At 61.2% G+C, this 67,811-nt stretch overlaps 2 protein-coding genes across 5 annotated transcripts; one reads left to right on the top strand and one right to left on the bottom strand.

The window, feature by feature from the left end:
• Window positions 1-16,871: 16,871 nt before the first annotated feature.
• On the top strand, window positions 16,872-25,827 carry CCNQ (cyclin Q). Of its 2 annotated transcripts, none has more exons than XM_047764100.1 (5): window positions 16,872-17,028; window positions 19,254-19,437; window positions 21,034-21,166; window positions 22,441-22,668; window positions 25,383-25,827. In XM_047764100.1, the coding sequence occupies exons 1-5, from the start codon at window positions 16,911-16,913 to the stop codon at window positions 25,410-25,412; spliced, it is 693 nt and encodes a 230-aa protein (XP_047620056.1). In that variant the 5' UTR covers window positions 16,872-16,910; the 3' UTR covers window positions 25,413-25,827. The 2 variants fall into 2 exon arrangements, with proteins under 2 accessions (XP_047620056.1, XP_047620055.1); XM_047764099.1 differs by having other exon boundaries at window positions 25,323-25,827.
• Window positions 25,828-29,113: 3,286 nt separating this feature from the next.
• Window positions 29,114-66,781, bottom strand: ATP2B3 (ATPase plasma membrane Ca2+ transporting 3). 3 transcript variants are annotated; one of them, XM_047764109.1, is made up of 21 exons: window positions 66,453-66,781; window positions 62,967-63,164; window positions 62,577-62,834; window positions 62,116-62,241; window positions 61,866-61,991; window positions 59,279-59,320; window positions 57,933-58,097; window positions 57,611-57,825; window positions 57,021-57,263; window positions 56,416-56,657; window positions 53,757-53,991; window positions 50,965-51,144; window positions 50,734-50,821; window positions 50,289-50,395; window positions 49,421-49,612; window positions 47,793-48,006; window positions 47,137-47,348; window positions 45,852-45,959; window positions 44,268-44,450; window positions 40,185-40,298; window positions 29,114-31,778 (listed from the first exon to the last, which is right to left on the bottom strand). In XM_047764109.1, exons 1-21 carry the CDS (start codon window positions 66,658-66,660, stop codon window positions 31,458-31,460), a joined length of 3,777 nt encoding a protein of 1,258 aa, XP_047620065.1. In that variant the 5' UTR covers window positions 66,661-66,781; the 3' UTR covers window positions 29,114-31,457. The 3 variants fall into 3 exon arrangements, with proteins under 3 accessions (XP_047620065.1, XP_047620064.1, XP_047620066.1); XM_047764110.1 differs by having other exon boundaries at window positions 31,695-31,778; window positions 40,145-40,298; XM_047764108.1 differs by lacking the exon at window positions 40,185-40,298 and having other exon boundaries at window positions 59,279-59,352; window positions 61,802-61,991.
• Between the last annotated feature and the right edge of the window lie 1,030 nt (window positions 66,782-67,811).

Below are 67,811 nucleotides of genomic sequence, written 5' to 3'. Positions count from 1 at the left end.
AATATAAACTTCAAAATATCTAATAACACTGTTCTAAGTGACTATCTAAGTGACAATATTGATAATTACGGCAGAGAACTGGGTCTATGAAAAAGAGCTACTTAAAAATTCTGGAACTAGGAGTTCTCATGGTGGCTCAGCGGTAACGAACCTGACTAGGAACCATGAGGACGCAGGTTCGATCCCTGGCCTCGCTCAGTGGGTTCAGGATCCGGCGTTGCCGTGAGCTGTGGTGTAGGTCACAGACTCGGCTCGGATCCCGTGTTGCTGTGGCTCTGGCGGAGGCCGGTGGCTACAGCTCCGATTGGACCCCTCGCCTGGGAACCTCCAGATGCCGCAGGTGTGGCCCTAAAAAACAAAAATAAATAAACAAACAAATAAAATAAAAATTCTGGAACTAAAAGTGACAGTAACCAAAAATAAGAAACAAATGGATGAGTATAACAGCAGAATGTGTGCAGCTGAAAAAAGGGACAAAGTGACAGAGAGGATACAGTGAGATCTAAACATACGTGAAACGAGAAGAGGAGAGAACGAAGGGGTATAAGAAGTGTTAAAAGACATCACGGCTAAGAGGAGCTCCCCTTGTGGTGCAGCGGAAACAAAGCTGACTAGCATCCATGAGGACGCAGGTTCGATCCCTGGCCTCAGTCAGTGGCTTAAGGATCTGGCATTGTCACGAGCTGTGGTGTAGGTCGCAGGCGTGGGTCAGATCCTGTGGTACTGTGGCTGTGGCGTAGGTTGGCAGCTGTAGCTCCGATTCGACCCCTAGCCTGGGAACCTCCATATGCTGCAGGTGCGGCCCTAAAAAAAAAAAAAAGAAAAAAAAAAGAAAAAGGACATAATGGCTAAGAACTTTCCAAAAATTGGGCGGTGGGGGAGCGGGCCATAAAGCGCATAGACTGAGTACTTAGAAACTACCTGCAGGATAAATGAGGAGACATGGGTAAAACATCTACAAACCTAATTACTTCATCGGGAAATGGCTAGTTCTATTCAGCATTGTATTTCAGTTCCCGGCCAGACCATTATGCATAATTATTTGAAAAACACTGAAGGAAAGAGAAAAAGGAACGGAAAGATATGCTATGTTCATGGATTAGAACACGTGTTTTTTTTTTTCTTTTAACTTTTTTTTTGCCTTTTTGTCTTTTTTGTTGTTGTTGTTGTTGCTATTTCTTGGGCCGCTCCCGCGGCATATGGAGGTTCCCAGGTTAGGGGTTGAATCGGAGCTGTAGCCACCGGCCTACGCCAGAGCCACAGCCACGCGGGATCCGAGCCGCGTCTGCAACCTACACCCCAGCTCACGGCAACGCCAGATCGTTAACCCACTGAGCAAGGGCAGGGACCGAACCTGCAACCTCATGGTTCCTAGTCGGATTCGTTAACCACTGCGCCACGATGGGAACTCCTCCTTTTAACTTTTTTTAAAGCATAATTTCAAATTTGTACGAAGGTTACAAGAATAAGAGAAATAAGTAGAAGGGGAAACATCTCCAACCTGATAAAGGACGAGCAGGAAAACCCACAGCCGACATTATACTGTACGGCGAAAGGCTGGAAACTTTGCCCCAAAGATCAGCAACAACACACACTAACTGCTGGAGGTTCTCGCCGGGGAAATTATGCAGGAAAAAAAGACATACAAGGCATTCAGATTGGAAAGGAAGAAGTTTAAAATACCTCTATTCACAGCTGACATGATCTCGTATCCTAAAGAGTCCACTTGCATTTTTCCATACGAATTTTAGGATCAGCTTGTCAATTTCTGCAAAACTGCCAGCTGGAGTTTTGATAAGCGCTGTATTGAATCTGTGGATCCACTTAGAGAGTGTGGCCTCTTTTGTTAAATTTATTCCTAAGTGTTTTCTTCTTCTTCTTCTTTTTTTGTCTTTTGTCTTTTTAGGGCCGCTCCCGCGGCATAGGGAGGTTCCCAGGCTATGGGTCGAATTGGAGCTACAGCTGCCAGCCTACACCCCAAGCACAGCCACGCCAGATCCGAGCCGCATCTGTGACCTACACCACAGCTCACAGCGGCGCTGGATCCTGAACCCACTGAGTGAGGCCAGGGATCGAACCGGCAACCTCCCGTCTCCTAGTCGGATTGTTGCTGCTGCACCACGATGGGAACTCCGAGTGTTTTATTCTTTTTTGGTGCATTGCTATTATTTCCCACATGCGGGGGGACATTTTGAGGCTATTTAAACATCTTGCTCCTTGTCAAGCTTTCACCCACTAGTTTTATTCATTTTTGCTTGAATCAATCATTACTACGATGGCTGCCAAATGGGGTTTTGCAGTTCCGTCATTCCTTGCACATTTATTCTTTGGCTTTTAATGCGAGGAGAGCTTCCCTTCTCCCATTTGCTTATCTACGTCAGCATGGCCTCGTGGATTCCTGTCTTCTGGAGGAACAAGATGCTCTAAGCTCCTCGAGACCTTCCCTGCCCCCCAGTCCTAGAATCAGCCATTTACCCTTGGATCCCTAGTTCTTTTTTTTTTTTTGTCTTTTTAGGGCCACACTCATGGCATATGGAGTTTCCCAGGCTGGGATCAAATGGGAGCCACAGCCGCTGGCCTACACCACAGCCACAGCAACGCTGGATCCTAAACCCACTGAGCAAGGGCAGGGATCAAACCTGCGTCCTCATGGATGCTAGTCAGGTTCGTTAACCACTGCGCCACGATGGGAACTCCCATCCCTCGTGCATTTTGAGGGAATGATTAGTGCACTGAAAAACCTGCTTGACAATTACTTCCGCTCACACGCGCACACACGCACACACACACTACATGCATTCATGGAGATGTACATATATGGATGTGAATGTACACTTGCACGCATTTGCATTTATTATCTATCATCTGTCATCATTTAATGTCTCTCTGTCTCTCTATCAATTCTCTCTTTGTCCATCTCCAGCTCCAGGTTCATTCTGCCTTCTTGTCACTTGCTTACTTGTGACTTCTTTGTATCCATTATCCACCGTACAGTTATATCTTTGCTCAACCCGAGAATACTCAGGAAGTAGTTTCAGAATTGTCCACTCCTGTCTCTGGAAGCAAGAAGACTACTCTTTAGAATTCAATATTTGTTTCCAGTTCTTTGTCTTTAGCTTGAGGGCAGAGAGTTCAAGGACCGCATTCAAAGGTTAGTTGGCTTTAGGTTTTTTCTTTCCCTTCCGGTGGCAGGGGCCGGGGAGCGGGGGTTAAGGCTTTGTTTGATGTATGGTATGGTCCGTTTGTTTTATCATTTTAGGAGATTTCCCCCCATCCGTGTGATTTTATGTATTTTCGGTAATTTGAAGTTTGGATGCTCTCTGTCTTCTAGTTATGCTGAGGGCATGGGTTTTGTGTAGTTTTACTTGTTCTTGCTTTTTTTTTTTCAATTGATTTTTGTTTGGAAGCTATGTGGAGAGTTCCAGATTTACAGAGCTGCCATTATCTTGGCTACCCAGAGTTCGCCAAAAAAAAAAAAAAATCAATGTTTTGAAAGTGCCAATTCTTTCTCATTTGATTTATAGATTGAAAACAGTTATAATCTAAAGGCCCTTTCAAAACTGGAGCTTGACAACGTCATTCTTAAATGCATGCGGATGAGCCAGGGGCCAGGAGGTGGAGGGAGCAGATTCTGAGACTTATTCTCAACGTGCTGCATTTAAGACAGCACGGTACTAGCCAAAGGAGGGGGCACACAGACCAGTGGGGCAGAAGAGGGAATATATGGAAACAGACGAGCCATGTGGAGAAATTCAATGCATGGCAAAGCTGACAATGGAGAGAGGAGGTTGTTTGCAGTGTGTCATCCTGGGATGACTGGTTATCCATCCGAGTGGGAAGTGAAGCCTGAGGACACCAGGCGCTGGCAAGAACATCCAGAAACCGCAGCTTGGCCCGGGAATCAGTGCCAGCCTCGGGAAAGCGATTTGTCCCCCTGCATGTGATCACCCTGTTTGTAACAGCACGAAAAGTGGAAGCCACCCAACGGTCCACCGAGCCGCCAGTGGGGCTAAGGGATGGAGGTTAGTCCCGTGAGAGAACGGAACTCTCGGAGGATGGATCTCGAGATTCCCACGGTCGATGAGAAAGCAGGTTGCAGAATACAAGCCGCACGATTCCATTTATATGCAGTTTGAATCAGGCGAAAGGGAACAATATGTTGTTTGGGAATGCATACAAAGATGGGGAAAGTATAAAGAAAAGCCTGGGAGTGATAAATGAAAAATTCAAGGAAGAGGTCACCTCTGAAGCGGAGGGGGCAGCGGGGGCGGGCTGGCCGAGAAGGGACACCCGAGGTCCTTATGGGCAATGTCACTTTTCTTTCGCCTCAGCTGAGCGGTGGTGCGCAGGGGCTGGTGGTACTGGCCTTCCTGCTCCCATCTGTTTTGTCAATATTCTCTTGTGTCTTCTCATTATCTAATAGAGACACTTGTCGCGGCTGGAAACCTGGAAGTCACCCTCGGGCCCTGGCGCCTCCCCAGGGAGCAGGGCCTGGTGCTCTGACCCTGTGGTCCTGCTCACAGCTGCTGGAACCCGGGGTAGGGTGGTGAATTGCAGCTCAAGTGCTTCCTGCCTGCCTCTCCCCTGCCCCCATCGTGATCCTGTACCTCGTGCTTGGTGGCCTGCGGCGCAGCAGGGGCCCCCTGAGACCCTGCTCTAGCCCCTGAGTGGCCTCCACGCCTGGGCTCCCAGGGTCACCGGAGCCGCCTCCTGGGCCCCCCACCCGCCACTGCTCCAGGTTAACTCCACCCACCGGATCTGATCGCTACCCCGTCCACAGCCAGTTTGCCTAACGACCAGTTCACCACTTCGCCTAATTACCAGGTCACCTCCAAGCCTGGATTTGGAATTCAAATGAGGGAGTTTATTTTCACCTTTTATTCCAACAGCGGCTCCAGCTTAATCAGTTCTCTAATGATCAATTTGCCTAATTAAAAAAATTAAGTATTTTGAAACCAATTCACTGACGGCCCTTCTGTCTCTGTGGTGTGTTTCCAGCGATCGCTTTGCACCGGGTTAGGGGTTACTGGCTCTCTTGGGGGCTCTTTTTCTTCTTCGTTCAAAAGTAGACGTGTCTAGCTATAAAAGCTGCCACATCAGAGTGTTTTCTAGAGCTGCACATTTGCCTTTGGACTTGGCGTTGCAGCCTTCTGGCTGGGCTCTGGAGCGGCCAGGCACGTGCCCAAGGTGGCACTCACGGTGGCCCATTCTGCCCAGTGACGGGGCAAATGGGGCAGTGAGGTACCGCCCTCGGCTGCATGTCACCTTTCACTCTACCCAATCCACGAAGGAAAACAGGATCCAGAGACACGAAGTGATGTACAAAATACCTTCATAAAATACACCTAGTAGTTCGCGTTGTGGCTCAGCAGAGAACGAATCTGACGAGCATCTGTGAGGATGCAGGTTCGATCCCTGGCCTCGCTCCGTGGGTGAAGGATCCGGCGTCGCCGTGAGCTGTGGTGTAGGTGGCAGACATGGCTCGGATCCTGGGTTGCTGTGGCTGTGCTGTAGGCTGGCAGCTGTAGGTCTGATTCGACCCCTAGCCTGGGAACCTCCATGTGCCGAGGGTGCGGCCCCAAAAGGACCAAAATAAATAAATAAAACAAAGTCCACTTATTCTCAGAACAAAACAACTTTATGAAAAGACCTTTATGTCAGGACGCCAAAAAGTCCTTAAAGAAAAAAGAGAAAAGCAGCATTCTGGGCTCACCGGCTCCGCTGTCACTGCCCCTTGACCCCGGGCGGGTCACCCCAGCCCCCTCCCCCCGCCCCCAGTACAAAGGGGCAAGAATGGTGTGTCCTTCACATGTTAGTAAGCGGGTTAATCCAGTCACTGTTTCCCGTGGACCTGACCTGGAGACCCACTTTAAATGCTATAGAAACACAGACGAAAGCAACCCGCCCTTAGTGGAATGCCTGCTTTTCTTTCTTTTTTAAAATGCTTAAAGTGCTGAAATGTTGGGAGAAAAATCGGGCCCGATAGACAGAGACTCAGCCTCTCCGTGACCAGTTCCTGCCCTTCTCTCAGCCTAGGCCTCTAGATCCTTCTCTTCGTCAGCACCCACCCCACCACATCTTTTGGAGGGCAGGGCCTGTGCCCCTCTTTCTGCCTCCCCGCCTCACAAAGAAGCTGTTAGTGGTGCAATGGGGAGAGGGGTCCCCCTTAGCCCAATGAAGGGAGGCTCAAAGAATGCCACTTTGTGGGGAGCGAGCTCTGGGGAGAGCTGGGATTGGGGACACACACTGGACTCACGGGGGACACCTGCGATGGCCCGCCAGGGTTTCTGGAGGCAGGCGCTTGCTGGGCCAGGCAGGACCCAGGCCGTGTGCTGAGAAGGAAAGCCGGCACGCCTACACCCCAGCTCTCCTCTGCCTCGGGAGCAGGAAGCTGGGGGGCCCGAGGGCCCAGGTCAGGAGGGGGCGCCCACCTGGAGAGGAGGCTGAGAGCGAGGCGGGGCTGAGCCCACCCTGGGAAAGGGCTGACCCCTCAGAAGGAGCCACAGGCAGGGAGGGAGCACCCTTCCCCCTCGACCTTGGGCCAGAGGCACAAGACAAGGCTGGCTGGCCCCGGCCCCAGGAGGGGGACTGGCGGGGGAGTCAGAGCACCCTGTCTCCGTTCCGGTCCATTCCAGTCCCGGGGATGGGGATGGGGAGCTTCAAACGGGATGTGAGTCTGGGCTGAATTTTAATTGCCCCGAAGGACCAGCAAAGTTAATGGTTGGGGGTGAGGGGGGTGGGGTGGGGGAAGGGGCCCGAACACACCGTGACTGGCATAAACAAACCCTATTGAGACTTACACCAACCCGGAAAGTTCTGGAATGGCCAGTGGAGCCCCAGGAAGCTACGGAGGGCCTACAGGCCCCCGTGCGATTCCTGTTCCAGGCTCTGGGGGCCCAGTCCCCGGCCTGGCCTTGGGGTGGCCTCCTGACCGCCCCCCTCCCCCAGATGGAGCCAGCACGTGAGCCTCGGCTGGGGCTGGCAGAGGGCAGAGCAGAGAGCAGCAGGTGGCACAGGGGTGAGGGGGCTCCCCAGACGGCAGCCAGGACAGGGGACCCAGAGGCAGGAGGGCAGTGCCTCGGCAGGCCCTCTAATTTCGGAGACCTTTCCCAGACCTGAGGCTATTGGGGCAGGTGGGCCCTGCGTAGCCTCAGAGACCTGAGTACACAGAACGTCCCTGAGCCGCCACAGCGGCTGCCTACAGATCTGGGGACTAGAGTGGCTCAGATTCTTACTCTCCCGGGGCGGGGGGGGGGGGGGGCAGGTGGCAGCTGCCAGGGGCAGGTAGGCGTACAGGGCATCCTTAGGCCCACGGAGAACAGACCGGGGTCCCCAGCTCGGAGCCATGAACAATTTCCTTGGTTCCAAAGAGCAGGGCGAGGAAGAGCGGGACCCCAGAGCCTGCCGTGCTGTGTACAACGCCCGTCCGTCCGCGGAGGGCATGGCCGAGGGCCTCTCCTGGGTTCTTCTGGCCAAAAGAGAAATGCGCCCAGATGCCAGGGCGCCAACCAGCGGCACCTTCTGCCCAAGCATGTGTTGGCTTTAGCATTTTGCTTTTTTTCTGCGCAGTCTTTTTTCAAGCCCTCTTGACCGGGCTGTCAAGGAGCATAGGACGCCCTGACGGTTACTCTCCGGGCTGGGGGCGTGGGGTGTGGCGGGGCGGGACCCCCGGGGAGAGGGCTTTTTCCAGCGTCCCGCTCTTTTGGCGGCCACAGCAGCACGCCCAGGCAGCACCAGCATCCCGTTGCGGGAAATGGCTTCCACCGAGCCGGCTGCCTAGTAGCGGAGTGGAAACCATGGCAACAGGAAGCAGGGAAGATCTTCCCGTCACCCCGTAGAAAGGGCAGCCTATTTCTGGGACCTGAGCCCAGTTATTCACTAGTTCTGCATTTTGATGTGAATTTCAATTCTGGAGAGCTGGCTTTGAGGGTGCTGGGCCCGGGGAGGGGGGGGGACTGGGTAAGCGATCTGCTCCCCCTTCTTTCTCCAACGGAGACTCAACTCTTGGCCTCAAACAGGGCCATTTGTGCTGTCACAAGACTCAGTCTGTGGCGCCCGATTGAATCCCTTCCTCTGCATGAACAGAGGGAGATGGGTGCTTTGGGCGTGACTGGGGTGTAACTGGGACCACTGAGTCCCCTCACTGCATGACCTCTTCCTGTTCTGAGCACCTGCTTCCCTGTTTCCAGCAGAAAGGGACTTTTGAGGCCCGTCCCCCCCCCCCCCCGCCGCTCCCCAGAGGGGGCGGGGGGGGGGGGTCTGTGACATGGTTGGGGAAGAGAGTTGAATTTCTTCAGCCCAGGGATGAGCATGCCCCCCAACACGCCTGCACACACACGCGTGCACACGCACACACCCGCGAGCGCGAGCACACACACTCGCGCACACACACACACACACACACACACACCCCCTTCAGCTGTGTGGCCTTTGGTATAGACAACTCTGCCCCCTAGTGGCAGGATGTCACCAGCACACTGGGCTCAGGAGGACAGACCGCCACCAGGCAACTCACTGGGATTCCTTCCAGTCTTGACTTAGAAGAGGGGTCTTTGGAGATGAAGGAGACAGACAGGGACAGGTCCTCTGATGCTGGGTCCAAGGAGAAAACCACAGGCTAAGGCTGGGGCGAGAGGACGTTTGGAGAGCAGCCCGGGAGGGGATGGCACCTGGCCCCAGGCCAGGCCAGTCTTTCCACCGGCCACCTGCCACCTGCCACCCTCTCCTTGGGTGACCACAGCCCCTCTCTCAGCTGCCTAGGCCAGGGATGGAACCTGAGTCCTCATGGATACTAGTTGGGTTTGTTAGTGCTGAGCCACACCAGGAAGTCCCCAAAATAAATTTTAAATAATACAATTGTGGGGTTCCCATCGTGGCCTGCGGAAATGCTTCTGACTAGTATCCATGAGGACGTGGGTTCGATTCTTGGCCTCGTTCAGGGGGTTCAGGATCCAGCATTGCTGTGAGCTGTGGTGTAGGTTGCAGATGTGGCTTGGATCCCTAGTTGCTGTGGCTGTGGTGTAGGCCGGTGGCTACAGCTCTGATTCAACCCTTAGCCTGGGAACCTCCCTATGCCGCAGGTGTGGCCCTAAGAAGCCAAAAAAAAAAAAATCCACTTGTGATAGGAAGAAGTTTCACTCCCATGGCCTTTGCCCTTTGATGTCGTGCCCATGAATATATCACACTGCATGGCTGAGGGGACTTTGCAGTTGTAATTAATGCTACCAGCTAATGGACTTGAACCTAGGGAGATTAGCCTGAATTGTTGGCTGGGTCCAGTGTCTTCACAGGAGCCCTTAACAAGCAGAGCTTCACCAGCTGAGGCCAGAGGGTGTCAGAAAGATTCAAGGATAAGGAGAAGCTTGAAGATGAAGGGGCCACTCGTCAAAGAAACAGTGAACTCAGCCCTTCAGCCTCAAGGGAATGAACTTGGAAATAGAAGGTTCCAGAGCCTCTGGATAAGAGCCCAGGAATTTTGATAGGGATGCATCGAATTCGTAGATCAATTCAGGGAATATTGTCATTTTAACGCCATGAAATCTTTTGCTATATGAACACAAGTTGTCTTTTTTTTTTTTTGGCTTTGGATTTGTGGTTTTTTTTTTTTTTTTTTTGTCTTTTTAGGGCTGCACCTGCAGCATATGGAGGTTCCCAGACTAGGGGTGGAATCAGAGCTACAGCTGCTGGCCTACCCCACAGCCACAGCCACAGCCACAGCCACGCCAGATCTGAGCCGCATCTGCGACCTACACCACAGCTCACGGCAACGCCGGATCCTTAATCCATTGAGTGAGGCCAGGGATGGAACATGCGTCCTCATGGACACCAGTCGGGTTCTTAACCAGATGAGCCACAGTGAATGTCTTGCCCTTCTTTTCTTCAATTTATTCCTAGGTATTTTAGTCATTTGTTTCTGTTATAAATAGAACTGTTTTCTTAGTTTCTTTTTGGCTTGTTCACAGGTAGTGTAAATTGAGCTTGTGTTCTACAAGTTTGCTGGACCTGTTTGTAAGTTCTAATAGTTGTGTGTGTGTGTGTGTGTGTCTTCTTTAGGATTTTCTCTTTATAAGATTGTGTCATCATGGAGTTCCCGTCGTGGCGCAGTGTTTAACAAATCCGACTAGGAACCATGAGGTTGCGGGTTCGGTCCCTGCCCTCGCTCAGTGGGTTAACGATCCGGTGTGGCCGTGAGCTGTGGTGTAGGTTGCAGACGCGGCTCGGATCCCGCGTGGCTGTGGCTCTGGCGTAGGCCGGTGGCTACAGCTCCGATTCGACCCCTAGCCTGGGAACCTCCATGTGCCGCGGGAGCGGCCCATGAAATAGCAACAACAACAAGAACAAGATTTAAAAAAAAAAAAAAAGATTGTGTCGTCTGTGCATAGAGTAGTGTTATTTCTCCCTTTCCAGCCTGCATGCGCTTCGTCATTATTTCATTTGCTTGCCTTCAGTCTCGTACTGTAACGCTTCGGAGAGTTGCTCCCGCGTCACCAAACAACTGGTTTTCCCAGCTCCTCTGGCATCTAGCAGTTTAGACCATCTCAGGTCTGCCTGCCAAAGAGTCGAGGGCTTGATTTCCTTGCCTAGTGAACAGATACCATCTCTGGCTGGCCTCGCCCATCCTTCTCCCGGAGTCCCGTTCTGGTGTATGGGGGTGGTGCCCAAAGTGGGACACCTGAGGCCACGGGCTCAGGTGCTCTTAGAGTGACTCTGCCGAACGGGTGTCCCTGGGTTCTTGGACCGGTGTGGCCAGGCCCTGCCTCCCCCGCACACTCCTTCCATTGGAACCGCTACCTACATTGAACCACCCCCACCCACCCGAAGGTGGCTTCCTGTTTCAGAGGGGCGTGTTCATAGTGGAGCCTCATCCAATCAGATTCTCCCTCTGGACTTAGCCCCTTAGAGACAGAGTTGGTCGAATGACGGTGGGCACGTGAGTAAAATCTGGGCTGTGCTGTCGCCAGGCCGAGGGCAGGGCCGGCAGTGGCTCTGGCCCAGACCTTGACAATCCCAAGCACAGGAAGGGCTCTGCCGGCCGTCATCCCGAGAGGCTCTGATGGCAACACTGAGAGAGCTGGAGCTAGAAGGGTCCAATCCCACTGTGGACAGGAGACCTGGGCGAGGATGACAAAACTGGCGAGGACTTGACTTGTTAACTTCAATGGGGGTCGCTGGGGGTGATGGGAACAGCATCCACGTGCTGGGCGGCCTGGAGAAGCCACCTGACCTTCTGGGATCTGACTTCTTCATCTGCCTTCTTTTCCTCAGTTTTATTCCCCAGCGCCCCAGGGCGAGGATCAGTCCTCCTATGCCTCGTCGGGCCTTCTTCCTTCGGGCAGCGGAGCTTGTGGGGGGCCCAGGCAACTGCTGGAAGCCGCAATCGTGTCCTCTGTCTCCCTCAGCAGACGGCAAGCAAGGCTGAACCGCCCCCACACACCCCTTGTGTGAGCTTCCTGGGGCCCCCAAAGGACGGCCCAGTGGGTGCTCACACAGCAGCAATGCCTTCCCTCCCAGCTCTGGAGGCTCCAGGCGTCTTTGCTCAGGGTCTATGGGTTAAGGAGGCCACCCAGGAGTTGAACTTGAATCAAGATGTCCCCGCCAGCCCCCTGCTCTGGCTGGTGGACCCCAGAGCTCTAGAGCAGAGCTCTGCGCCTGCACCCCCAGGCCTGGGTGTTCCCCACGGCCAACCATCCACTCAGGCTCCGCGCCCCAAGGGCCTGGCACAGCGCAGTGCCCTGTTTCAGAACTGACGTCATTGGCCCCATTGGGGGACTTTGAGGGCACATCCTAGGCCCATGGGTCCCTCTGCACTGCCTAGCTTCTTGCCATCCAAGGTCCCTGGGCGTTTCTGGCTCTTCTTTGAAACCACTGCTCCCGCCGGAGGGTTTTGTCCCTGATAGCACAATGTCCATGGTAATTTGTATTTATTCATGTATTTCCTTTTCTTTTTCCACCACGCCTGCAGCATATGGAAGTTCCCAGGCCAGGGATCGAATCCGGCCACTGCTGCAGCAACGCTGGATCCTTAACCCACTGGGCCACAGCAGGAACTCTGGTAATCTTGAACATAACTCTTTTCTTGAGATATAATTCACATGCCATAGCATTCACTTATTTAAGCTGTGCGGTTTAATGGTTTTTAATATATTCACCACCATCAGCCTCCAAAGAAACCCCAGACCCCGCAGCCGTCGCCCGCACTGCTCCCCAGTCCTGGCCCCCAGCGGGCCACTCTCTGTCTCTGTTCGTGAACATCCCTCGCTGGGCTGGGTTTGCCAACCCTCACGCCAGCTCTCAGCCCTTCTAAGGTCCAACTTGGCACGTGAGATGGGTGCTGAGAGCTCAGTCCATTTTTCTCTCTGTGGAGTCCGTCTCTCCTCGAAACTCTTGAGTCAGAAGGAAAGAGTCCCGGGCTCTAGATTAACCGAGAACCGTCATCCCACCGGTGTCCACGCTTGTGAGCAAACTCCCACCTTCTTCAGGAAAGCCAAGCCCTGACTTGCCAGGTCGATAGCGCTGCGTTCTGCCAGCGGGTATGGCTCCTGCAGGCTGGAGAGGGAGGGGCACTGACCAGAGCTTGGTTTTACAAAGGTGGCTCTGTCTGGGGCTCCAGGGGCGGGGGAGGGGGGCGAGGCTCCTGAAGGAAGACCCTGTCAGCTTCATCCCAGCACCAGTCCAGGCAGCAGGGAGGAGGAGAGCCAGGCGAGTGGGGGTCCGGAACCCAGAAATCCACATGGGAGGGTGTTGTGGTCACTGCGGAAACAGGGTGGACCCCCACCCAAAATTTGGTTTGGACGTGGAGGCTGATGGCTCCTTACTCCTAGACTGAGGCTTTCTGCAGAGAGGGCAGGCTCCCAAGACGGTCGGAAAATGGCTTAAGAGTGTGGAAAGGAGGCTGATGGGGATTTTGTTGTCGTTCCCCCCCCCCCGCCTTTTTTTTGGGGGGGGGGGTCTTTTTAAGGCTGCGTCTGCATCATATGGAAGTTCCCAGTCTAGGGGTCAAATCAGAGCTGCAGCCACAGCAACACGGCTTGGTCCCCTGCTGCAAGAGGCTGTCCCCACCCCGTCCCCCTCGTAGTCCATCTGCGCCGCTATAACTAAATGCCCATCGAGGGAGGCCAGGTATTGAACCTGCGTCCTCATGGATACTAGTCGGGTTCGCTACCCCTGAGCCACAACAGGAACTCCACTGGTGGGGTCTTTGTCACGGTTGGGGCTGGGATAAGGGCTCCTGTTCGGGGTGTGAGCTCCCCTCTGGTGCCAAAGGATGGACAACCCAGGTTTTCTGATCAGCTTGCCCCGAGCCAGAGACCCTTTCTTGCCAAGCGGTCAGCTGCAACAAGCGCCGCGGGTGGGAGGCTGCTCAGAGGTGGCATAGGACCTTGGCGTGTGCTATGGTCTGAATGCCGCGCCGCCACAAACTCATATGGTAAAGTCCTGATGCCCAAGGAGGTGCTATCGAGACGTGGGGTCTTTGGCCAGTGACCAGGCAGAGCCCTCATGGGACGAGCGCCCCGACAGAAGAGGCTCCAGCGAGATCCCCTCCCCGCCCACCGCAAGAGGAGCCGGCCGGCCGGCAGCTGGCTGTCTGCGGCCCGGAGGGCGGCCGTGCGGGCACTCTGATCTTGGGCCGCCAGCCTGCAGAAGCCCGAGAAAGCAATGTCCCTGGTGTTCAGTCACAGCGGCCCAGGGGACCAAGGGCAGAGCGCGGAATCCAGGGACACAAGCGGCGTTGTGGATGAGGACTTGAGAGGGGTGGGTGGGCAGAAGGCAGTGGGGGCAGGGAGGGGGCCCAGAGGCAGGCCTGAGCAGCTGCCCTCACTGCCCAGAAGGTGCCATGGAGAGGGGCGAGGGGGAAGAAGGGGTGGCAGTGGAGCGGGAAGTTTCCAAGGACAAGCAGCCGGGCCGGACGACGCTGGGCTTCATTTGGGGAGGAGGCGGCCGGGCGAACACTCTGGAAGGCACCTCTGCCTTTGAAGAGCACCCAGGCTTTCCCGCGCTCCTGCCTCATCCTCTCCTCTGCCTCATCCGCTGGGCTTCCTCCGGACGCACTCGCTCACTCCTGAGTGGACTCCACTGTGAGGAGGCGGCCGCGCTTTGCTCAGTGTGGAGGTGCACAGTGAGGGTTGGACGAGGAGGCAGCGCTCTGGCAGACGATCCTCGAATCCTCTTCTGAGAGGACACCCCGCCTTTATGGATCATCGTTGCTGTACCGGCCTGGAGAGGAGTCCCAGGTGAGGTTGGGAGGGAGATGGGAGGGGGGATGGCACATTTGGGAGTGGTGTAAGGTGGCAGGGAAGGGAGGGCCCCCTCAGGGGAGAGAGAGGCCTTGCCTAGAGGTTTGCTGGCTCCGATTGGTGGTGGCTCGTGAATTATTCATTTATCCACCACTGCGCCCAGGCTGTGTGCCAGGAGGGTGCCGGTGCCCTGGCGCTTTCAAAATGAATGTGTTCATTGACTCGTTCCCTCGAGTCGCAGCCACAGGCACCTATTACTTGCCTAGCCCAGACTCCTTACACCACAAAAGGCCCAGGGGAGGAGGAGTCCAGCAGCGCTGTTTAACCAGCAAACACAGCGGGTGAGGAGGGGACAGGCAGGCCGCTGGGCCAGGGGGCCAGGGGAAGGGTGATACCGGATGCGTGTGTGCATGTGTGCACAGGTGTGCACCCCAGGGTACCTGAGGGGAGTGTCTGACGTGCGTGTGCATCTGTTTGCCTGTGTGTACATGGGGGCGGGGTGCATTATGCACGGATGTTGGCAGCTGGATGCAGTGGCCCCATCTCCCAAGACCCAGAGTCCATTTAGGCGGGGAGAGGGTGGCACTGCCAGTGCAGCAACAGCGTGGAAGGAATAACAGGCGTCAGCAGCACAGGAGGTTGGGGGCCCTGAGCCCCTTCACACACGAGCACATGCAAGACCCTCGGAGGGAGCTGGGGAGGAGGGTGTGGGGCAGGAATTCCTTCATGGGTCGAGCATGTGCAAAGGCCCCCCGCTGGGAGACCATAACCTTTGGGGAGCTATCCAAGGCCTTGGCCCTGAGGGGCCAGTCACGAGGGTGATTCCGCAAGGAGGGTGTTAGGCAGGGCAGGGGCTCCCCCGCCTTGAGTTTTAGGAAGCTCACTCTGGTGGCTGGTGTCACGGGCTATGGTAGTCCCCCCAAACAGGGGTCCCCACTCTAACTCCTGGATCCTTGTGAATGTGCTATTATTTGCCAGCCTCCTGGATTACTTCGGTGGGCCCTAAAAGCAATGACAAGTGAGACAGAAAACGAGAGCCGCAGACACGGAGGAGACGGCATGTGAGGATGGGCGCAGCAGAGACGGGAGGGGTGCAGCCACAAGCCAAGGGACAGATGTCTGGGGCCACCAGAAGCTGGAAGAGGCAGGACGTATCCTCCTGCAGAGACTTGGTGACACCTTGATTTCAGAGGTCTGGCCTCTAGAATTGCGGCCAGTTCTACAGTTGTAAGCCACCCAGTTTGCCTGCCATTTGCTACGGACGCACCAGGAAAGTGACCCAGCTGGTGTGGAGAGAGGACCACGGGGGGAGCTAAGTAAGGCGGGGGCTGGAGAAGGACCTCAAGGTTGGCAGGGTAGGTGGGTGGGGGGGGGGAGGCTTTTTCCTCTTAATGTTCCCAGCTCTTTCAAGTCACAGCAACCGTCTGAATGTATCAGAATGACCAGAGTGACTGTCTGTCACTAGCTTGGGAGGTCCTTTGGGTGCTGCACCCCTAATGCCTGGAAGCCACCAACGAAATGCAGGATGGCACTGGGAGTTGGATATTCAACACCATTCATTCGGCAAACGTTACTGAGCTCCCACAGTGCCAGGCTGGAAAAGTGAGTGGCAACCAGATCCCCAAGGGATGCGGGGCCCTCACGCAAACAGCCCTAACGGCCTCATTCTGGGCACAGCATTCCCTTCCGGGCTAATCTGTGGGTCTGGGGAACTGGCAAACCTGGATTCGGGTTTTGATACTGACATTGAACCTCAGGCTTTCTTTTTTTTTCTTTTCTTCCTTCCTTTTTTTTTTTTTTTTGGTCTTTTTAGGGCCGCACCTGCGGCATATGGAAATTCCCAGGCTAGGGGTCTAATCGGAGCTGTAGCTGCCGGCCTACGCCAGAGCCACAGCCACCCCAGATCTGAGATGTGCCTGTGACAACACTGACAGCTCACAGCAACGCCAGATCCTTAACCCACTGAGCGAGGCCAGGGATCCAACTCGCATCCTCAAGGATACTAGTCGGGTTCCTTACCGCTGAGCCACAACGGGAACTCCCCCACGCCCTCCGTTAGGAGCCCCTGACACCTTCGGTAAGCGCCCCCCCTCCGCGGCTTGGCAGACACAGCCAGCTGCTCCCGTCCCAAACCACGCTGGGCCACCAGCCCGGGAGCGACACCTTAGTTGGACCATAGGGACTTCTAGCTCACGCGCCTGTGGGGGTGTGTGTGTGTGTGTGTGGGGGGGGGGTGCTTCCGTACCTCCTAGGCCCTAGGAGCACGCCCTCGCTCCGCCCCTGAGGCGCACTTGCGCCGCTCCGGCAATCACTCAGCCAGGAGACAGACTTACGGCTACTGGGGGCGGAGCGTGCGCTTCCCGGAGGCGGGGCATGAGCTTCCCAGGGGCGGGGCGTCGGCTCCTGGGGCGCGGTGTACGGCTTCCGGGGGCGGGGCAGGCGCTCGCCAGCCTCCAGGCAGCCGCGGTCTCTACGCCTGCGCCTGCGCTTAAGTTTGCGCCTGCGCACTCGGAAGGCCCCGCCTCCGGCGCGCAACTGCGCGCGCTCAGCCGGGGGCGGGGCGGGGCAGCTGCTCCCTCCCGAGGACCCCCGGGAACCGGCCGCCGCCCGTCGGGAACGCTTCTCCTTCCGGTGCGGGGAGGGGGGGGGGGGTCTCGGCCCGTGGGGCGGGGCCTCATGGAGGCCGTCGGCCTGGGGACCTGCGGAGGAGGGGACGCGGCGCGAGGCGCAGAGGGGCGGCCGGCACCGGAGGCGAGGGTGCACTTCCGAGTGACGCGGTTCATCATGGAGGCAGGTAACCGCGCCTGGGAAGAGGGCGGGCCCCATGCGGACCAGACGTAGAGGCCGGGCCGCAGTGCTGCGCTCTCACCTGGCGGGCCCCAGCCCGCCTTGGGAGCGCCGAGCGGGCGGGGAGGGGCTGGCGTCGCGAGGACTCGCTTCCCGGAAGAGGGGTCCCTCCAGACGCGGAGCTGGCGCGGCTGTGCAGAGGGAAGAACGCGGGCCTGCCCTGCCCTAGCGGACACTGGGAGGCCGGCTTAGGGGTATCGGCCTCTGCCTTTCCGTGTGTTAGGCTTCGAGCTACGAGGCCAAGAGGGTCATTGTCATTTCCCGGACGGGCGCGTAGTCCCAAAGAGGATGTGGAAAGGGACTGGCTCCAGCTAAAAGGTGGCAGAGTCGGGGCGCCCGCATCTCGGTTGAGTGTACGGTGCCTTCTGCCACACCTGTCTCCCAGCCTCGGGGGCACTGGCACTTGGTCAAATGGAGTCTTTTGGATCATGCCGCTGGCGAGGCTCGTGACAAGCTTTGTTGAGGAGGTCCCATCACACTGAGAACCTAGGGCGAGGGTTTGCCAAGTAAAAAAAAAAAAAAAAAAAAGACTTGTAGGGGCACGTGCAGCCATACTGCCTAATCTGACGTTGAGATTGAGGGGGTCCCATGTAGGAACTAACTGTGAAACTGAAGTTTAAACCTTGAAATGCTCAAAGTTCTTGAGGTGTCCCTTTCCAAGGATTTCTTTCATTTCTTTCTTTCTATTTTTTTTTGTCTTTTTGCCTTTTCTAGGGCCGCTCCTGCGGCATATGGAGGTTCCCAGGCTAGGGGTCCAATCGGAGCTGTAGCCGCCGCCTACACCAGAGCCACACAGCAACGCAGGATCTGAGCCACGCCTGCGACCTACACCACAGCTCCGAATCCTTAACCCACTGAGCAAGGCCAGGGATGGAACCCACAACCTCATGGTTCCTAGTCGGATTCGTTAACCACTGCGCCACGACGGGAACTCCTCCAAGGATTTCTTGATAAAATGCATTGCTTGTGCCCTTGTCCTCTGTGTGAGGCCAAATATGGGTCCTCCAAAGATTCCCCCATGCTCGTCCCCAGAACCCATGACTGTTACCTCATGCGGCAAAAGATTTTGCAGATGGGATTAAGCCATCCTTAAAGAGAGGCAGCAGGAGTAGACAGGCAGAGGAGAAGGCCATGTGAGGAGGGAAGCGTGGTTAGAAGCTGCTGGCTTTGAAGCTGGAGGAGGGGGCCGCCAGCCAAGAAATGCAGGCACCTCTGGAAGCTGGAAAGGGCAGGGAGATGGATTCTCACGTGGAACCTCCAGAAGGAACCAGCCCTGCTGACACCTTGAGCTTAGCCCCCTAAGACTCATTTCAGACTTCTGACAGCCAGGATTGTGAGAGGAGAAAAATATGTGTTGTTTCAAGCCACTTAGTTTGGGGTAATTTGTTACAGCAGCTCTGGGGGAGCTAGTACGCCTTTGAAGGTAGAGGGTGCGGGACATAATTTTACCGACTGTTGGCTGTCCACCTTCCTTCAGTCCGTCGCGTGCCCTTTACTCTTCTCTTAACCCTGGTCGTTGTGAATTCGTTTTGGTTCTGTTACCCGGTGCGGTGATTTCCTTAGGAGCTGCCTGGGGGATGGGCCTTGACCCCTAAATCAAGCCACTACGCTCTGGTTTTGGAGTTCGGTCCCCTTTTCAGTATGTTGCTCTTCTTCCTGCACTGCCTGCAGGTGCCTTCGGCAGTTACCCTGCTTGCTTTTCTTGCCTTTTCTAGCCTGTGCAAACCAGTGCCGCGTATAATCTTTAGCTATAACTTTGGGACTTGTGTCGTCTGTTTGGTGCTCAGAGGCCTTTTTTCCTCCTGTCACCTCGGCAGGGTTTGGGGTAGGTGAGCCGCAGAGGTTGATGCCCGCTGAATGGAAACAGGTGCACGCCGTCGTCCTGTTCAGGATGGGCAGAAACGGATGTGCCAGGCGCTGTAGTTTGAAGCCTGGCTTCTCCTGGGGTGGTCTGCTGACCTGTAGCTTGGGTGTGGCCTGGGGTCTTAGCCGTGAGAGTCGGAGAAGCTCGGCTCTGAGTCCCTGGGTGGAGGACCCGGTGGAAGACCGCAGCCGCCGCCAGCTGGGTGCTGAGCTCGGTCGCCTGCCCCCCCGCCGCCCCGCGGCGCCCCTCACTCTTCCGCAGGGCGAGCGACGGATGGCAGCGCTCCCCTGCCGGCTTTCTCTCGGTAGGTGTCAAGCTAGGGATGCAGTCCATTCCTGTCGCCACGGCCTGCGCCATTTACCACAAGTTCTTCTGCGAGATCGCCCTGGACGCCTATGACCCCTACTTGGTTGCCATGTCCTCCCTGTACTTGGCCGGCAAAGTGGAGGAGCAGCACCTGCGCACTCGTGACATCATCAACGTTTCCAACAGGTAACGGCTTCCGGGCCGGGCGTGGGGACTGCCCAGCGGCCACCCCGACGGGAGGCCACAGAAAGGTCCCTCTAGGCCTTGCCCTGCAGGTGCCAGGAGTCAAGCTCAGAAGGAGGCACCTGGGTGGCCTGCAGCGAGCCGAGAGCACTTGCCCCGAAAGCCTTGGGTGGGCGGGGCACAGCAGGAGCGGAGGGCCTTCCCAGGGGCGTGTCAGAGAAGATTCTCCGGGATCGGGATCGTGGGCAGGATGCATGGAACCAGTTGGGTTCTGTGGGCCTCAGAGGTGGGCCTGCCGTGGACGGGAGGGTGTGGGCGGGAGAAGCAGGGTCAGAGTTTTAAGGAGCCCCTCTCGCGGCCCAGGGCGCGAGCAGCCACGTTCCTGTCAGGGAGGCCTGCGGGGGTCCAGCCGGCTGGGCAGGCTGCGCGCAGGCCAGGGGGCCAGGAGAAGGCAGCTGATGGAAAGGTACCGACTGGCGGTGCCTCACAGCCTTTCCAGGTTCTCCAGTCCTTAGGAAAGACACCGATTTTGTGCTCCTTGTCTTTTAATGAACAGCTAACAGAAAAGCACCCCCCCCCGCCCCCCGCCGCCATCCATATGACAGGTTCACGGTGTCCCGCAAAAAATTAAGAGAAAAACAGGAGAGGGAACCGAAGGAGGGCAGCAGGAGTCCACCTGTAATTGCCAGGGCCCGGCGGGGAGGGCCGGCAGCGGGGAAATTGGGTGGCTCGCTAATGAGACCTGGGCGGCGGGCGGCTTCTGTGGGGAGCTGGGCAAACGAGCGAGGAGCTGGGAGGGTGAGTCATGCAGAGAGTTGTGGTCACTGGAGTGTAAATCCTGCTCCCGTACATCGCAGGGACCCTGCGTAGGTGGACGGAGAAGGTGTAAATAGGAATAGAAAGATCTGGAGCGAAGCAAAGACAGGCCAGAGCTGGAAGGCCACACTTACATACGTCAGGCTGTCTTGAAATACCTGCCGTGGGCCCCAGGTGCGGAGACCGGGCCTCCTGCCGAGTGCTGCCGGGGGACAGCCCGGGGGCCTCCTTTCCCTTTCCTCCCTTGTTACTGTTTTTGTTTTCTTTGTCTTTTGTTTTTTTTTGTTTGTTTCTTTTTTGTTGTTTTTGTTTTTTTTTGTCCTTTTGCCTTTTCTAGGGCTGCACTGGCGGCATATGGCGGTTCCCAGGCTAGGGGTCCAACCAGAGCTGGAGCCGCCAGCCTGTGACACAGCCACGTGGCATCTGAGCCGCGTCTGTGACGTACACCACGACTCCTGGCGACGCCAGATCCTTCACCCACTGAGCGAGGCCACGGATCGAACCCGCAACCTCATGGTTTCTAGTTGGATTCGTTAACCACTGTGCCATGACGGGAACTCCCTGTTTTTGTTGTCTTTTTTGGCTGTACCTGTGGCATATGGAAGTTCCCAGGCCAGGGATTGAATGCAAGCCGCAGCTGCCACTTGCACTATAGCTGTCCAAGGATCTGGACCCACTGTGCACAGCTGGGGATCGAACCTGAGCCTCTGGACATCCTGTGACTTAGGGGCTCCTGGAAGGGCCTTCCCTGGCTGCTGTCAGCCCCGCCGTATCTCTGCACAGGTACTTTCACCCGGGCAGCGAGCCTCTGGAGCTGGATTCCCGCTTCTGGGAGCTGCGGGATAGCATCGTGCAGTGCGAGCTGCTGGTGCTCCGAGTTCTGCGTTTCCAGGTCTCCTTCCAGCACCCACACAAGGTACGCGCTGGGCAAAGGCGGCACCTCTTCGCTCCCTGTCCCTCAGTGCAGGTGACCTCGGGCAGCGCTGGTTCCAGCTTCTGCCCTCTGCCCGCTCGGCTGTGGCCACAAGCCGGGACTTGGACTGCCCTCTGCCGCCCGTGCCCATGTCCCGACCCCCGGGAGTCGTGTGTTCAGCGAGGGGGAAGCAGGGCTGACATCCGGCTCCGCTGTGCTTGAGGGGCCCGCGGGCAGAGCCCCCCCATGCCTTTTCGCTGCTGGGAATGCAAATGACCTCCAGCAACACTGCTTCAAAAGCAGAGGGGAGCCGAGAAGCCCAGCCCCGCCTGGGCTCCCGGGCTCGTTGCTTGTGCTCGTAGCGCTGTAGTTTAATGCTGCACCATTTCACGGGGTGTAGCCTTCGCCCAGCCACCAGCACAGTTAAGATACAAAACAGCTCTGTCCTGTTGCCTGCCTGCCTGCCTGCCTTCATTTTTTTTTTTTTTTGTTTTTTGCTTTTTAGGGCCGCATCCTCGGCATATGGAGGTTCCCAGGGTAGGGGTCGAGTCGGAGCTGCAGCTGCCAGCCTACACCACAGCCACGCGTCTTCAAGGCTTCAAGTCGGGTTCGTTTCTGCTGCACCATGACGGGAACTCCCCCATTGCCCCTCTTACCGTCTCACCCCGACCCTTCCCAGCCGCCTCCCGTCCCGGAGAGCCCCGGTGCAGCCAGCCATGCCCTCCCGTTTCTGTCACGCACAGGCCGGTGTAGCAGGGCGCCCCGCCACGGGGCTGGGGCAGGTGTGCAGGGCTGGGGGCCCGGGAGGGCCTGGTGCTCAGGCAGGGGACCTGTCACTTGCTGGCCCCTAGCCTTGGGCTGGGCGCAGGGGTGCTGTGCTCAGCTCTGCAGATAAGGCCGCTGTTTCAGGCACTTCGCTTTGAGCTGGGCCACGGGGCTGAGCCAAGGGTTTCTGACGTGGCTGGAACAGGGCTACGTCGAAGGAGAGGACTGTGCTGGGGGTGGCCGTCGGGAGTGGCCCAGGCGGTTTCTAGGAGCCGGGCCTTGAGGATGAGAGTGGGTGGGCCCGTGGGTGGTGGGGTGCAGGTGGAGGTAGTTTCTGAGCCGGCAGGAGGGTAGGTGAGGGCTGGGAGGCCCGGTGGCAGGCTGAGTGGCACGGGGGCTCTGCATCCCCTCTGTGGTCTGTCCACGTCGTGGCGGCTTAGGGGAGAGGGGCCGGCTGGCTCAGGGCCCACCGAGTCTCACGGGTGGGGTGGCTCACAGGCGTGTCTTTGCAGTACCTGCTCCACTACCTGCTGTCGCTCAAGAACTGGCTGAACCGTCACAGCTGGCAGCGGACCCCCGTCTCCGTCACTGCCTGGGCTCTGCTGCGGGACAGCTACCACGGCGGCCTGTGCCTGCGCTTCCGGGCTCAGCACATCGCCGCGGCAGTGCTGTACCTGGCCCTGCAGGCCTACGGGGTCGAGGTGCCCGCCGAGGCCGAGGCTGAGAAGCCGTGGTGGCAGGTGAGGTGACTGCGTTGGCACCGTCCCCCTTGTCTTTGCCTGAGGACTTTGAGAAGTCCCCGTTCTGGGCGTGCCCGTTTTTTTGGGAGTAATTAGCCCCGGAGAAAGATCTGGGCCAGTCGGCCGTCCCAAAGCTTGCAAGTGCCCTGTTGGAGAGGCGTGAGGCAGGCCCCCGCCTCAGACGCCAGGGCTGCCGGTGGCCGCCCCGGGCCCTGCAGGGTGGGCGGTGAGCAGCATCGCCGGCCTGGGCCTGACTGCTGGCTGCCCGCGGCGGCCTCCCCGCAGCCAGGACAAGCGCGCGTCCGGACGTGGCCGAGGGTTCGGGCTGGGGTCCCTCGGTGCCGAGAACTGCTGCGAGCAACCGAGCACTTGCATTGAACTGCTCGGGGGCTTGTCGCGGCGCGGAGGCTGGGTGGGTACACGGATGGAGGGGCCGCCGCGTCCGGGGAGCAGGCACACGTCCGGCCAAAGGCTGCGGCCCTGGCCGGCTTTCCCTGGGCGGCCCCAGGCCTCTCAGAACGGGACGTGGAGCTCATTCCGGTTTTCCAGTCCCGTCCTGGGACCTGCTGTTCTTCTTTTCCTGACGCCTCATTGTCTGCCCTTGTCGGAGAATGAATGAGCTGCTCGAGGGATGGGAGGCTCCCTCTTGTGGTCCCCCACCCCTAGCCCACAGGGGCCAGAAATCTGTCCCGATTCCTGAACAGAGGGCGCCCCCAGGTGCCTAGCTGGGCCCCGCTCCTGGCGCCCACCCCCCGCCCCCAGTCTGCACTTCCTGGTCCTTCCTGGCCCGTCTGACACCGCCTCCAACCCCCGGCAGCTGGCAGCCCTTGCCCGGTGCCTGGGCCTGGCGGCTAGTAGGAGTACAGGTGCATCCGTACTCCAGATGCAGTCGTAGCCCCGGCCTCGGGCTGGACGCATCTTTTTGGCAGCGTGGGGGTCAGAGGGCGACCGGACGGAAAGCATCGCTCCGTGCTGGGCTTCTCGGGACTTGCAGATCAGGTGGCCCGCTCTGTTGAATCAGGTGGTGGCAGAGGGGCTCTCTGAGGGCGTCCTGGGCTGCCTGTGTCCTCTGCGTCCTCCTTTCTGGGGCCACCGTAGCACCTCGGCTTCCCGCTGTCGCCCTTAGGCCCTGAACACTGGGCAGCAGCTCCGCCGCGGGCGTCTCTTCTGGCCAGTGATTGTTGAGCCGGGGCGGGTGGCCCCTTGCTCTTCAGTCTTTCTGGAGAGCTGTGCCCCGTGCACAGGAGCCGTCCAGGCATCCTTTGGGTGCACAACAGCCCCTTGCTCGGTGTTGAGCAGCAGCCGTGGGCGGCTGCCTGCCCGGCCCCAGGGCGCTTCCGTCTGAATCGCGAGTTGCTTCTCTTCCTCGCGTGCTCCCAGCCCCTACTTTGCTGTTGCCACTCATCTGCCATGCGCAGGTGCCGGCATTTTCAAGGCCGAGACTCCTCCCTGGTACAGCTGGCCCACGTGGTGCTTGTCCGTGGCTCCGTGGGTGGACGCCAGGGTTGCTGCCGGCCTTTGGCCCTGGGCTGCTTTGTAACAGTCATTTCTCAGCTCGAGTCTCCAGGAGCACGCAGGTAGTGCCCCGGACTCGTGGGTCCACGGGGCGATGGCTGAGCTCCCAGAGCCAGCGGTCGGGTGGCAGGGGCGGGCTGCCCCCTGAGGGAGCCTGTGGAGGGTTTGAGCTCTCTTGGGGCGCCTTGTTTTACCTTTAACTTCCCGTGTCCTCAGAGGTCCCCGAGGGCACCCTCAGGCTGGGCATGCGGAGTTGGGAGAAGCCGGGGTCCTCGGGGTAGTGAGTGTTAGGGTGGGCCCTGGGGACGGAGGGCAGGTCGAGGGCGGGGCCGGGAAAGATGGGGTCCCTGGTGGGGGACCGTCACTCACGCACGGAAACCGCCACCAGGGAAGCGCCCCTGAGCCGTCTGTCCCGGGACCTTCGTGGGGGTCGGTCCCGGAGGCCTGGGGCGCTCGCGTGGCTGACCTGAGTGACTGGGTCCCCGCGCCCCAGAGGTGAAGCTGACCCCTGCGGCCCAAGGCCGCGCCACAAATCCCACCGTCAGCATAGACCGCCCGGCGGGCCCTGGGCCCTGGGGCAAACCGAGACCCTCTCATGAGGCAGGACGTGCCAAGGGCCCAGAGGTCCCCTCCCAGGACCTGGGCCAGGGCCAGACCTTCCTTGCAAACGTTCAGGATCAGCCCATCTTCATTTGGGCCCCTGGGGACTCACTTTACAGTTGTCTAAGCTCCCTGACACACTCCCAAGGATGTCTGCTCTGGGCTGGGGAGCAGTCCCTTGTCCCCCAGGGCTGGCCTAGGGTGGGGTCCAGGAGAACTAGCCTGCCCTTTCCGTTTCTGGAAATGGACTCGCGCCCCTCCTCGCCCACCCCCAGGGACCGTGGGTTCTGAGGGCCCAGGGTGGCGGGGGGGGGGGGCCAGGAGCCTGTGCTCTGGGCCCAGCTGTCCCCAACTTCCTATGTAACCTAGGACGAGTCCCCTGTCCGGGAGGAGTTGGATGGTCCCCAAGGCCCCTTCCATCTGGAAGGTTCTCTACTTTGTGACCCGCCTTGGCAGGCTGGAAGTGAGCGGGCTTGGTGGTGGTGCCGTGTTGATGCAGAGGGAGTCTAATCGGAATCTCTTTTCCTTCTCCTTTCTAGGTGTTTAGTGAAGACCTTACCAAGCCAGTCATTGATAATATTGTGTCTGATCTCATTCAGATTTATACCATGGACACAGAGATCCCCTAAGGCCTGGCCCAGGCCTGCCCAAAGAAGCCCGGGACGCTCGGCTGCCTGGGGACGGCACCGCCACGGGGCCGCGAAGGCCGGCCCCAGAGGACCCGCGGGGAGGGCTGGTTTGGTGCTGCTGGAGACGGGCTGGTGAAGGCGATGACGCGCGCGCTCTGACTGTCCCCGGCCGGACGGTGACGGGAGCCGCGCCTGCAGCGGGCAGGCTGACACCACAGCCTGTGGGGCGGGGCATCGTGTCCGCTTTTGTCCTTCGAGAGGACGCCGAGTGCCGGCAAGGCGGGATGTCGTTGCAGGGAGATCAGAGGATGGGACTGCGCCCCTGGGCAGCTTTTAAAAGCCACATTTCTAGAAAGTACGAATGTGCCACATAGATGGAATTTTATTTTGTGTAATAAAAGATGATTCAAATCAACCAAGGCGACCTGTGTTGGCTCTGCTGCCCCGGGGGGCTCGGGGTGCCGCCCAGGCTTGGTTTCCCCTAAACTGCTCTCTGCCATTTCTGGGGCAGACCCTCTATCCCTTCCAGAAGGCAGGAGGGCACAGCGTGTCACGGTGACATGGCCTCCCTCCTGCTCCATGGGACACTTGCAGGGCTTGGTGTCTTTTTTTTTTTTGGTCTTTTTTGCCTTTTCTAGGGCTGCTCCTGCGGCATATGGAGGTTCCCAGGCTAGGGGTCTAATCAGAGTTGCAGCTGCTGGCCTACACCACAGCCACGCCAGATCCCAGCCGCGTCTGTGACCTACATACACCACAGCTCACGGCAACGCCGGATCCTTAACCCACAGCAAGACCAGGGGTCCAACCCGCAACCTCATGGTTCCTAGTTGGATTCATTAACCCCTGAGCCACGGCGGAACTCCTTGGTGTCATTTTTTTAAAATGCCAAGACGGTCTAGATGGGGAGCCTAGGGACTCAGAGCCACGCCCCCCGACTCCCACTCAGGAGGCAGGCACATCTTAAGCACATGATGGTGGGGGCTGGGGGACTGTCCCAGGCACTTCACGCTTGGGCGGTTGTCACCAGGGCAGCACAGGCTCTGGACACTGGCCACCGTGCTTTCCCGCGCCCATAGGAGCGGGGGCTGGTTGGAGCGCCTGGGGTCCACTGGGTGAGGGGCACAGGGAGGGGTCACACATGGGCAACTGTGTTATTTGTCTTCAGGGTGAAGGGTACAAGTAAATGCAGTTCCCAGGCCAGGGATCAGATCCGAGCCTCAGTTGTGACTTTTGCCGCAGTTGCAGCCTTTAACCCACTGTGCTGGGCTGGGGATCGAACCTGCGTCCCAGCGCTGCAGAGACGCCGCTGATCCTGTTGCAGCACAAGTGGGAACTCCACCTGATTGCTACTTTAAATCCCATGTGTGTGCCTGTCGCACTGCCCTGGGGACTTGCTGCCTCTGCGTGCTGGCCTCTGGGCCTGTCACCTCTGTGCTTGTCACTCAGGGGGCATCGTCTGCATGTTGTCACAGGACTGTGAACGTCACCATCGGTATGTGTGGTCATTGGAACACAGATGAAGGGAAGGTATGGGGACACAGGCGCTGCTTTGGGGAGCATGCGATACGCCCAGCCCTGCTTGGTAAGGCTCGTTCGGCCATAGAATATGAACGAAGATCTGCTACAGGGGGGTTTTCTTTTGTCTGCTTTGGCTTCTTGGTACCGAGGCTTCCAGCTTTACTTTAGGTTCAGCAAGGTCATGGGAGCTCCTTGGTGTCTCAGGGCTTTAAGGATCCAGTGTTGTCATTTCATTGCTGTGGTGCAGGTTTGATCCCTGGCTCGGGAACTTCCCCATGCCTTTGGCTCGAACCAAAAAAAAAAAAAAAAAAAAAGGAAAAGTCAATAATGAGAGATTGAGACAGGATTTTCTAGAACTTGAATCTTTCCAGGAGCTTTTTAGTTCTGAGCTGGAAGGAACAAGAATCCTTCCCCAGAGGCTGCAGAGGGCATGCGGCCCTGCCCCCACCTTGAATTTGGACAGACCGGGGAGCGAGGAAGCGTCTGTGGCTTTACGTTCCCCCACCCCGTTTGTGGTGGGAGCCCAGGAAACTCACACAGGCCTTAGGCCGGCCGGCTGTGTGGACAGAAGGGTGTTGTACCACTTTCCTTGCCCCAAGCCATGTGGCTAAGTGCTCATTTGTTCCCATGGGAACCTGGATCCTATCTGATGGTGGAAGGCAGCGGGAAAGAGAGCCAGGCAGAAGGGAACAGTTTTTGAGGGGCGAGCCCAGGCTCTCTCCAGAAGGTGCGGCTGTTGGGCTCAGCCTGGACTTGGCACGGTGCTTCCCGATGGACTCACGTGTCCGTGAAGCAAGAGCTCCTTGCCGCTGGTCTGCTGTTTTCTGCTTTTTGGCTGTTGCCTTTTTTAGAAGTGTGGACGCTGGTGGCTGGGAGGGAACTTAGAAGCCATGGTTCTTGTTTTTTGGCAGCTTCCCTGGAAAGTGCTTCCTCTGGCACGGCCGAGGTACAGGGTGACGGGCGGAGTGGAGGAATAGAAACAGGAGGAGACAAGACACATGGACTCTTGGCACCGTTGCCACGGTCGTCCTTTGCAAACCTTGGGCCGGAGCTGCCTTTGGCTCTGCTGGCGGAGCAGAGGGTCTGGGCCATGGAGCACGGCTGTCCCCACGCACAGGTGTTCAAAGGTGCCTAGTGAGCCAAGCAACGGAGGTGGGTATGGCCCACGGAGCGAGGGAGTGAGCCACGGCGTCTTTCCATGGCTTGGTTTCAAGAGGAAATCTGTGACGGGAGGCCTCGGCTGCTGCCAGGGGGCGGTGGACATGGTGCCGGTGCTGTGCCACAGTCCCACTTCCCGGGTCCACCCCAAAGCACTGAACACAGAGGTGCAAACAGGCGTTTGTACCCCGTGTGGGCAGCCACGCAACTCCCAACAGCTGAAAGGCGGAAGCCACCCTAGCGCTCGCCGGTGGGTGAATGGAGCACCGTGTGGTCCGTCCATACAGCGTGGTGTCATTTAGCCAGGACAGCCAGTTCCCTGCTGGCCTAGTGGTTAGGATCCAGCGGTGCTCTTACTGCTGCAGCCTGGGTTCAGTTCTCACACCAAGCCATCATCAAGCCGTCGCATGCCATGGCCAAGGCAAGGACTACATCAAAGAAAAGGAATCAAATTTAAAAAGGAAGGACATTCTGACACCTGCTACAACACGGACGGAGCTCGAGGACGGCGTGCTGGGGGACATCAGCCTGTCCCAGACAGATCCTGTGTGATTCCGCTGGGACGAGTCCCTAGAGGAGCCGGATTGCCAGGGGCAGAAAGTAGGATGGGGGGCTGGGGGCGGGGGCCGGGGCTGGTGTCGAATGGGGACGGTTTCCACTGGGGTGGAGGAGCAGGTCTGAGGTTGGGTGCTGGGGGCCGCACGGCGGCGTCGATGTGCTCCACGCCCCCAACTGCGCACCGAGCAGCGGTTGAGATGGTCCGTTTGACTCTATGTGTCCTTTACCGCAATGACAAAAGAGGGAGTCTGCCCGTGTGGCAGGGTTCTGGCCTTTGGGTGGTGTCGTACCCCCTCCCCCGACCGCCGCCCCACCCGCTTCCTCCGAGGCGTCCTGGCCATTCGGGCCAGGCCCTCCCAGGTTGGCCCACGGAACCAACGTGACCCCACCGGACAGGCCAGCCCTCCCGATAGGATGGGCACGGGCGCCGCATCCCAAGGGGACGCGACGAGAAATCACCAGACGAGACATGACACACCTCACCACCCAGACGCCGGGGTGCAGGAGCCTTTCGTTTTTTTTTTTTTTTAATACACAGAAATTTTGGTCTATTCTTTAAATTAGGAAATTCAACTACAGACTTTAAATTAGTATATGCATCTGTGGTCTTCCTCATTAAGATACTCTTGTTCATCTTTATAACAGGCAGATAAAAATGTAAAACAGATTTAATAACTGAACACAGTTGACCAAGCCATTCCGTAGAAGAGAGTGCTTTAGAGAGAGGGGGGCTTCCTGAGGAGCCAGGACCCCCCCGCCCCCCGCCCGGCCTGAAGACTGCACACAAACGACCACAGCCCGTGGAAAGGCAACCTAGGGACTAGACAGCCGCCGTGTACAGGAGCGACTTGGTACAGCAGCAGTGAGGCTTTGTAATATATGTCGACCCCTTGTTCTACCAATGTGTCTACAACAGAAGATGGAAAGAAGCCCGTGAGCGCAGCGTTACGCGGCTTATCTTCTTCGATTCCAACATCTCCAATCTGAGGTCTTGCTTAAGACCTCACAGACCCTCGACGAATTGAGTTGCCCTGTTTGTTGTTGTTTAAACAAGGACATTAGGGAACAATTTACAAATGGGTAACATTCTCGACGTGCCCTTTGGATAAAAGGGATGGCTTTAAGTTATCTGTAGCTGGCATTTGAAGTGGGATTTGCTATTCTAACCGAAAGGCCTTTGCCCGAGGTTGGACGACTCCTGCTCAGGGGCGACACATGGCGTGAATGCTAACAGTGGGGATGCCGCCTGGCCTGGACTCGTGGAGGCTCCGGTGGAGGGGAGGCAAGCCCGCCACCCGTGGCTGCAGGACGGGGACGGGAGGGGCGAACCAGCCTGGCCACCAGTGCAGCTGCTGCGCAGCTGCTGAGCATGCGCCTCAGCACCTGTGCTTTCCCTCGGCTCCCAGCTGTCCCCCAGCAGCTCAGCCCTGGACCCCAGCACCCCAGCGACAGGCGACAGGCATGGTGGACCCCAACCTCCTCCTTGCAAAACGTGGGACAGGAGTATTCAGAAGGCAAAAGGACTTCTGCTTTTTCTGCATTTCCCTCCCTGGCTACCATGCATTCGAGGACGGCTGAGGCTTGGCACGCTGGATGCCCACTCTGTAAGGAGAGGCTCCCGAAGGAGGCATCTGGGGAGCCCAGGCCCAGCTCTCCCCACTTGCAGACCAGGTGCTCAGCTCACGTGGCAGAGCTGACCTCCTCAGCCTTCCGCCCCTGCCGCTAGAGCAACGGAGACGAGGTACCGTCGCTCCCAGGGGCTTTGCTTTCTGCATCTGCTTCCCCGAGGTCTCTGTCGGTGGCGGCAGACACAAATCCATGGCCACCGAGGAAGCCTACTGGCCAGAACATAAGACTTGGAATTAGAGCCGGAACCAAAGGAAACTGAAAGCAAAACTCCGCCTTCCACCTGCTGGAGGGGATCATTCTCATCAAGACTTTGGTATTTTCCTTTTAAATAAAAATTCCATCAAGGGTTGTTTTTTTTTTCCTCTATAGGCAGAGGTCTCAACGTGCAAATGTTCCAATGTTCCGACTGTAACTGCTCCAGCCTCGCGCGTCCCTCCCCCACGTTCCCCTCCATCAGAAACTCTGCTGGGAGGATGGAGGGGAGTGGGGGAGAGGGAGCAGCGGCGGGGGGCGGGGGGTCCCGAGCAACCAGAAGGATATTCTCTCAGTCTAGTTCCGTGAAAAAATCAACAAAACACCCTGCCACAATAAATAATGAAATTTCAAATGAAAACACCCGATAGGAGGAATGGAAATATCATGCCGATAAGTAGTTCCTTATTCTTGAGATATGCATCTGGTCCTATACGCACAGCCACGTCTCTGGGCGCACACATGTAGCTGCGCACGCGCGCACACAGACCGACTGCAGGTGTGTCCTGCGGGGGTGGGGGGGGTGCGGGCGGTGCAGTCCCGCTCGCCGACGGGCTCTTGGGTGCTGCTGAGCGGTGCTGGCCTTTTCTCTCTTCGTGTGAATCCCTTGATCCTGCTGCTCTGCAGCAGGTGCCACGAAGCCCCCACTAAACTGAAAGCAGCCCCCAGCCCCACTGCGCAGCCCCCACAGTGAACATCTGGCGGGATTACAGTGTCCATTAGAAAAGGCTTCGATAGAAAAAGGGGGGAACACAACTCTGGTCTCTCCCTCCTCCTCCTCCTCCTGCTGCTGGCTAAGAAGCCTCCAATGCAGTGGCTTCCTGCAAGTGCCCACGAGCCTCTCCAGCCGCCTGGCGGCCCTCCTCGCGGGCCGGCGCGTCCGCCCGGGTGCGCGTGTGTGCGGGGTGCGCGTGCCGAGAGCAGTTCTGCTTAGAGGGACGTCTCCACGCTGTGGAGCGGGCTCCCGGGTCTGGAAGAGAACACCGACGAGGTAGCTGACTTGGTGCCGTGCATGGTCAGGTAGATGCCGCTGTCGATGGCGTTGTTGTTCTGGTTGGGGGAGGGGGGCGGGGGGGCCCGCAGGCGCTCCTCGTTCTCGTCCACGTCCGTGTCGTCGATGAGCGGGATGTTGTGGGTATAGTCGTTGATCAGAAACTCGGGCGTTGCCATGAAGTTATGGATGGAGGTCTTGGATTCTGGTTTCTCCAGGCCTTCGTAGAGGGAGCTACGGAAGGCTTTCACCACCCGGATCTGGAGGGGGAGGGGGGCGCAGGGGGAGGGAGGAAGAAGGAAGGAGACCATCAGCGGCTGGCTGGTGCCCGCGAGTTCCACCCACATCCACGGCAGGGGTCACTGGCATGACAAAATGTTCGTCCCTTGGCACCCAGCGGTTAGGGCCCTCTGCCTGGCGACGGTCAGGGTTTTCAGGCTTGGGTCTCACTCTCGTCCCCTGATGCACATGCAGGACAGACGGGTGACCTGAGCCACGGACACCCTGGGCCCCCAGCCGCTCCCCCTGCCCCCCTCCCGGCACTGGCCCGGGGGGCTCCCGGGCTGTCTGCCGCGCACAGGAAGGTGGACTAGAAAGGGTGGCTCTCTGCTCCCGGCTTCCCAGGGTCCCCTCCTCTGTCCCCCAGCTTCCGTGGCTGTAGCCAGCGCCCAGACCCATTTGCCCATCAGGGTTCCTGCTGGGAAGACCAGCAGCCCTTCTGCGTCTCCGTCTCGTTTGACCCCTCAGGGGCCGACTGCCCCTCTTTCTGGAAACTTCTCCTGGCTTCCCTGACATTGCCTCTGTCTGGCCCTCCTGCTACTCCACCGGTTTCTCCGTCTCCTCCGCTGCTCCTTCCTCTGGCCCAAGGTGCCCAGAGCCCTGGCCTGGCCCTGGCCCTCCCCCTCCCCGCAGGCCACCTCCTGGCTACAGCCAGGGACTGGCTCCTCAGAGCTCCAGGCACCCAGGACAGAAAACGGCGTTTCTCTTGATTCGCCCCCACCAAGCCTGCCCCGCGGGGGTGCGCCGATCGGTGCCTCTGTACAGCCGTGCCCACGGCTGGGTGCATCTGCTGGGGGGGTGGTCATTCCCCTGCGTGGAGCTGCCCGCCAGCCCTTCTCACGCCAGCCTCCTCCTCGTCACTCTCCAAGCCAGACAACCTCTTTTGGTCCCTGGACTCTGCCGTATCCCCCCCCTCCACTCAGGCTTTCTGCCCCTTGTTCTTGGCCGCCCTGCCGGCGTCTGCAAACCTCACATGGGCACAACGCCTTGCTCGCTGGCCCTGGCCGCCTCGGCACCCCTGAGCCCAGTGCTGCACCCCGCACGACCCTACTCGCAGAACAGGGCCCTGAGGTTTACAAGCCGCAGAGCTGCTGCCTCGCTCTGCTCCTTCCCTGCCTCCCAGCCCGGGCTCCCTTTTGCTCCCAGAAGGCAGAGTTGATGGGAAGCCCTCTCCCGGGCCCCGGACTAGCCCGCTGGCCTTGTGCTGAGGTGGCGGGGCGGGGGGGGGGGGGTAGGGGGAGCAGAGCCTCCCTCAGTGAGTGAGGGAGTGGACACAGCACGAGTTTTGAAGTCATTTCCAGGTCCAAGGCTCTAGGATTTGGTTTTCTTGGTTCAGGCCCAGGATCCAGCTCTGGCCCTCAACCTGCTTTTGTCAGTCAGTCTCGTGGGGCCCACAGCCACGCCCACGGCTTTGCGCATTGTGCCCGGCTGGCTCGGAGGGCCAGGGGCAGACTCGGGTAGATCCAACAGAGTCTTGGCCCACAAAGCTAAACAGAGTTACTCTGGCCCTTCAAAGAAGTTCGCTGCCCCCTGCTCGAGACCACAAATCGCATCGTTGACAATGAGTCCCTTTCAACCCTGCACTGTCTGGACCCCAGGATCAGCATTTGCTCAGCCAAGCGCAGGGCTCCTCGGTCAGTTGAAACCAGGGGACCCTCACAGTCAAGTGCAGAAAAGTGAGCCCAAGAGCTCCACACGACTGGAAATTTCGAATGACACATAGCAAATCCAGTTTGGATTTTCTCTGGATCTGGCGAAGCCGCATCTTCCAGATGGCAGGCTAGCTTCTCAGATACAGGGGGAACACAAAATGAAAATCATCGGACGTTTTTAATGAAAAGAAACAATTCACTTTTTGTAGCCATGGCAGATGTGGCCTCATTATCTGGGCCTTTTCTGGTGCCAGCATTGGGTGTGGGGAGGGTGGCCGCTGGGACACCGGCTGTGGGGCGCAGTGGTGGTTGAGTATTTACTCCGGCTGCCAGGACCCCTCAAGTCCCAGCAATGCCAGCAAGCTGCACGCTGCTGCCCTTGACCCCGGCGGCCTCTGCGCTAAGTCTGCCGGCCAGGATCCTGTGCCCCGGCTACATCCGCTCCTCCAATGTGGGCCTGGGTCACGTGATCGGCCAGGCCCCTGTGCAGAGTCACCCTCAGCTCTCCCTGCGGGCACCTGGCTGACCGCCAGTCTTCGCTCCCCAAAGGTGGCTGGCTCTCCCCTCCCCAGCTTCTGCTGCTCTGGCCTGGAAGTGAGTCCGACTACACCAGGGAGGAGGGCCCTTGGCAACGGCTTGACACCCGGCCAAAGTTTCTAAGACAGGGCTGCCCTGGGGGCCTGGGCTCACACACAGGGGGACCCGACGATGTCCCCATGGCGGAGTTTAGTGTGTCCCGGCCAAAGCCTGGTCACAGCCGCATGGATCCAGCGCCCGGCCCTTACTGCCTCGCCTGGCCTGAGACGGTCCCAGGGGCCAGGGCACGGTGCTCAGGCCACCTCTCCATCGCCAGCACCCCCAAAGGGGTCCCACTGCCCTCCCGCTGTCCGTGCCCACAGCCCACGGCACCCCTTGACACCATAAACGTCCCCTGCGCCACCTCCACCTGTGTCTGCAGCCAGGGCCCACGGCTCAGCACCTGCTGCTCCTTCACCCTCCCCCTCCTCGATGGCTAAGGGGCCTCTCAAGTTGAAGGAGATCGAGGAGGTACCCAGACCCCTGACCCCAGGGCCACACCTCAGTGTGGCTTTGTGGTCCCTAGGTCCCAAACCTCCCTGTCCCTGCTGCTGCTGTGACTGCCAGGGACCCACAGATCCCTGGCCCCTCAGTCCTTCCCCGGCTCCTGCCTGCCTACCTGCAGCCCTTGGGTCTCTGCCCCATCCCTGCTCTCCGGCCACTGCCAGGCCCCGCCCTCCGCCTTCTGCAAAGGCCGAGCAGGAGCAGATCTGGCTCGGGCCAGGCCCCCTCAGCTTCTCGTCACTTCCCCCGGCATCTGAGATGCGACCCTGCTCCCTTGTCTGGGTTACTCTGTCCCTCCAGCTGCTGGTGACAGCGGGACAGAGCTGCTGGTCCTCCGGGGCCCGCCGTCCCGGGACCCCTTTCCGCTGCCCACCCTCTCATGGCCTCATCTCCCGCTTGCCAGCCTTGATGGCTACAGTCTGTTCTCAGGATGGCAGCCTGAGCCGTCTTTTGAAACAAAAGCCAGAATGCGTCGCGCCCTCCACTGGTCCAAACCCCGCAGTAGCTGTGTCTCCATCAAAGGGAAACCCTAAGTCCTGCCAGGGCTGCCTCGGCCCACTCCCTTCCTCTTTCTCCTTTGCTGTCTGCACTCTCAGCTCTGCCTCAGGGCCTTTGCACATGCCGTTCCCTCTGTCAGGAAGCTTCTTCCCCAGTGAGCCTCACGCTGCCCCCTTCTTCCGTTTACAGCCGCAAGCCACCCAGCTCCCCCAGCTCCCTGCGCCTCTTCTGCCTCCCTCTCTCCCTAGCATCACTCACCTTCAGCCCCCCCCCACCCCCCACATTTCACTGTCCTCTCCTGTCGCCTTTCACTGGAACATAAGGACCCTGAGGGCAGGGCACTGTCCGTCTGGCTCACTGATGCCCCCAGCACCCAGCGTGGCATCTCTCGGCCAGCGGTCCGCCCACTCCGCTCTGAACAGCTAGCTCGAGTCTCCCCCAGGGCCGTTACACCGGAGCGCAGCTCACACAGCCGGCCCGGGTCTGCTTCCTTCTCCTCTGAGTCTTGGGACCGGCCCGGCCCCCACCGTGAGCCGTGGCCTGCCTTCCCCTCGACCGGGAGCTCCACCAGTGGGGGCGGGGCAGGTGGCGCTCCAGACCCTAGGGACCACCCCTGGCCCACGGAAAAGGGGCTGGTGCCAGACTCTGCCACAGGGCGAAGAGGTGGGGCGCGAGCGGAGCGGGCACAGGTCGCGGCTGAAAGTGAAGGTGCCTCGCTTTCGTCTTGAACTTGAATGGCTTGAGCTGGCAATGGAGGTGGAGGCGGGGAGGAAGAGACGAGAAAAACAAAAGCGAAGGCTCCCGAACAACAGCGACAAGGGCCACGACAGAAACCAGGCTCACAGAACTCAGAACTCCTCTGTCGGCTCCCGCCCCGTCCCTGCGCTGCTCCCCAAAGCCCCCGCGCGCTTGATGGCCACCTGACCCCGTATGAACCGCCACCTCCATCCTGCAGGAGGAAGGAACCTGGCAGCTGCCCTGGCGTCTGGGCTTTGGGCTTCGAGCAAATGCTGAACACAGGCATGAGGGTGACTCGTGACCTGAAAGCCACATGAAGAGGCGTGGGGCGATGTGCCCGCACCTGAAGGGGTGGCAAGGAACGGCTCCCTTTCCCCTCCACGCAAACTCCCGAGCTGGGCCCTTCCCTGAGGGATCGAACCCCAAACCAAACTGAAGACACAGCTCCGCGTGTGGGGGCACAGCCGAGAGCGCTAGTGGCTGGTGAGTTTTGTGAAGAGTCCCTCCCACGCCGTGGGCGTGCACGCGTGCCCAGGACCGGACAGACCAGACTTGGTGGCCGGCGTCCAGCGGACGTCACGCTGAGGCAACCCAGGCCCGGAGGCTCCTGGGCTTTTCTGGGGCTCAGCCTTGCCTCTCGTTCTGGCCGCATCCAGTGGCAGGGCCTCGAATAAGTCTCCTGAGCGGCCTGGGCCCTGGCTCCCAGCCCCAGGAGTTGGCCTGGAAGTACCTACTGGGGAGGCCACCAGAGGGGGTCTTCCGGGGTCTGCCTGGGGCTGCAAGCTGCTGTGTGCCTTAGCAATTGCCTGGAAGGTCCACAAATGCCAACACACTATCCCCAGAAACCCACGTGGGCAGACTTGGCTCCAAAGCAATGAATTTCCCGAGAAGCAAACTCCAGCCAACAGGGCTCCTTCCTCAGTTACAGGGGTGTGAGGGGCGTGCCTCCCCAGGCGGCGGAAGGGCGTGTCCAAGGAATCCTGGGGCCTCCCCTGGCCGGGCTTTGCCAAGTTGGACAGAAGGCTTCCGTGTTGCAAAAGTCAATGAAAGAATATGCAACTGCTGGGATCTGCTGCCGGCTCGGTTAATCAGAGCCTAACGGCCCCGAGGGGGCCCTTCTGGCCACATCTGACCACACTCGCCACCTGCCCCTGCGACAGTCAACGTCTGAACAGAGTCGCAGCGTTGGTGCAGGAGCGGGGGGCTGGGGTGTGTCTGCGTGTCCCCGCTGGCACCTGGGAGCAGACGCCTGGTGTCCTGGGCTTGCTGCTCGTTGGTAAACCTGAGTGAGCAGACCCCCCCACCCCACCCCCCACCCCCGTCCGGCTAGCCCTTGGGGATGCTGACAGCCAGCAGGGGACTGGTGCTGAGCTTCTTGCAGCGTTAGGGTGTGAGAGTGAGCCTGGGGCAGGCATGGCGGTGGCTGCCACACCAAAAGGGGACAGGACTTCACCTTCATTTCCAAAAGACTGAAGGTGCTTAGCAAAGAATGCTCTTTCCAAAGTCACTTGGGCGGGTGGCCTCAAGGCCATGCACCGCTGAGGTCCCAGGAAGCGGGCCAGTGGGCCAAGGATGAAATGGCTGTGACGGGGGGGGAGGGGGGGAGGGGGCCGCCCAGGCCAGGCGGGAGAAGAAATGGCTGGGTGAGCAGGGAGGAGGCAGCTGAAGCCATTCTGGAGCCGGGAGGTCATCGCGTGCGACCAGGGGTGTGTCGGGACCCCCACATCCAGAGGCAGCAAGGTCCCGAGTGCGCATGCAGCCTGGGAAGCTGGTGGGGGTGGGGGTGGATGCGGGCGTGCGGAGCCCCAGGGGTCACTGCATCTCTAGCCCCCCCACCCCATCACCACTCTGAGGCTTCTCCCCTCCTCAGGCTCTAGGACAATCTCTGGCTACTTCTCGCCCCAGTGTTCCGGGCCGGGCCTGCGTTGGGTGAGCAATGTCACCTATGACTCTGGCGTTCAGGCTCCTTGTCCACACCCCCAACCGGGACTTCCACCTAGAGAGCCTGAGGTTCTCAGTAGAAGTGCTTTTGGGCCTTCCTGAAAGAGCCCTGCACCCTGCCTTCCTTCTGGTAGGTTCCAAGAGAGTGAGGGCCCTTCCCGTGGTTTGTCCGAGGCGGGTGCCGGGCCCAGTGATTTCTCAGGGTCTTCGGAGCACAGCCCAGGGGCTGGCTCGGAATTCCAAACCCATCTGCCGCACGGTCCTCCATCTAGCCTCTTCCTCCAGAGCGGCGTCCTTTCTGAGGTGCTGCGGCTTTTAGGCCACCCCTGGGGCGTCGGGACATCGGGACCCTCCTCAGGCAGAAGGCTCTCGGCTCTCCCAGTGGCACGAGGTGAGGAAGGGACAGCGGCTCTTCTGCTGGCCAGGAGCTGCTTAGGTCCCCAGGCGTGGCTCGCGACCGGACGGAGGGGTGGCTCCTGGTCCACTCTGCTGGGCTCCTGGCAGTGGGAAGAGGGCAGGACACGTAGCCGCAGAAGGAAGGAAGGTGCTAGAAGCCGAGGAGGAGAGAAGAGAGAGAGAGACTGCCCCTGGGGGAAGCCTGAGGCACCAGAGGGAGCCAAGAGGGGGGGGCCTCAGCAGGAGGGTGGGGGCGGCCTAGGGGTATGCAGGGGGGAGGGGCTGCCTCGCCCCCCAAGTCACAGACAGGCGGATGGACAGACAGACAGAGAGGAAGCACAGAGAGAGCTGGCAAAGGAACACGTGGAGGAGGAGGCCGAGGCTCGCCCGGGAGGCTGAGGGCCATTTCTGTCCTTTGCTGTGGCCGAGCCTCCTGCCGACCTCTCTGGGTGAGGAGTGGTGGCAAGGCCCCTTCGGGACAAGGCTGGAACATTCCAGCTCACCTGTGACAGCTGTCAGCCAATATGTGTGAGCCTTCAAGGGAGCTGGAGCCATGTGCGGACTGTGGTGTGGACAAGGCACGCATGCGCGCGTGTGGGTCTGAGTGTGCGTGTTCGGGTGTGCGCTGTTTCCAAAGGGGACATCAGGTGGCCCCGGCAGGGACCCGTGCAGCCCACAGCCCTTCCTTGAAGGGCAGCGTGGCCCGAAACGACAGCTTAAGCAAGAGAAGGGACGCCTCCCACTGGGGACCTCTCACCAGTTCCTAAAAAAAGAAAAGAAGAAGAAAAGAAAAAAAAGAAAAAGAAAAAGAAAAGGAAAATACGAAAGGAGAAAGGAAAAGAGGAGAACTCAAGCCAAAAGAAAGTCCCAGAGGCTGGCGCGGGAAAAAGCAGCGTTAACGAGCGGTTGTGGGAGTGATGGGTTCACGGAGGTGAGAGTTGCCGGGTCCCACTGGAAGGAAAGGAAAGAGGTCGATTGAACCATCCTGTCCGGGGCTCTGGGCTCATCCTGGAAGGGTTACTGTTTGGCTTTCGAGAGCTCGACTTGGTTCCACGAAGCGGGAACCCTGGGCGGGGGCGCGGGGCTCACACGGTTCCTTGCATATGGCCTTTCGCTGGGGGCCCATGGGGTGGTGGGCTCAGCGGTCTAGTGGCTTTGCCTCTTTGTCTTTGTAAAGAGATGTGAGCAGGTGTGCAAGTTTCGACCTCTCGAGAAAACAGTCCCTGGGTTCCCTTCGAAATGTGACTGACATGGCGGGAACCGTTCGCTGGAACGGCCAGAAGGGGCTCAGTGTCTTCCAGCTTCCCCGGGGAAGGAGGACAGAGAGCAGGGATCAGATCAGGCTAAGACCTTCCAATGCCGAGGCCTGCTTGGAAAGAGCGAAGATGCTTTGGGATGCCTCTGAGGCCCGGGGCTCGGGCAAGGGCCTGCGGGGAGGTGGCCTCTGAGCAGGAGCAGCTGGCCACCCGCGAGCACACGTGGGGACACGTGACAGCCCCCTCCTGCAGCCGCGTCAGGCCTACTGCCTGCGGAAACCACCTCCAGGAGAGTTCTGGAAGCTGCCAAGGAAGGATGCTGCACAGACAGACACTGGCCTCTCGTTCCAGTCCCCTTTCTGCCGCCCCCGGCATGGTGCCCGAGGTGGCCCCCCGCCCACGCCCCTCGCCCCCCACCCCCCCCCCCGACCCCAGACAGCACCGGAAGCGGCCCAAGTTCGTGAAGAACCATCGGCAAAGGCAGACAAGGTCAAGAAAGGAAAACCAATGACAGAAGGAGCGCTAAAGGCAAACCAAAAAAACCCAACAAAGAGCAGAACAGAAGGTCCAGCAGGGCCATGGATTCAGTACATTTCGTAAGAGGACATGGCTTTGCCGAGGGATCCCGCCGTCTGGGCGGGGGGGGGGGACAGGGCGATAGAGAGGGGACGGCCAAGCCACGCTGAGCGGAGGATGCAAGACTGGAAAAAAGAGAAGGAAGACTCGGGAGGCCTTGTCCTCCCCCAGAGATGCCATTTACGAGAGAAAAGGGGACTCAAGACTCACTCCCAGCGGCACTGGTGGGATTGGCGGCAGAGAGAATTACGTGAGTAGGGCTAGAAAGATTGGTTACGTCATGGAGCTGGCTGAGGACCGAGGACCGCCGGCGCACAGCACCCTGAAATGAACCGCTTCTCTTGAAGGTACTCACTACCTCCATCTGTGGGAGAGAAAACGAGATAAAGTTTGGCTTGCAGTGTGGTCTCGGCGACCGCGCGGGGGTGGGGCTGGGCGAGGCCAGGGGCCGGTCTGGGCACATATCGTGACAGCAAAGCCTCAGCGAGGTCGCCGTGCTCCCTGGGAGCGGACGGTGCTGCTGCTGGGGCCCGGGGCCGGGACCGTGGCCCGGGCCGGCCTCCGCGTCAACCGCCGCGCGAGAGGGGGTGTGCGGAGCAATTGCCCAGGAGGCCGGGCGCGCGGGGGTTAATGTCGGGCACACTGCAACCATTTTAGAAAGAGCCATTTGCACTCACGATATGCTCATTGCAAGCCACTCGTCAGTAAGTACCTGCGTCTGGCAATACTTTGTTATCCTAGGTCAGTACTTCTCAACCCTTCTTTCCGCCCCAACACACCTGAGGGATGTGACATGCTCCCATCAGAAACGAGGCTCCCAGCTCATCCGAGTGACTGGGGGCCACCACGTGGGAAGTCTCCGTGCAAGAACGGACTTGCCCCAAAGCAACCGCTGTGTCTTCAGAACCCTCCCCGCAGGGCCGCGGGCAGGACGGCCGGGAGCGCAGGGAGCCTGGGTCCCAGGACCAGTGGTGGCTGTTGCTTTGTCCCCCACCCTGATTCAGGCTTCCTAGGAGGCGACGGGGACACGGGCCCTTGGGAGCCGGAGACGCAGTGTCTTTGGACTTCCCGATCCCTCTGGCTGGCACAGGGGCCTGGGGGCGATCAGATCCAGGCCTGGGGGCCCGAGGTGAATGTCCCCTCATCGGAAGGCCACCCTGCTGTGGCACCCTCTGGGCCACTTCTTAGGGGATACCCTCAGCTGGCGGGTGGCAGGGGGGAGGGGTGGGTGGGAATGTTTGGTTTAGAAGGTGTATCTGATTTCTAGAAAGCTCCATCATTGGATGATGTGCACAGCCAAACAAGGGTGCATTTCTGGAGCCCAGAGCGCATGGGCTGCCTGCTCTGGGCCCAAGGCCAAGGCCGCAACTCCCAAGCCCCCGAGTGGCTACATGGTAGCCGCCAGGTTCAGTGGTGTGTCTGACACGGGGCCAGGCTCTTGCAAGAAGGCAGCGTGAGCGCTCAGACTCCCCCCATCCCAACCCTCGGACGCGCCGCAAGACAGACATACGGGTGTGTGCCCGGCCAGCACATCCCGTTCAAGAGCAGGGGACCCTGGAGCCAGGACTGAGACCCATGAGTTAGGCGGACTGGGTGCCCATGGGGGACGGGCACAGTGCCGAGCGCCCCAACACCTTGAAGCAACATGCCCCGTGCCGTGATGTCGCCGTTTCTTTGGGGCAGGCCTAGGTTGGGATGTTTCTAAGGCTATACGACAAAGGCGACAAGGGCAGGGAAAAACGCCTTTTCCTGCCCCTGATGTGGCCTCTCCTTGTGTCCAGATGGGAGGATGTATCGATCAAAACACCACAAAATTGTCCCTGCAACCCCCGCCCCCACCTCCACCCTGGAGGCCCACACGCTGGGCCAGGGACAAGGCCCGGTCACTGCTGGAGCTTCTCTGCCGTTTCGAACGGAAAGTGAGCTAGACCTCGTGGGAAAGCTCCCTGTCTCCTGGTCTGGGAGGACCCGCTCCCAGGGGGTGTGTGAACACACACGATGGTGAAAGTTGCTCTGGCCTCCAAAATCTGGGGAGTAATTTCGTGTTTTGCAAAATTCGGGAATCTGGGGCCGGCTGTCTGGAGAAAAACGTTTGCTTCTCTTGGCTTGGGGTCTACGTAAGCCGAAGGGCTTTATTTCTGTTTTCAAGCAGGTATTTTATAGAATCAAAGAGATGGTTCTAAAAACGTGAGCTCAAGGAACCCGTTGGCATTCTCGAGAGACGTGGTGGATTCGATGCGACAAGGTCAAGAGCACATGGCAGGAGGAGGACAAGGCTGAGGGACAGGGGAGGGACACTCGGGTGACCTTGGGCAAGTCCCTTCTCTCTGGGCCCCGTTTCCTCGTGTGGAAAGCAGGGACCCGACCGGCCCGCTACGCCAAGACTCACGGAGGGGACCCACTCGAGCCACCAGGCAGCAGTGTCAGGCCCAAGAGCCCATGGATACACGGGTGCCTGGGGCACCATGGACCTTCCCACAGACTGGGGCAGGGCTGCGGTCTCGGCTGCTAGAAAAGCCAACAAGAGCTGGCTGGGGCCAGGACGGGGGTGGCTGGGCCTTCACAGGTGAGACTCCAGTTCTACGGGGTGCTCCGTGTTCCGCTGGGCCTGAGACTGCCTCCCCGGCCGCGCTGGCCTAGGGCCTTGGGGCGCCGGGAGGGATGAGTCAGAAGCCCGGGCTCTGGGTGGTCTGGACTCTGCAGCTTTGCAAAGTGCCCTGGGGCCGTCTGCTCCTCACAGACCCCAGCCAGGGGCACAGACCGCCTGCGGCCAACCAGCTCCTGAGTGCGTGTGCCGCGGAGGCGGGAGGGGTGGACTCTGAGAAGGCCCCACAGCGCTGCCGCCGCAGGATGAGGAGGGGCCCTGGGGACGTGGCGGGAGCTGGGGATGCTGGCCCCGGACTGCGGCCAGCGTGGAGGCGGCCATAAGGGCGAGCAGGACAGGCGGCCGTAAAGGCAGCAGAGGGTACAGGGGGGCAGGCGTGGGGGCGACGCCAAGGGGCAGGCAGGAGGCTGAGAGCTTCAGGCCGGGGAGCTGAGGCTGGAGCCAGGGCAGGGGAGGAGGGGTGCCCAGAGGCGGGGCCCCTGGCGCACGTGCAGAAGCAGCTGGCCACCTGGCACGGATGATTCTCTGGGATGGGCCCGCGGTGATGTGACAGGCTGGTGGCCGGCGCCGGGGAGAGGCGCGGTCTCAGGAAGTTGCCTGAAACCAACCCTGCAGAAGGGCGTGTGGTGGGCTGTGTGCACAGTGGGACCCCGTGGACAAGAAGCAGTGGGACTTGGTCCCGGCGGTGGAGCCGGGGGTCTAGGAGGAGCAGGGAGCTATGGGTGTCACGGCTGAAAAGCGTGCAGGGCTCCATGGTGGACCCAGGGAGCCTCCATCTGGGCAGAGGTGCGGCTGGCTGGGCCAGGAGGACGTTAGGGGTGCAGGGGGTGGCTGCACGGCGGACGTGCTTTTGGGGGCCAGAGCTGTGCGGGGAGACAGGAAGGGGGTCTGGCTCGGGCAGAAGTGACGGAGCCATGGGTCAGGAGCTGGGGGGCTGGGAGGGGTGGCAAGGCCTGTGGTTTGGGTAGAGCCAAGCCCAGGTCGGCTGCTGTGGGGCATCTGGCCGGGCAGAGGCGGAGGTGGCACGCGAGGGGCGCGTGATCGCCTTCTGGAGGCCGTGCAGGGAGGGCCCGGTGGTGAGGGATTGGCGGGAAGAGACCCAGGCGCCCGGGACTGTGGGAATCTCAGCAAGCAAGGGCCACAGCGGGGCAGCAGGGCACACCAAGGTCTCAGCGGGAGGTGCGACAGGCAAGCAGGACAGAGAGGGCTCAGCAAGCTGCCAGGCAAGGCGCCGGGTATAGCAGCCTCCGGGCCGGCAGGACGGCCGGCCGGCCCGAGGTGGGAGCCCGGAGGGTGTCTCGCAGAGAGACAGCGGGTGTGGCACACTCTAGCAAGGAGGCCGGCCAGGAAGGGTTGGGGCAGGAAGTGACTCTCGTGAAGCCTTCGGAGGTGCCTGACATTTGGAAATTACAATGAAAGGACCGACACAGTGGCCAGTGTTCGCTTCCCAAGTGAAGTCTTGCCATAACTTCACCATATAAGCCAATGAAACGAGTCCCAGCAGGCCATTCGACAGCGAGTGGCCCATGCCCCCGCCTCCCCGAGACACAGCTCTGGGTCCCAGCACACGCCCCTAGCTAACAGCCGCACCCCCCAGGGCGGCGTCCGGGAGAGGCCGTCTCAGTGCCACACTGTCCTCGGGCACATCGCGCCCATTTTCTGCCCGTCGTGGGCTCGCCACCCTCTCGAGACGGGAAACCAGAGTGGCCGAGCGGCCTGGTGGCTCACCTGCGTCTGGATCCGGTTGAGGCCCCGGAACCAGAGGATCTGGCCTCTGCGGAGTTCCCGCTCGGCGTGGTCGATCTCCTCCTCGCCCTCAGCCAGCTCCTCGTCGGTCATCTCATCCTTCCCGGGCCCGTGTCCTGCTTCCTTCAGGCACTTGAGCTGGCTGGTGGGGATGGTGGCGATGACCTGGGCCGCCGGAGGCAAGGGACAGCAGGCAAGGGTGGCTGTCAGAGGTGCGGCTGAGAAGGGACCCAGACTGCGCACCTCCCGCGGACACAGCTCAAGGCTGGCATCTATGCCCAGCGCCCCCCGGCACTGTGCACTACCATGTTGTAAACACGCCTTCCCTGTGGGCAGACCCAGGGGCCCGCGGCTGCAGGCCTGGGCCGCCTTTCCCTGGTGCCAAGTCCTGCCCTTCTCTTTCCTCTGGAGGCTGCGGTTTGCGTGTTTAAGCCCAGAGAGGAGGCTGAAGGCAGGCCTCGGGGGCTGAGACTGCAGGTCCCTGGGGGCTGAGGACCATTGCCCGGTGAGGGGGCAGGGGTGACGCTGGAGCCCAGGGCCCTGCGCGTGTGCCAGTGGCTCCCATTAATGCCCAGACGAGCAGCCCATGCAACCTCCCTGAATGTGAGGTAAGGGACTCGCCTTCCCAGACATCTGGCCCTGGCCCAGGTCCTGGGAGGGGACCTCTGGGCCCCTGGCACGTCCTGCCTCATGAGAGGGTCTTGGTTTGCCCCGGGGCCCAGGGCCCGCCGGGCGGTCTATGCTGACGGCGGGATTTGTGGCGCGGCCTTGGGCCGCAGGGGTCAGCTTCACCTCTGGGGCGCGGGGACCCAGTCACTCAGGTCAGCCACGCGAGCGCCCCAGGCCTCCGGGACCGACCCCCACGAAGGTCCCGGGACAGACGGCTCAGGGGCGCTTCCCTGGTGGCGGTATTCCATTCGTGTCGTCTCGTGCCGCTGCTGGCGGGGTACCTGGCAGCTCGTGCCTGGTCTCTCCTGGACCTGCCCTAGGCGACCGTGATCTTGGACTTGCAGCCTCCAGAGAACAACATCTGCTGTTGAAGGCACCCAGTCTGTGTTACTCTGCCGCGGTGGCCTGAGACACAGGGCCAGTGGATGCTGGGCTCAGCTTCTAGAACTCTGGCGCCCTGAACTGGCTGTGGCGGCAGCCTCGGAGTCAGAGGGGGGACTTGCCGTCCAGAAGCTCAAGGCATTTCCTCACTTCCCTCGAGACGTGCGCTTTGCCCCTCGCAGGGCTTGGCCATGTACTGCGCGGTGGCAAAGATGCGAGTGTTTCCGAGCCACCCGATTCTAAGGCACACGCTTTTCATCTCCTCCCGTGGAAACGGAAGTGGAGGGTGGTTTTCTCTTGCCGGGGCCTGTGACAACGCAGCCATGGCCCTTTGCGTGCTCTCTGCTGATGCTGTCACCTGTGGCCTCACATCTCGGCCCTGGCCTGTCCCTGGCCCGGGCCCCACCAGGTGCTGCCATGTGCTGTCCTAGGGGCCCGGTAGAGGCCCTGGGCTGGCACAAAGCGGACCAACGGGGAGGGTGAGGGGCTGGCGAAGCTGCCCAGCCAGACGCTTACCTGTCCCCACACCAGCTCCCCAACGCCAACAAACAGGCACCAGAGCCACTGCTCCGTCGAAAGGGGGGAGCAGCTGAAGGGCTTTCCGCCGAACTGGACGATGACGATCTGCAGGAGAGGGTGGGCGGGAGGTGGGTCCTGCAGGCCTGCGGCTCTGCTCAGGGCGGCAGAGGGGCCGTCGGCTCCCCCAGGGAGACAGGCCCCCTCGGCCAGTGACCGAGAAGCCCCCCAGACCGGCCAACCGCAGGTCACGGGTGCCGTGCGGGACAGGCATGCGGCCTTGCTTGGCGCTAGGCGCCCACTGACCCGGGCGCCCCGGACCGTCCCCTTTCCATTCTTTTCCGCCCCCCGGGGCGCGGCTCAGCTCGGCCTCCAGCTCCTGTAAGTGCGATGACTGAACACGCATGTGGCCCCCCTCCGCAGCCTCTCCCTGGAGGTGTCTTTGCCCGGGGGCGGGCTTTTCAGCTACAGACCAATCAGGCCAAAGCCCGCACCCCAACTCCCTCTGGTCCTGGGCTCTTGCGCTCCAAGCCCCGTCTCCCTGCCCCCCGAGCCCTGAAATGCTCCACACTGTCCAGTTGTCAGCCTGCCTCCCGACCAACCCGGCTGCTTCCGCTGGCAGGGCAGGCCCCTCGTCCGAAAGCCACGAGAAACAAACTCTCCTGGCCTGGCAGCCTCGCTACGCCTCGTATTTTCTATTAATACACCTCCCTGCTTCCTTTTGTTTTCTTTTCTTTTTTTTTGCACCTACGGCACATGCAAGTTCCCAGGCCAGGGACTGCATCCACAGCTGCGGCAACGCTGGATCCTTAACCCAGTTCGCTGGGCTGGGGATCGAACTCGGGCCTCTGCATCGACCTGAGCTGCTGCAGTCAGATTCCTAATCCATGGTGCCACAGCGGGAACTCCAATACCCCCTACTTCGAATGCTCAGCGCCTCCTGGCGAGCTGACTGCCCAGCCTGGCCGCAGTGCCGTGGGGGCGGAGGCCGGCTGTCAGCCCCAGGGCCGGAGAGACGCTCCAGAGACCTTCTGGAGGTGTGGCGGCCTCTCGCCCAGGAAGCAAGTGTTAGAAGTGAGAGGGGCCGCCCGCAGGAGAGTCGTGAGGAGGTCCGTTCCGAGGCGAGCCCGGGGCGAGGCCAGGAGTCGGGAAGACGACGACGGCGCGGGGCAGGCGGGCACCAGGGGCGCCGCGGAGGCTGGTGCGCGGGAGGCCCCGGGGGGGGGGCAGGGGGCTCCCCCTCCCCCTCCTTTCCCCGGCGGCGGGGAGCCGCCGCCCCTCCTACCTGGATGGCGAAGGTGCCCAGCACGATGGTGCAGAAGATGGGGTTGCTGAAGATGCCGTGGAAGACGTTGCGCTCGCCGTGGATCTTGCGCGCGTTGATCTCGTTGAAGAGCTGCATCATGACGAAGGTGTTGAAGATGATGGTGTAGTGCTCGGACGGCGGCGCGTGCAGGGGCGCGTTCCTCCCGCTGTCGATGTCGAAGAAAAGGTCCCCTGCAAGCCAGGGCCGGTGAGGGGCACCCCCCGCACGGCGGCAGCCCTGCCCGCCGCCAGGCGATGTCTGGGGACGGGGACGAGCCCCTCAGCCCACAGGCTACCCAACGCGAGCTCGCGGCCGAGGCCGGGGGGGGGGGGCCCGGGGGCGCAGGCGCCTCGAGCTGGGGAGCCGCGAGAGCCCCGAGGACGGCCCCCAGGTGAGCCCCGACGGGCTTCTCCCACGTTGGAAGAGAAAGACCGCACACGAGGACCCCCGGGGGCTGAGGTCTGGGACCCCCACCCCGTGCCGCTCGCATGCCGGAGTCTGCTCCCAGGAGCATGCGCTGAAAGCCAGGCCACCACGTGGTCCAGAAATCAGGTGCCGGTCCGTCCCCTCCATCGTCGGCCGGGGCCAGAGTCTGAGGGCCCGGCCGCAGCGCAGGGTGCCCCGGGCCAACCTACCGACAAAGAGCAGGGTGAAGATGATGGCGAGCTGGTAGACGGCGTGGCCCAGGATGTTCTTCATCATGGTGCGTGAGATCAGGGGCTTGTCCCGGCCGTACGGCTTCCGCAGCAGCAGCGACTCGGTGGGTGGCTCCGTAGCCAGGGCCAGGGAGGCGAAGGTGTCCATGATCAAGTTCACCCACAACATCTGCACGGCCTTGAGAGGAGAGTCCTGCGGAGAGGAGGCAGTCACGCCACCGAGCCCCACTCCTGGGACGGGACTCAGCCTGGGGTCCGTGTAACGGGAACTTAACTCAAGTGACACGGCCACAAAGCCAGCCTTCCCGGGTTTTCGCAAAGCTTAGCAGAGGGTTTCTGCTGGGCTTTCGGATTCCCGCTCTTAAAACGCTGTCAGTGTCCAGTCTCCTCTCGCCTGGTGGCAGGGGTCTAGGAGGCGGGGTTCGAGGTGGTAACAGGAGGTGGACAGCCCCTGTCAGTTGCCCCAGATCCTAAAAGAGCCCACCGGACGGCGGGGCGGCTGTCCTGCTTCCCCACACCCAAGGGGCAGGACCTTCCTTCTCATTGGCTCTGACGCGTTGGTTTAACATGAGCCCCACAGTACATGCTGTAGGACTCAATGCTGGGACGCTTTCGGGCCAACAGATCCACAGAGACAGAAAGTGGGCCCCAGGGGCGGGGCCAGGGGAGAGCAGGGCGTGGCTGCTCAGCGGGTACAGGGCTTCTGGAAAAGTTCTACAATGAGATCTCTGACGGTTGCCCACCATGGGCAATGCGCCCCGAAGCACCAGATTGTACACTGAAATGGCTGCCGTGAGAATTGCCTTGCGGCTCAGCGAGTTAAGGGTCTGGCATTGTGCCCTGTCACTGCAGCAGCTTCGGTTGCTGCTGTGCCTCGGGTTCCCTCCCGGGCCCCAGCGAGAACTTGGGTATGTCACGGGTACACCAAAAAAAAAAAAAAAAAAGGTTAAAATGGCTATTTTGGTACAGTTTAGGTTATGTGAATTTTGCCTCGATTAAAAAATACCTTCAAAAGGGAGAGATAAATTCCGGATGCTCACTGGTGGGGGCGAACTGGGCTCTTGCGAGAGGGGAAGAGGCTCCGGCAAGGGTTAACCTTGGAGTTCCCAGCAGACCCAGGACTTGGCACACGCATGATCACAGCAGCCAAAGGTGGAAACGACCCAGATGCCCATTGATGGGGGGATGGATAAACAGTACGCGCTCCATCCGCACAATGGAACATCGTGCCCTCACTGACAGCGAGAAAGTACCTGCCTCAACACGGCTGGACCTTGAAAACACTGTGCTAAGTGAAAGGAGCCAGACACAGACAAGCACCTCTGACCTGGTTCCGTGTACCTAAAAGGTCCAGAACAGGTAGGTCTGTAGACACAGAAGGCGCGCGGGGAGGGGCGGGGGCGCCCCGCGGGAGGGGGACGGGGGAGCGCCTGCTGATGAAGATGGGGTTTCCTTTGCCGGTGATGAGAACATTCTGAATTGTATCCTCGCAAACGGTGAATTGCCTGGTATGTGAGTGCCACCTCGACCAAAAAGGTGCTGGGGGCGGGGTCCCCCGGCCTTGCTCTGCACCCTGGGCTCCCGGCGTACTGGGCCCCGGTGCCCACCTGAGTAATGCAGGCGCCCGTGAAGGCCACGATCACGGCCACCACGTTGACCGTCAGCTGGAACTGCAGGAACTTGGAGATGCTGTCGTAGACGTTGCGGCCCCACATGACGGCCTTGACGATGCTGGTGAAGTTGTCGTCCGTCAGGATGATGTCCGAGGCCTCCTTGGCCACGTCGGTTCCCGCGATGCCCTGGCGGGGGGCACGACGTGTCTGCGGACCCCTTCGCAGCACCCCCTCCAACTCCGCCTTCCCTCCAAACGAGGCCCTCGGTCCTTCCAACGGGTCCTCTACTGGGACGGTTTTGGTTTTGCTGCAGCGCCCGCCAGTGGGGCCTTGTGTCCCGCCACGGAGACGGGACGGAAGACCCGTAGCTGGGAGTCCCAGCCGGGATGCCTTTGGCAGGGGCAGCGTGGCCTCCCACCCTCCATGCGGTGTCTGGACTGAGGGTGGCCCAGGCGGGGGGGGAAAGGGGCCTCAGCTCCCCCTGGCGCCAGGGCCGCCCTGCTCAGCGGCTTTGACAGAGAGAACTGCTTCCGTACAAGCGGCAGGAGAGACGCGCTCAGCTGACAAGCCTCTCAGCCCTCGGGCAGCGCAGCCTGGCCCCGTCGGCTCAGGCGTCAACACACCAAATCCACCGAAACAAATCACACGTGTATTTCCCCCCCCCCACCCCCCCCACCGCCCCCGACGGGCAGAGCTTGCAGAGGTCCGGGGGGCCAGGATGTGAGAGAGAGAAACTTCTAGCACTCTGCAACGTGCGTCAACGCCAGCTGCCACGTTCTTGCATGAAATGTATGTCCTGGGTCACAAGCAACCCCCCTCTCCCACCCTGGTGAGCGAGCCAGGCTGATGGCAGGTGGCTTACCATGGCGAAGCCCACATCTGCCTTCTTGAGGGCTGGCCCGTCGTTGGTGCCGTCGCCGGTCACGGCCACCACCTGCCGCTGCTCGCCACTTGTGCTGTCGATGATTCCTGGAACACGGAGTGGGGTCCTGGGTGACCAGGCGGGGGCCGTGTGTGTGCGCGCGTGTGTGTGCGTGTGTGTATGTGTGTAGGGGGGAGGCGCCAGCCTCCGGAAACCTGTTGGGACGGCCACCGAGCCCTGTCTGCAGTCCTGCGGTGGACGCCGTCAGAGGAGTGGAGACGTGCGCTCTGGCCGGCCAGCTCTTGGAGGGGGGGGGGGGGGGCCTTCGTTTTATTCCCATTTTCCCGAGGGGAAAACTGAGGTACAGGAGGGCCAGTGACTTGCTCTGAGACACCGAGTGGCTGGCAGCAATAGGTCTAGGGCTGCGTGCAGGGGAGGGCACTACCTTTCACCAGAGTGTGTTTGTCGGTCGGAGACGAGCGGGCGAGGACCCTCAGCTTGGGCCACACCTTGTCCAGACGCTCCTGCTCTATCTGGGGGGTGGGGGGGGAGAAGCACAAGACACTGCAGAGCCCGGGCGGGCGCACAGGCAGGGCTGAACAGAAGGGGGGTGGGTGGCTGGAGAAAGGTCCAGAGGCGGGACCTGTGGAAGGGCGGAGGGGGGGCCGGGAACTACCTCGCCTTTCTCGTTGCGGATCCGCCGGTTGAACTCCTTGCCTTCCAGGCACAGGAAGTCCTCTCCGGGCTGGATGATGCCGCACTTGGCCGCGATGGCCCGGGCTGTGTTGATGTTGTCGCCGGTCACCATGCGGACCGTAATGCCAGCACGCTGGCACTTGCGGATAGCTTCGGGGACCTGGAAGAGATGCCACAGGTGGGTGGGGCCATCAGGGTCAGGCACAGACTCTGCCTCCTTCCCTCCATCCGTGGCCTGGAGGAGGCGGGAGAAATGGCACACACACCCCCCCCCCCAGTCCCTCAGCTCCCCCCTCCCAGCTGCCTCCTTCACTGTGCCGCGCTGGGGGTCAGCGGCGCCTCAGACCCCGGCTCCGACAGGGGCGCTATGGGGCCCTGCCTGGGTTACTTAGCCAACATCTCCATTTTCCAAATTTAACATTAGAGTCTAGAAGAGAGAGAAGAAAAAGAGCTCCCTCTGGGGCTGAGTGGAAAATGGGCTGGAGGGAGTTGAGACCAGGCGGGAGGTGGTGGCATTGTCCCAATGAGGAGGTGACTCGTGAGCCCGGAGAGGGCAGTGCAGAGGGGAGCCAGGCAGCTGGTGCCTGACGGGCCAGGAGGGGACAGGAGCAGGAAGAGGAGTGGGCTTGGAGCTTGGGGACCTGGATTAGAAGTTCTGTGAGATGCCCAGGTTAGGCCCTGGCGAAGGGCGCAGGCTGGAGAGGCCCGGCTCCCTGCTCTGTCCGCTGGGCCCAGCCACCACCCCTGTGGGCTCCCAGTGGGCACTGCTGGGCCGATCTGGGAGCCCGGGTGACAGCGTGACCACGAGGACAGAGTGCAAGGGCATGCGGTGTTCCGGGCAGTGGCTGTGATCTCACTAGGGAGAGAGTGCGAGGACGATGGGGACCCTATTTCAGGGCTGTGACAGAGTGACCTTATGATCCCTGCAGCAAGGACTGCCACGTGGCCTGGAAGGCCCAGGCCCAGGCCGCGACGCAGCCTGCACCCCCAGGGACGTGCCTCCCGGCTCACAGTGTCAGGGACACTTTGCACTCTCTGGGGATCGTGGGGTGCTGGAGAATGAGCCGCCGGGAGGCACCCCTTTCCAGCCAGCTCCCTCCTGGCTCCGAAACCTCTGGAAGCCGTCCTTTGCTGCCCCCAAGTGGCCATGATGAGCCTGAGCCCTGGGGGGTCTGGACCCAGCCTTTGCATGGGTCCTGCGTGCGGGTACCGTCCAGGCTGCCTCGCTCTCTGGTCTGAAAGGCCCTCGGCCTCCCTGCCGGGCAGCAGGAAGCACCCTTCCATCTGCAGGCGCCCTCTCCCCCATCGCGCCACTGTCCTTCCTCACCTGCCTCCCTGCGGTGCCACTGGGCCCAGCCCTGGTCCCTGCCTGCTCTCCAAGGCCGACAGCACGACAGCACGGCAGGCACCCGGGTGTCTGCGGGAGCCCCTGACCCCTGGCGTAAATACAGGGTCCATGCGGCCCCAGGGCAGAGAGCCAGCCCCTCGGGCTGTAGCCGCTGCAGGCCTCCAGGCAGCCCGGCAAGTGTACCGGAGCCCCATGGGCCTTCCCACCTGCGTCAGCACCCAGACTGCGCTGGGCCCGCGGGGCTCCCTCATTGGCCACTCCCTGGCTGGCTGGTCTCCGTGGGGCTCTGCCTGGCTTCCCTGGCCTGGCCTTGGCGGTGCCATCTGCTGCCCAGACTCCCACTCAGCCACTCTCAAGCCAGACAGGAGCTGCCCCGTTCCGTGGGCCCTTTGCCCAAGGCCGTTTCTGGAGCTTAAATGAGCAGCCTGTCTCACCCTGTGCCTCTAGCTGCGAGGGCGGCCACCAGGGCTGAGCTTTCACGGTGACCTTCTCGGGCCTTCTATCTGTGTTCCAAGCATCTAAGACGAAAACTTACCCATGTGCAGCCATTCTGGATCGTTCCATCCAGCCCCCTGCCCCCCAGTCTAGCCTCCCTGGTGCTTCTGTGAAGGAACCAATGACTCAAGCTTCAGTTTTGCAACAAATGTTTATGCCAGAAACTAGGGGAGCTGCAGGGCTCCTTGGGCGAGGGCGTCAGGCAAGCAGGCTCCCTGTGCCGCCTGGCTGCCAGCTGCCCCACGCATCACACCCCTTCATCTGGCCAAGGGGCTAAGTCGGGAGGGCCGGGTGTGCTGGTTGTGACAGTTGGGAAATCGCCTTCCCGGGTCTGTGAGAGATTCCAACAGCTTCACTCAGCCCCAGTAAGCTGAATGGAAAGATCTAGAACTGCTACTGCCTACACCTTCAAGGAGTAAGGAGCGAAGAGCCATCCCTCTGGAGCAGAGCATCTGGGGGCTCCGCTCAGAGGGGGCAGCCATCAGGGCTCTAGGACTCGGCTTGCTGTGTGGACACATCCATCCACCCTCTCCCTCGCCGCCTGCTCCGGTCCTGCCTGCTCTGCCGCCCTCACTTACTGGCCTGGAGGCCAAGCAGGAGGGGTCCTCCAGCGGGCAGGCCACAGCCTCCGGGACCGTGCAAGGGCCAGAGCACAAGGGGCCCCGTGGGGCTAGGAGGGTCTGATCTGGGGCGTGCTGGCCACACCCCAAGGCCCCTGGGGCTCCACCATCGCCCGCCTCGCCCAACCCCAGACGCCTGACTCCGTGGGCAGTGGGTTTGCTCTGCCTATGAAGTCCGGCAGAGGGTGGTGTGAGCGCCGGGAGGCCAGGACCGCCAGGGTCGGTTCCTTCCCTTCGTTTGGGTCCCAAGGCCGCGCCGCCCCACCCCTGACCCCGCCAGCGGGCGGCCAACAGAGGGGCCCCGGCTACCTCGGGTCGCACAGGGTCCTCGATGCCCACGACAGCTATGCAGGTGAGGTCGCCCACGACCTCGTTCTCGTTGTCCCAGTCAGGCTCCTGCGTGGCGGCGAAGTCCCGGTAGGCGATGCAGATGGTGCGGAGGCCGTCGCAGGCCATCGGCTCAATGACCTTCTTCACCACGTCGTCCCGGTCTCGGGGCCGAAAGCCGCGCAGTTCCCCGCTGCTGTTTAAGATGTGGGTGCACCTGCGGAGGCGGGACCGGGGCGGCCGGCGCCGTGAGGCGGGGAGCCGGGCCCCGCAGGGCTGTGCCCTCCAGCGGCCGTGGTCTGCTTGTGCGGGGCCCACGGGGCGCCCCCACCCCGCCCCCGTGCCTGGGTGACCTTATGCTGGAGGAGGGCGGGCCCGATGTCTGGTGTCCTCATAAAAAGAGGAGAGGAGGAGGTCCCGTCGTGGCGCAGTGGTTAAGGAATCCGACTAGGAACCATGAGGTTGCGGGGTCGATCCCTGGCCTCGCTCAGTGGGTTAAGGATCTGGCGTTGCCGTGAGCTGGGGTGTGGGTCACAGATGCGGCTTGCATCTGGCGTTGCGGTGGCTCTGGTGTAGGCCGGCAGCTGCAGCTCTGATTGGACCCCTAGCCTGGGAACCTCCACATGCCGAAGGTGTGCGCCTAGAAAAAGGCAAAAAGACAAAAAAAGAAGCAAAGGACCCGCGGGCCCCCAAGCAGACTGTGGAGGCCAGGGGGCGGGCCCAGAGGTCCTGCTCAGGACTCTGTCGCCAAGGCCCCAGAAGGCCGGCGATGATCGGGCAAACCCCTTCAGGTCAGGTCTTAGACGGTGGCTCTGGAGTGAGTGAGGGGCCAGGTGGGTGGGGGAGGGCTGTGGGGGCTGCTGCGATGGTAGGGAAGAGAGAGGCCGAGGCCAAGGGGAGGTGTGCAGGCTGAGCGGGCCTGGAGCCACACAGCACGCGATGCACACCCATTTCAAAGGCACACCGTGATGGCTTTTAGTGTATTCACAGTTGTGCCACCATTTTCATCACCTGTGACAGGAGCTCCGCCCAAGCAACAAAAGAGCAAAGGAGACAAATCAAGAAAGTAAACCAAAAACATCCATCGAGAAGCAGCCCACAGAATGGGAGAAAGTCCTTCTACATCAGACGTGTGTTCAGAATCTAATACTCAGAACAGACGGAGACCTCTTACAGAAAAACAACCAAGAACTCCCGTCAGAGGCTGGACCAGACAGTGCTCCAAAGACGACAAACAAACGGCCAATCAGCTCATGAAACAATGCCAGTGCCCAACTGACATCCACTAAGATGGCTCTGATAATAACAATAAACAATAATAATAACAGTCAGGTCATAACGCATGGCGGGGAGGGTGAGAAGCTGGCGGGAATGCAGAGCGGGCCAGCCCCTGCGGGAAACACTTTGCTTCTCCTCAAAAAGTGACACACGGAGTCACTGTATACCACCTGGCCATTCCACTCCCAGGCATAGACCCGAGAGAACTGAAAACACGTGTTCAAGCAAAAGCGTGTACACGAATGATCACGGTAGCATGCGTCACAGTAGCCAACAGGTGGAAACAACCCATGTGTCTGACTGGATAACAGAACGTGGTCCCTCCGCACGGTGGAATCTAATTCAGCCCAGAAAAAGGAATAAGCGAAAAGGGAGCCCTCTCACACGGTTGGTGGGAATGCAACCACTGTGGAAAACAGTACGGAGATGCCTCGGAAGACTAAACACAGAACTCCCATTGGATCCGGCAGTCCCACTCCTGGGCATCTATCCAGAGAAAACCCTGACTCGCAAAGACGCGTGTACTCCGGTGTTCACTGCGGCACTCTAGACAATAGCCGAGACATGGCAACAACCCAAGTGCCCACTGACAGAGGAGTGGATCGAGAAGAGGTGGTACATACACACCGTGGAATATTACTCAGCCATTAAAAGGAACGAAACACTGGCATTTGCAGCAACATGGATGGACCTAGAAATGATCATGCGAAGCGAATTAGTCAGACGGTGAGACACCACCATCCAATGCTTTCACTGACATGTGGAATCTAAAGAAAGGACACAGCGAACTTCTTTGCAGAACAGATGCTGACTCACACACAGGCTTTGACAAACTTGTGGTTTCTAAAGGAGGCAGGCTGGGGTGGGGGGATGGGCTGGGGGTCTGGGATGGAAATGCTATAAAATCGGGTTGTGAGGATCCGTGTACAACTATAAATGTAATAAAATTCATTCAAAAAAAGGGGGGGGGGATAAAGCACTGATGCTACAGTGTGGATGAACCTTGAAAACGCTCCGCTCAGTGCAAGAAGCCGGTTGCAAAAGGCCACAGACTGTCTGATTCCATTTCTTTGCAATGTCCAGAACAGGTAAATCCACAGAGACAGCAAGCAGGTTCGTGGCTGCCAGGGTCTGGGGAGTGGGGATGCGAGTGTCTGCTCAATAAGTGCCCCCTGGGCTGATGAACGGGTTCTGGGACCGAACGATGCGCTCAATGCCACTCACCCGGGCACTTTAAAGTGATTCAAATGGCCAGCATTATGCTGCGTCTGTTCCACCGCAGCGAGAGCACCAGAAACGCTGTGGCCCCGCGTGGGCCCGGGCCCCGCGCCCAGCCCCCGGCTGGGGGCTGCCACTCACTCACTTTTTCAGCAGGATCTCCGAGGCGCCCTTGCTGAAGAGGCGGAAGCCGCCGTCGGGCGTGCGGATGACCGTGCTCATGGACTTGCGCACCGAGTTGAAGGTGTACACCTTGTGAAGCTTGTCCTCGGGGATCTGCTCCCGCACAGGCTGGAAGTCCTGCTTCAGGTCCAGGACGAAGCCCAGCAGAGCGCACTCCGTCTTGTTGCCCACCTGGCGCGGGAGGGCGCCCTCCTTCTCTGGAGGCTGCGAGGTGATAAGCAGCGTGGCCCCGGGGCCCGAGGCCACCCTCCTGGCTGCGCCCAGGCCCCAGCCCAGCCTCGGCCGCCGCGTGTTTCGGGGGAGGTGGCACGGGGGCGGGGGGAGTCAAGGAGGGCCTCCCGCGCATACCAGACGGGGAGCTTTCCCCCCATTCACCCGGCGGGGAAGGGTTTCCAGAACCTGCAGCCCCCGTCCAGCGTCCAGGGACGAGGAGGGCGACCTGCATTCCGGCACCGATTGTAGCTCTGGAGCGGGCGAGCCCCTGGTGACAATCGACGCTGCACCCAGGCCAGGCCCCCTTCCCTCACCTGCCCGCCCTGGCCCGCCTCCCGCCCGCTCCCGGCTCACTAGTATTTTGGTGGTGTAGGCACTGTTGATGGAGATGGCATGGACCAGGAGGTCGAGGATCTTGGGGGTCAGGGCGCTGGGGGCCGGAATCTCTTTGTAGTGGGTGTCCCCGAGGTAGGACTGGACCACGGTCATCCGGTTGGTGGTGAGCGTGCCCGTCTTGTCCGAGCAGATGGCCGTGGCATTGCCCATGGTCTCGCAGGCGTCCAGGTGGCGGACCAGGTTGTTGTCCTTCATCATTTTCTGGAAAGGGCACAGATGGAGGCTTTCCTCCCGGCACAGAGAGCCACGGGGCCTGGCTGCGCAGGCGCACACCCTCTCCCCCGGCCCCCAGCAGCGTCCCAGAGGCCCAGCTCAGATGGCGCTCTCCCTGGGACGCGGCCGGTGCCTCCCTGCCCCTGCGCCGCCGCCCCTGCCCAGAGGCCCCCCTCGGGGCCCCTGCAGGCCCCTTGGCTCTCCACGCCCACCCCGATCTCTACCCTGCCCTGCCCGCCACCTCCCTGGGGTCACCCTTCCTCCCCAGTGTTTCCCTGGGGCTGTAGCCCGGGGTCCAGGGCGTCTTAGGATTCCGCGCGTGTGGCTTTTCTCACCTTGACAGAGTACGCTAAGGAGATGGTGACGGCAAGAGGCAGGCCCTCTGGGACAGCCACGACCAGCACCGTGACACCGATGATGAAGAACTTGACGAAGTACTGCACGTAGACGGGCGTGCACTCGGCCAGCCACGCCCGGCCGTCCACCACGAAGGTCTCGATGACAAAGTACACGACCAGGATGATGACGGTGACGGCGGACATCAGCAGCCCTGGCCGGCGGATGGAAGGGTCAGGGCCCCGAAGGCCCGCCCCTGCCCTGGCAGCCTGCCGCCCCCGCGGCCCCCATCACGGCTCTCGCCCCCTCGGCTGCCCGCACCTGCTTTCCCGATCTGCACGGCCAGTTTGGTGAGCTTGCCCTGGAGGACCGACTTCTCCTTCTTGGGCACGTTGGCTTTCTTCTTCTCCCGCTCCTCCATCTCCCCGCCCTCCGCACTCTTCAGGGGCTGCATTTCCATGGCGACCGCCCCATCCTGCTTCTTAGCTGCGCACAGAGGAACCCCACAGCCAAGGTCAGGGCCTGGCGGCTGGGCGGACGGCTACCAGGGGCTTTCGCAGGGAGAGACCTGCCACGCCATCCGAGAGGACACGGGGCTCTGTCTCTCCCTCCTCTCGCATCAAGCCCAGGTGAGCGGTGGCTCCAGCGCTGTCCCCGGCGGGACAGAGATGCTTCTCTCGGGGCCTCGCAGGGGAAGGGAGGACAGACACAAGCACCAGTAACTTGGGCACACAGACAGCGTGGCCGGTCCTATAACGCCCCAAACCTCAATACCTGAAAGCAGAGGCCTGGGGCCCACGGAATGTTCCAGAACCCTGGGTCCAAGCCACCGCCCCGCGCCCGTCAGGGAGGCCCAGGACTCCCGGCACTCTCATCCCCCGCTCCCTGTCTCCCCACGCGCCTTTGCTGTTCTTCCCTGGGTGCCTCTGCACCCCGCTCTGCAACAAGCAGCCCCCGCCACCGCGCCCAGCTCCCCTGCTGGGCCCTAACGTGCTGGTGGTGCTGTGTCCCCGAGCCTGCGCCCGCCCCCCCCCCCCCCCTGTTGCCGCACATGCCCCACGGCTACACTGCCCCACACAGACGGGCATCCACCCCTCCCCCTCGTCCTTGTCTCCCCACCCATCCCCTCCTCTGGGTTGCCCGAGGCCACTCACCGATGGCCTCTCCTTTCCAGGGTCTCAGGGACACCCAAGTGACTGCCGCTCCGTGTGCGACTGGACTGTCCTCCTGCCTCAAATGCCCTCTCAACTCCAGCGGTTCTCACTTGTGTGACCCCGCCCGTCCCTGGGTCCATCTCTCGGCACTGTGACCTTCCCGACGGCCAGGACCACACCTTATCCACCTCTGCATTCCCGGCGCCGATGGTGCATGCTGACACCCCTTGGCCCTGGCCATGGAGCGCTGGCGGCCACCAGGCGTTCTGGCCGGGGGGTCGGGCCTCAGGACCCAGTGGAAAGGCAGCTGCACCGGGAAACTCACGGGCCCGACTAGGTCTTGGGCGAGTCACCTTCCTGAGCCATCTTTGCACACTTCCGGCGGACTCTGCAGACCGGCCGCCCGGCCCCACTCACCTGGCCTCCAGGTGCTGCTCCGGCAACCGAGGATCACGGGGCCCCCCCCAAAGCCGCACCCTCTGCCCCCCGCCCTGAGCACAGGGCGCGCATTACCTTTGGTCTGGCTACTCTCCATGGCCCCATCCTGCTGCTTGCCTACAACGGAAGAGGAACGACAGACACGGGGGCTTGAGAACATCCACGTGGCCCTGGCACACGCACACGCACACAGGACAGCGGGGCACAGACAGTGCAGCCAGCGAGCACAGGGAAGGGGGTGGGTGGGGGAAGAGGGCCTCATCCGCAGCCCACCAGTGAACCCCCAAAGCCAACCCTGGATAGACCCTGGGTCATGGCTGGTTGGCAGTGGGAGGATTCGGGAAGGGCCGCCACCATGGGTAAGGGGCGCTGCCAGGTGTCCGGTCCCAGCTCTGCTGCCTCGGGCAGGGTCCCCCAGTCAGGATATGCATCCCCTCGAGAATTGGCACAAGGGGTTTGCCTGGATGGTTCCTAACCCCTGGTGGCCTAGAGATCAGCCTTCTGCCATCAGCATGGCAGCGGTTGGCTCTGTGCAGGCTTTAGAGGACTGAGCCTGGGAATCCGCCAGGCTGAGGGCAGCGGGCTGGGCGCTGGGAACCTAGCAGCTCTGGAGGAAGTGGCCAGGCCACCAGCGGTCCGGGCCCCGGTGGACCTGGCTGGGGGCTCCTCATGAAGTTGCCACCACAGAGCCTGCAGCTGGGTGCTGGGGGTGCTGGCAGTGACGGGCTTCCCAAGGCCAAGGTAAATGGTGCTGGCCGTGCCTCTGGTCTCTGTGGCCAGGAAGGCCTGCAATTCTGGGAGGGCGCAGGAGACCCCAGCTCTTCCTGCCTCCCCTGCCCCAGGGCAGCCTCTGGGGAGCTCTCCCGCAGACCACACACGCTGCCCCGGGGCCAGCGATGACCCGCCACGAAGGGCTCATGGGCTGGCTTGTCAGCCACCCCGCACCAGCTCGTGTCTCTGGGGGTCCAGGATCACAGACGGGGGACCAGGTGGCTCCGAGGCAGTGGGGTCTGGTCTGGGGGGGTCCCAGGGGAGGGAGAGGCCCCCTCCCAGTCCCAGTGGCATGTGGGTTGGGCTCCGTGGGAGTGTTCGGAGGCGAAGGAAACTTCAGGGGCCGGGGGGCGGGGGGAAGACACCTGTAGACACATGGTGACAATACAGCACAAGGAGGGGGTGTCGCAGAAGTCCTGGGGCCGCAGGAGCCATCTGCAGGAGGAGGGAGGCTTGAGAGGCGCACTGGGGGAAGAGAAGGGCTGGGCCTGGCCTGAAAAGGGGTAAGAGCCGGCCCGAGGGGAGGGATGACGGGGAGTTGAGGCCAGAAGGAAAGCGCCTGGTGTGGGGGACAAGGGGGCGTGAGGTGGGATCAGGAAGCGTGGGGGCGGGGGGTGCTGGGCGGCGCGCGGGCACAGCTGCCTGCCCGGCCTTTCTGTGTCAGTGGTGGCCTCGGGCTTTGGGCGGAGACCTGGGGGAGGGGTCGTGGGTGCCCCTCCTGAGCAGCAGAGCCAGTGGGGGAGAGAAGCCAGGGTCAGAGAGGAGGGGCCCAGGACCAAGTCCTGAAGGACGCTGACACTGAAGGGACCTAGCAGATGGGGAGGAATGCAGAAGGGGCGCCCAGCCAACCAGCCATCAGGGTGTCACAGGAGGGCCCCTAGGGACCCCAGTCCAGCCCAGACGAGGCTCAGGGCCTGCCCACCCACCCCCTTGCACTCTCGTGGCGAGGCCCTGGGCCGAGGGCCAACCGGTGCTGATTGGCTGTGAGGGGCGGGCCAGGAGCAGCGAGGACCCCATGCAGGAAAGCCAGGCCCAGGCCGCCAGGAGATGGGGCCTGTGGAAGCTTCTAGGCAACAGCGGCTCATCCATCTCCTCCCTCGGGCCTCCAGGAGCAGGGAGGCCCAGGGCCGGGGACACTAGTGCGTCTTTCCTGGCTTGGACCTGCCCCCATGGGCCCACCCCGCCTCCCCCTGCCCTCTCAGCAGCCCCACGTGTCACTGTCCCCGGGGCCCTGGCTGAGGCTTCCGGCACACGCTCTCCCTGGACGTGCGTGCGTGTGCCTCTGTGCTTCCAGGCACATCTAGAAAACGCCATTCCTCACCTGGTTGGATCGCAGGAGTGGCCGGAGGGGACACCTAGGTCAGAGCAGGTGAGCCATGGAAGGGAAGGGGGTCCTGACGGGGATGGGGGCAACCCCAGGGCTTTGAAAGCCCTGTACTGCAGACTTGGGGGGGGGGTCCTGCTGGCCATGCGTGTCCCTCGACCCTGCTTTCCTTTGGCGGGAGGGCTGCTGCCCCCTCCCGGCTTCCTCTGGCCCTGGATGTCCTTTGGGGCACCTGGTCCCTTCTGCTTGCATTTCTCCGGCTGCCATGTTGGCCTGGGGCCCTCAGCGTCTCCCCACGGGGGGCTGAACACCCCCAAGGGTGGGCATGCGGCCCCGGCAGCGCTCTTCCCAGCCACAGTGGCTGGTCCCTGTCCCCGCAACTGCATTCCTACCCAGGCAGGGCACCCCCCTCACCTCTGGCACATACCCCCTGCAGCCTTCAGGGGAGAGCCATCGAGGGGAGCTGCCCTCACACAAAACTGGGGGCCCCACGCCCTGAGGGCTGATTCTTCGCAGAGTCAGAGCCAGGGACCGGGCCCGCGAGGGAGCGCCCGCAGTGAGCCTTGCCTTTCTTATCTTTCTTCTCTTCCTCCTCTCCGCCAGCTCCGAGCAAGGTAAAGATGATGCCCGTCTGGGAGTTCACACCAACAGCTGTCACCACCATTCTTCCAGAACCTTCCATGACATGGGTGCCTGGCACAGCAACACGGAGAGACTTGAGAGAGGGATCTGTACCGGCGCGCGGGAAGCAGGCTCGGCACTGACGGGGTTTGTCCTGGGAATCCCAGATGCAGGCACTCAGGTCCCCGGGGCGCACCTGACAGCAGCATGGGGTCTTTGTCCGCCGACTTGCGCACGTGGTCCGACTCGCCTGTCAGGGAGCTCTCGTCGATCTTGAGGTCGTTGCCCTGGATAAGCACGCCGTCGGCAGGCAGCAGGTCTCCTAAGGCCGGCCAGGCAGCCAGAACCACAGGGGAGAGCCCGTTGGGTGAGGGGCTTGCTTCCTTCCGTCTCTTCCTGTCTGGAGGGACCCACCCGCTCCTCGCTCTGTCCTCCAGCAGGAATGGAGACCACAGAAGTGCCCTGCTGTGCTGGAGAAGCCCTCGGCCTGCCGGGGGGGGGGGGGGGGGGGGGGGGGGGCGGGGCGCGGCGGGGCGGCCAGCCTGCTGCCCATCGGCTCTGCCTCCTGCGGGAGCTCCCCGCCCCCAGACTCCCACAGGGAAGGCCCTCGAGCCCCTGAGCTTCCTTCACGGCCTGGGCGACAATGGGCGCACTCACCGTATTTGACCTGGGCGATGTCCCCTACCACCAGCGCGGCCACGGGGACCTGGAGCAGCTGCCCGTTGCGGATGACGGTGAACTTCTGCTCCTGCTCGATGCGGCTCTGCAGGCCCCGGAACTGCTTCTCCTTGCTCCAGTCGTTGAAGGCCGTGACCAGCACCACGCAGATGACCGACAGCAGGATGGCGGCGCCCTCGATCCAGCCCGCCTCGGCCTCGCCTTCGTCTTCCGCCCCAGCAGACACGTTTCCACACGCTGTGCCGGGGCCCGGGACATGCCGTGACCCTCCCTCATCTCAGATCCCTCGCCCCCTCGCCCGCCAGCCCCGCTGTGTGGCTCCCTGGCCCCGCCCCTTCCTGCCAGGTCCTCCCGGCCCCTGCCCCTCACCTTCGCTCTCCTCTCCCGGTGGCGCATAGAACGACAGGCCCAGGGACACGATGGCGGCCACCTCCAGGATGATGAGCGTTACATCCTGCAGGGCCTCCCACACCAGCTGGAGGAACGTCTTGGGCTGCTTGGGCGGGATGAAGTTCTGCCCGTAGATCTGCCGGCGCTTCTCCAAGTCACTGGGGTTGTCGGCCAGGCCTGCACCGCACGGGGACGTGGCGCAGAGGCACAGAGAAGACGATGCAAAAAGCCAGCCCCGCATCCCTCTGCTCCTTCCCTCTAGACGCACCCAGAGCCCTTCCGCACAGCCTGGGGCATGGGGGCCGGGCCGTGAGGCGGCTGCCTGGACCACGCAGGTGTGTGACCGCGTGACCATCGGCAGCCCCGAGCCGAAGCGCTAGGAACTACAGCCGCCTCTGCATCCCCGTGCAGGCTGCGAGGGAGCGTGGGCTCGGAATCCACACCTACGAAGCTGGACCCTGACTTCTCATTCTTGGGAAGACCCGCCTCGTACCCAGGCCTGCCCCACGGCCTCTGGGTCTCTGCTGCTGGAGCATGAGTCTCCACAGGCCCAGTACGGAAAGCCTCCACGAGGGACTGGCATCCAGGCTGCTGCCTCCCGAAGCGAGGCACCCACTTGGCCGTCTTCCCCAGAGGCAGGCAGATGGGACGACCCATCCCCTGGTCCTGCCCTCAGCCCTCGGGGGATTCTGCTTCCTTCCAGGCCCATCCCAGGGCCACCCCTGCTCCAGCCTTTCTGGCCTCCGGGCCTCTAAGTGCCCGGCCCCACACTGACACCTAGTGGACGGACAGTGGCTTGCAGTTCCCAGCCCTGCGCAGCTGTGACTCCTGCAGCCCCTGGGGGCGGGGGTCAAGGGCGCCTCCGGCGGTGGGGGTGGGGGCAACTAGAAGGGCCCGGGGAGGCGCGGGGTGAGGCCCCTTCGGGGTGGGAGAACTGACAAGAGCAAAAGCCCACAGACGCACCGCCTTGGCACGACCCCTGAACTAGGCCACGACCGCGCCCATTGTCCTCCCCGCCCAGCAGGTGCCGCAGCTGTTCCTGCCCTTCTCCCGCCTCACGGTGCCCGGGCCGCCACGGCTCAGGTTTCTGGAGGCTGGGGCCTCCCAGTTGGGTGTGTGGGAGAAGCTCAGGAACTCAGCTCCCAAGCCCTGCTCCCTTGACCTATAGGATGTATGAAAAGTAGGGTTATTACTAGGAAAGTTCTTGAACCCTTAGTCTCCCAGACACCCAGGGTCTCCACCAGCCACCCCCTCCCAGGAAAGGGCACTCAGAGTCAGCCGCACACACACGCCCAGATTCTCCCCAAGCGATGCCAGGCCCTCGGGGCCCCTTCCCCGGAGCTCCCGCGCTCCTCCCTCCCAGCCTGGCCCTGGGCCTTGGGTTGACCTTGGTGCCGCCGCCGCCGCCGCCCGGCCGTGCTTCTCTCTCCCCGCCCTAGACCAGCCCCAGGCCTTGGCCTTCCCGTGGGCCCGGGGGTCTGGCTGGCTGGCGCGCCCAAGTGCTCATGGGGGCCATGGAAGGCAGCCGCAGCACCTCACCTCTGGTTCTGGGCACCCACTGGGCCAGCAGGCCCCTGAGGTGGCCCAGGTCCAGGGTGCAGGGGCAGTGGCCGTCCGGTTGGCATGGACACAGATGGGCACCCTGCCCAGAGCAGAGGCCAGATGCCATCGGAATTGGATCAGGACCACATCGTGTGCTCTCGGCTAATCCGCTCCCTCCTTTCCGCGACCGCCAGCGGAGGCCAGACAGGGGAAGGGCCGGGGGACGGCGCCCCCGCTTGGCCTAAGACCTGGGTTCTCTGGCTTCTGGAACCCTCTTGGATGGCTAAAAAGGCGGAGCCCCTTGACATGCTGAGAAGACAGACTCCTCGCCTCCTATAGAGCCTGCACCACCCACCCCAGCCTCATCACCTCCCCCAAAGCAGCCCCAAGGCTGCCCGCCTTGCCAGGGGCTTGGCGTGCGGCCTCGGGCGCAGCTAAGAGCACCCCACCACCAGGTCAGGCCACTGTGTCTGAGCAGGAGCACGAGTGTCCAGATGAGAACTCTGGGGCTTTGAGGGCCCAGGGTTGCAGAGGGGATGCAGACAGGGCTCGGCTGACTCCCTCGGTTGGGGCCGGGCCACCCACCTGGGCACCTGCCCTTCTCCCTGCCCGCCCTTCCACGGGCACCGGGCGAGCTCCAGAGCCACTGTGGCAGAATCGGGCATGTTCCCAGGGGCCTTGACATTTTAAATATTTAACAAGGCCTGACAGGCAGAGGAAAGAGCTGCCAGCTGAAACCCATCTGCTTCCTTTTATCTGGGAGAGGCCAGAGCCCTTGTCACTAAATGGCCCTCTACCCCAGCCTCCCCTGCCCCCCGGCCAGTCCCAAGTCCAGGGGGTGGGGGGGGGAGGGTGGGGGGGCAAGAAGGGGTTAAGGAGAGGGATCCTCTGGCCTGGAGCCAGGCCATCCACCCCGATCACACGCCTGCACGGGCCGGGTCCCTTTAGAGCACAAAGCAGCAGAGACCCAGGTGGCCCCTCCGAGCTCCCGACCCAGCCGGTTGGGTGCCCTCTCACCGGGCTCAAGCCCACCTCCTCTGGGGTGCCATTTCCTCTCCCCGCTTCGGGCCAGGCATCACCTGCAGGCGGATGGGGCCAGGGCACAGGGAGACGGCCAGGGCCCTGGGTGGACCAAGATTTGGCGGGCGAGACGGGAGCTGATGAGATCAATCAGCGCTGGCCGGGGACAGGCCTGGCACCGGGCTGGGACAGCCCCAGTAGCCCTGCCAGGGAGGTGGCAGCTGGGCCAGAAAGCACTCCAGCTCATGGCCTCTGGGGCCAAACCTGGCTCCTGGGGGTCGCGGCCCAGCAGCAGACCCAGAGGGCAGGACGGGGGAGGGCTGGGGCAGGGCGGGGCAGAGGTTGGCCTGTCGAGCAGGGGAAAAGGGCCACGGGGCAGAGGTGGGGACCCAAGAACCTTCGAGAGGACACACCGCAGGCTCCCTAGAGGCTCCGTGCCACCTCCACTCGGCAGTTCCCCCCCCGCAACCCCGGCCTCCAGCCCAACCCCCTCCACAGAGGCCCGAGGCCCACACCCCTTCCTCCTCTTCCTGCCCCCTTAACTGAACAACGGGCTGAGCACATAGGGGACCGGGAACACGTGGTCAGGGGCCGCCCTGCAAGTTCGAGGGACCTTCTGGGTTTTCCGTTGGGGGCCCGGCCGCCCACATGCGCGACGCGGTGCCGGCTCCTCCCACTCGGGTCTCTGTGCCTCGATTTGTATTTCATCCAAAGAAATGACGCGGGTGGGAACTGCTGATTACGGAGGCATCTCCCACTCGGGGGGCAACCGCCGCCCAGGGAGGACACGGGCACAGTCGTGGTCGCGGTCAAGAGCGCCCTGGGATGGTCTTCAGGGAGGAGGCTGGGGCAGCGCGGGGCTCTGCACCCCCTGCGCACGCACCGCTCTGCGGGAGGACTTACCCTCGGTGGGCGAGGTCTTCAGCCTCCTGCAGAGCCCGCCCACGTCCCCATAGGCTTCCTGGACTTTCTGCAGCGCCTCGGCCCCTCGGAGCTCCATGAGGGAGCGCAGCTCAGCCAGCGTGCACCCAAAGCCGCCTGCATGGGGGGCTTCCCGCTGCTGCTGGGCTTTGGGGTGGAACTCGATGGAGCTGTTGGCCACATCACCCATCCTGGCGTTGGGAGGGGAGGGCGGTCTCACAGGTGCAGGCTCAGCTCGGGGCAGGCAGCCACCTGACGTCCCAGCGCCTGGGTGAGGCGCAGCCGAGGTGGCAGCGGGGACGTGGCCAAGCACAGACACCTGGGGAGAAGGAGGTGAGAAGAAGCCCGGGGCACAGTTGAGGTGAAACCAAGGTCCACGCTTCTGGAACATTGTCTACTAATTTGCACTCAATCTGAAAAGTGACTTGCTGAAGGCAAAATTCCCCTCCCAGGCCGGGCCAGGAGCCCTCACGCCCTGCCAGGCCCATCTGCCAGGGCAGCCCACGCCCCCCTCCCCGTCCTGCCCCCCATGAGCACCCAAGCTGGAGGGCTTGCCACGTATGTGGAAGGAGGCAGCATCTCCAGGTGGGGACCTGCTAGCAGGAGCCAGCCTGGGCTACGGAGGCTCTCACCGCCTCCCCCCTGCCCCCCCCCCCCGCAAGCCCATCTGGGACCCCAGGCTGAGCCGGGGGCCATGTGTTGGGATCAAGCAGTGGCTGATCTTGCCCTGGCGCGGATGGGTTACCTGTGCCCGTGCCCACTCTTGCCTGATTAAGCCTCGCCCTGGGCAGCCGGCATGCTACAAATCCCTGGCCGCGGCCGTCTTCTGGCCCGGCCTCTGCGACTCACGGTCTCAGTCCTGGGGCTGTGCAGGGGGCCAGGGAGCAGGCCAAGCCATGGACGGAGCCGGCACTAGGTCAAGGCTTGGCACGCACGGTGTCTCTGCTGCCCTGAAGGTACCTGGGGTCCAGGGCAAGGAGGGGAGGGGGAGAGGGAGGGGGCAGGGAGGACATGAAGGGAGGGGGCGAGCGGGGAGGAAGAAAGAGAGGAAGAGAGGAGCGCAGCGAAGGGACAAAGGGAGTGGCAGGGGAGGGGCAGAGGACAAAGCAGAAAGCAGCCACAGGTCACTGGTGACTTCTCCATCGCCCTGCCCCGCAGCACGGGGCTACCCACTCCACTCCTCACCGTTCCGGCCCGCAGATGACAAAGGAAGGAGCTGGGGTCTGCCCGCGTTAAGAGCAGGGCATCGTGAAGTTGTCGCCCCTCTCACTGTCCCCACACGCCGCCGCCACCCCCACCCCCACCTGCCCAAGGAACCGCGGGCACCCTGGCTGCCCCGCC

This window comes from Phacochoerus africanus, chromosome X (assembly GCF_016906955.1).
Source record: "Phacochoerus africanus isolate WHEZ1 chromosome X, ROS_Pafr_v1, whole genome shotgun sequence".
NCBI lineage: Eukaryota > Metazoa > Chordata > Mammalia > Artiodactyla > Suidae > Phacochoerus > Phacochoerus africanus.
The sequence above is the reverse complement of the archived record's forward strand: the minus strand, read 5'-3'. Positions and strand labels throughout refer to the sequence as shown.

Bases quoted from the DNA above. Each gene is read 5' to 3' on its own strand.
- CCNQ (XM_047764099.1), top strand. From the start codon at position 16,911: ATGGAGGCCGTCGGCCTGGGGACCTGCGGAGGAGGGGACGCGGCGCGA. The intron at 19,438-21,033 runs GTAACGGCTTCC...ATCTCTGCACAG, and splicing joins ATCATCAACGTTTCCAACAG to GTACTTTCACCCGGGCAGCG. The intron at 22,669-25,322 runs GTGAGGTGACTG...TCTCCTTTCTAG, and splicing joins CTGAGAAGCCGTGGTGGCAG to GTGTTTAGTGAAGACCTTAC.
- ATP2B3 (XM_047764109.1), bottom strand. From the start codon at position 66,660: ATGGGTGATGTGGCCAACAGCTCCATCGAGTTCCACCCCAAAGCCCAG. The intron at 56,658-57,020 runs GTGAGCCGGGAG...ATCACCTCGCAG, and splicing joins CCTACACCACCAAAATACTA to CCTCCAGAGAAGGAGGGCGC. The intron at 48,007-49,420 runs GTGGGCACCGGG...TCCTCTCCGCAG, and splicing joins CGGGCGCCTGCATTACTCAG to GACTCTCCTCTCAAGGCCGT.